Below are 72,089 nucleotides of genomic sequence, written 5' to 3'. Positions count from 1 at the left end.
ACCTAAAATAAAAAGTAAAAAACACTACATATACACATACCCCTACACAGCCCCCTCCCCAAAAAATGAAAAACGTCTGGTACGCTACTGTTTCCAAAACGGAGCCTCCAGCTGTTGCTAAATAATAACTCCCAGTATTGCCGGACAGCCATTGACTGTCCAGGCATGCTGGGAGTTTTGCAACAGCTGGAGGCACCCTGTTTGGGAATCATTGGCATAGAATACCCCTATGTCCACCCCTATGCAAATCCCTAATTCAGGCCTCAAATGCGCATGGCGCTCTCTCACTTTGGAGCCCTGTCGTATTTCAGGGCAACAGTTTTGGGACACATATGGGGTATCGCCGTACTCGGGAGAAATTGCCTTACAAATTTTGGGGGGCTTTTTCTTCTTTAACCCCTTATGAAAAGTTGAAGTTGGGGTCTACACCAGCATGTTAGTGTAAAAAAAATTTTTTTACACTGACATGCTGGTGTTGCCCCATACTTTTCATTTTCACAAGAGGTAAAAGGGAAAAAAGACCCTCTAAATCTGTAACGCAATTTCTCCCGAGTACGGAGATACCCCATATGTGGGCACAAAGTGCTCTGGGGGCGCACGACAAGGCCCAGAAGGGAGAGTACGCCATGTACATTTGAGGCGATTTGCACAGGGGTGGCTGATTGTTACAGCAGTTCTGACAAACGCAAAACAATAAATATCCATATGTGACCCCATTTTGGAAACTACACCCCTCACGGAATGTAATAAGGGGTGCAGTGAGCATTTACACCCCACTGGTGTATGACAGATTTTTGGAACAGTGGTCTGTGAAAATGAGAAATAAAATTTTTGATTTGCACAGTCCACTGTTTCAAATATCTGTCAAACGCCAGTGGGGTGTAAATGCTCACTGCACCCCTTATTAAATTCCATGAGGGGTATAGTTTCCAAAATGGGGTCACATGGGGGGGGGTCCACTGTTCTGGCACCATAGGGGCTTCCTAAATGGGACATGCCCCCCAAAAACCCTTTCAGAAAAACTCACTCTCCAAAATCCCATTGTCGCTCCTTCCCTTCTGAGCCCTCTACTGCGCCCGCCGAACACTTTACATACGCATATGAGGTATTTCCTTACTCGAGAGAAATTGGGTTACAAATTTTAGGGTGATTTCTCTCCTTTTACCCCTTGTAAAAATTCAAAAATTGGGTCTACAAGAAAATGCGAGTGTAAAAAATGAAGATTTAGAATTTTCTCCTTTACTTTGCTGCTATTCCTGTGAAACACCTAAAGGGTTAACACACTTACTGAATGTCATTTTGAATACTTTGGGGGGTGCAGTTTTTATAATGGGGTCATTTATGGGGTATTTCTAATATGAAGACCCTTAAAATCCACTTCCAACCTGAACTGGGCCCTGAAAAATTACGATTTTGAAAATCTTGAGAAAAATTAGAAAATTGCTGCGGAACTTTGAAGCAATCTGATGTCTTTCAAAAGTAAAAACTTGTCAATTTTTTAATGCAAACACAAAGTAGACATATTGTATATGTGAATCAATATGTAATTTATTTGGAATATCCATTTTCCTTTCAAGCAGAGACTTTCAAAGTTAGAAAAATGCTAAATTTTCAAAATTTTCATGAAATTTTTAGATTTTTTACCAAGAAAGGATACAAATATCAGTGAAATTTTACCAATAACATAAAGTAGAATATGTCACGAAAAAACAATCTTGGAATCAGAATGATAAGTAAAAGCATTCCAAAGTTATTAATGTTTAAAGTGACACTGGTCAGATTTTCAAAAAATGCCCAGGTCATGAAGGTGAAAATGGGCTGGGTCATGAAGGGGTTAAGGAAGTCATAACCATTAGCACCCTCCTATAGCAAATTGTATATTTTTACTGGTTTTCTTTACATTTTAGTAGCAGATCAGACAGGTGGTGAACATTTTTGGTCACCGGGCCTTCATCAAACCATCTGTGTAAACATTACAATAATGAACTTAGTGAAGAGCAAACATATGGTAAACCATATGACAATAGCAGGAGAGACCATATGACAAAAGCACATTGAAAAAACTTAATAATAGTATCAGAGTACAACTAGACAAGATATTAGCATTCATGAATTACTATTGTTAGCCTTCTCAATACAGAAAATGTTTCCAAAGATACGGAAGCTGGAGATACTATTACTAATTTGAGGATTGGGGGAGGAGAAGACCCGTTCCCAAAAGCAAGGACCCTATACCAACCGGTATCTACAAAGGTTGACAAATCCATACTTGTGTCATTGTAATAATACACCGTAGCTTAACACCAAAAAAAGGTAAGGCAACCATGAATAAGCAGCAAGTTGGAGTTTTCCCATTCCATATAAATGGAGACGTTTGATAAACCCTGTAGACTTAGCTTCATTGGACTTCAATGGTGAGTTCCTGCTCCTCGTTCCTGGTGAGGTGCAACTGGGAAGGATGGATTGGCAGAAGTGGTTCTACGCTGCTCAAACATTTTTACTAGTCTTAAATGGGCTCTGTCAGAATCAAAAACTTTTTATATGGTGTTCATCTAAGCAAAAAAATGTATCTCCTTTTATAGAAATCATGAGTTATAAAAAAAAAAACACTAGGGGTCCCCATACAATCCAGAACATAATCCTGTCAGACTACAGCATCATCTTTGCCCCAGATAAAGCGCAGGCTGGGACAAAGTTCAGGAAGTCAGCGCGAGACTAGCACTCCTCTGTGCTCACTCCTGTCCTTTCAGACTCCTGTGTGAAAACAAAGAGAAAGGGGCTACAGAGCAGCCTGCAGTGATTGGATGAAGAGACCCGGTACAGCACAACAGACTGAGGAAGGAAGTAAATGCATGGTGAGTGTGGGCGGGCTCAGTGCTTGCTTCAGATATGCCCCTTCTTGAGCAGTGGATGTGAGAATGAGTGAGCAGCAGAACAGAGGGATTTGTGAGCCAAATACAGAAGCTAGACACAGCATCTGTATGACCTTGTGTGTTACGTATAGAAGCATTATTTTTTTTGTGATACGACAAGTACACTTTAATGATCTTTTACCCAAGCCAATGGGCTTCAGACAACGAGTAGTGATCACAGTTACCAGCATCTGTTTACTATGCATTCACAAGACTCAATCGTGCAGCCAGGCCGCATGGACAATCTCCGGATTATTTGTGAGGCCAATATTCAGCTAAATGAGTGTTCTTAGGAACACTCGCTACCACAAGCTATAAGCTGACAAATGAGAAAACGTTTTTATGTGGACTGATTGGGTTATTTATGCAGCAAATTAAATCCTTATTATTAGCCGCACATTGCCCTATGTAATCAGGGGGTGTGTGGTCAACAATGATAAAGTATAAACCACACAACTAAATAGGAAAAAACATTTTCAAATCAACTGGCTCCAGAAAGCTTAACAGATTTGTAAATTACTTCTATTTAAAAATCTTAATCCTTCCAATACTTATCAGCTGCTGTATGCTCCAGAGGAAGTTGTCTAGTTCTTTCCAGTCTGACCACAGTGCTCTCTGCTGACACCTCTGTCCATGTCAGGAACTGTACAGAGCAGGAACCAATTTCCACAGCAAACCTCTCCTGATCTGCACAGTTCCTGACATGGACAGAGGTGTCAGCAGAGAGCACTGTGGTCAGACTGAAAAGAACTACATAACTTCCTCTGGAACATACAGCAGCTGATAAGTACTGGAGGGATTAAGATTTTGAAGTAGAAGTAATTTACAAATCTGTATAACTTTCTGGCACCAGTTGATTTGAATTTTTTTTTCCTTCCGAGTACCTCTTAAGCTTCATTCAAGTAGTATAAACCCAATTTTTTTTATTATTCGGGGGGGGGGGGGGGGGTATAAAAACTGGCCACATCCCTGTATAAATGAAGAGGCAAATAAGAATGAGAAGCTGACAGCACAGTGTAGATCCTTTCAGCAACCGGCTGATTTAACATAAAAAATAGACTGTTTCGGAGGCAACTTGAGAAGAACATGAAGAGAGAAAAAGATTAAATACAAAAAATCTAAAAGAAGCCCAGCAAACCATGAAAAAGATGAAAATGCGATGCTTTGTCTGACCTTGTAGTGTGCCAGCCGGTGGCACCGGGGATATAAATATTATTTGTTTCTCACAACACACGAAATTGTGTTCCTGCATTCTCCCATAAAGAGTCCAAGCAGTCATGGCGGTTTTATTAGTTTTTGCTTCTAAATGAGCGAGTAAGAACGCACATCGCTTTATGATTATGGATTCAGGAACACGTACTCTGGGGCTTTAATGATATTACATTCCAACACTTTCACTTCTCCCGTTTTTTACATTTATCTCCGCAGTTGTGTGTCATCACCGGTAAGAATCCTCATTGAATTTGGGGAAATGATCTACGTCTATATGTTCCATGGAGACCAGGAAGAGAAGTAAACAGCATTTCCCCACCAAGACAAACTTCCCGTTTATAGTCCCCCAAACAAAAATACTGCCCCCCTTGATGTCTTCTACTGTAATAGTGTTCCTCTTTTGTGCTCCACAAAGAATGGGTAGATAGGTATGTTAGGTGGAGGTATCTATATTCCATAAGTAGGCAGTTTCTCCCTTTAGGTACATAGGTCCCCCAGTAGGTAGGTAGCCACCTTGATTAGTAGGGAGGTTTCCCGGTGGTCTCCCAGTAAGCAAGTAGCCTCTTTAGTAAGTAGGTACCCCCTCCGGGTAAGAGAGTTCCTCAGTAGGTAGGACCCCCCCTGCCCCATCTGTAGGTTTGTAAACAAGTCCCCTCTTGTGAGTATGCTCCAACCAGTAGGTAGGTAGCCCTCCTAGTAGGTAGCCATTCTGAAAACCTGGTAGGTAAGCCCCCCTTGGCTTTTAGGTAGGTAATCCCAATGGGTATACAGTTAGGGCTACTTGTAGGTCTCCCTTTTCTGAGCAGCACACTGCATCCTGTAGGCTACAAGGGTAAGAAGCCGGTGACTCCTTGCTCTAACACATTATTCAGCTTTATGTGCATCTAAACAACACACATGCACTTGAAAAGGGTCCCCTACACTAACATCAACCCTAATCTCAACATTACTGGCCTGGTGGGTGGCTCAGGCCCCCTGATACCAGGGACCCTGTAGCAGCCCCTATGTTAGTTCCAACCCAGGTCCTGCTAAAAGGTTGTGTTATTCAGCAGTAGTAATACACCACCCCAGTACACCACATATGGCTTTTGTTAAATACCGTACAGTGTTTAGTATCATCTTTAAATATTACAATTCTACCCTGTAAGCCCCCTAAAAGGTTATTCATAAATGTATTGACCAGAAGAGGGCAGAATACTGACCTATTGACAATCCAATAGGAGTATGTTTCATTGATGACCCCCCTCTGTGTCCTATCACTGAGCCAATGGGTAGTCCATTTGCACATAGAGACGTGTCAAAAGTTTTGATCAGTTGCTGAGACCCCACCGATCGCTAGACCAAACGAGGAGAAGTGCTCACATAGGTTTTCTCCCCGTCTCTTTTCTTGCTGCAGTATAGTGTTGCTCGCGAATATTCGCTATGCAAATTTTATTCACGAATATCGCATATTCGCAAATTTGGAAATATTCGTGAATATAGCACTATATATTACGAATATTCATATTTTTTTTTTTCACAGTACACATCACAGTGATCATCCCTCTCTGCTTCCAGCTTGTGTGGTGTAAAGAAGGCTCTAATACTACTGTGTGAGACTGGCGTACGAATTTTCACATATGTAAATTTTCGCATATGCAAATTTTCGCGAATATTACGAATATGCAAATTTAGCGAATATATGACAAATATTCGTCCATATATTCGTGAAATATCGCGAATTCGAATATGGCCTATGCCGCTCAACACTACTGCAGGATACAAATTCTATAGGAAGTCGATGGAGCCGCTCACCTGGAGCAAGGAGAGAGAAACGCATGGCTGAGCACTTCACCCCTCTTGTTCTAGTAATCTATGAGGGTCTAAACACCCTTTATGGCTCAAAATGTGAACAAAGCCTAACATACATCAACAGCATTGTATCCAGGATTTTCTTTTCTTTAAAGGATAGGGGATAAGATGTCTGATCGCGGGGGTCCCGCCACTGGGGACCCCCGCAATATAGCATGCAGCAACCACCGGTTTCTGCTCCGGAAGCGCTGGAGGGTCTGGGTCCCGACCACCGGAACGGAAGACCGTGACGTCATGACTCCACCCTCGTGTGACGTCACGCCCCGTCCCCTCAATGCAAGTCTATGGGAGGGGTCTTCACGCCCCCTCCCATAGACTTACATTGAGGGGACGGTGGTCGGGACCCAGACCCTCCAGTGCTTCCGGAGCAGAAACAGGTGGGTGCCGCATGCTTTTTTGCGGGGGTCCCCAGCGGCAGCAGGATCCCTGTGATCAGACATCTTATCCCCTATGCTTTGGATGGGGATAAGATGTCTAGGGATGGAGTACCCCTTTAATGTACATAGTAAAAAGAACTGACAAATAAGGAGGAAGTCTCGGTATTTGAGGTGCAAGATATTACATTCACTAAGCAGCCAGTGTTCATTTAAAGAAGCTTTGTTTTAAAAATCCCTCTGCCCGCCCGAGCCATTTTGTAGACACCTACAATAAGGCTGGGATCACACCACGTTTTGTTAAATACGGTTCCCGTATACGGCTGGGAGGAGGGGGCGGGGCTTAATCACGGCGCCCGCACTCAGCCATAATCGGGAACCGTATTTAATGTATGTCTATGAGCCGACCGGAGTGAACCGCAGCCTCCGGTCGGCTTCGTTTTCGGCCGTATGCGGTTTCCAGACCGCAGGCAAAAACGTGGCAGACTGCGGTCGGCTCATAGGCATACATTAAATATGGTTCCCGAATACGGCTGAGTGCGGGCGCCGCGATTAAGCCCCGCCCCCCCTCATCTCAGCCGTATACGGGAACCGTATTTAAGAAAACGTGGTGTGAACCCAGCCTAACACAGATGAAACAATAGAGCAAAATAAGCAGGTATTATTATAGACGGTGTTACTATGCACACAGAAGACATGGTTGGGAGTTCACTACATTTCAACCCTACTAAGGCTGGGTTCACACCACGGTTTGTCATTACGGTTCCCGTATACGGCTGGGAGGAGGGGGCGGGGCTTAATCACGGCGCCCGCACTCAGCCGTATAGGGAACCGTAGTTAATGTATGTCTATGAGCCGACCAGAGTGAACCGCAGCCTCCGGTCGGCTGCTTTTTCGGCCGTATGCGGTTTCCCGACCGCAGGCAAAAACGTGGTCGACAGAGCAACTGTATGCTCCAGAGGAAGTTGTGTAGTTTTTGCCAGTTAAACCACAGTGCTCTTTGCTGACACCTCTGTCCATGTCAGGAACTGTCCAGAGTAGGAGAAAATTCCCATAGAAAACCTCTCCTGCTCTGGACTGTTCCTGATGTGGGCACTGTGATCAGACTGGAAAGAACTACACAACTTCCTGTGGAGCATACAGCAGCTGATAAGTACTGGAAGGATTAAGATTTTTGCATCTGTTGATTTGAAAAAAAAATTCCCACTGGAGTACCCCTTTAACTTCATTAGGTCTGTGAACAAAATTCTTCTTTAACCTCTTAAGGACATAGGACGTTCTCTAACGTCCCCGCTACCTGGGCTTTAATGCCCAAGGACGTTAGAGAACGTCCTGTTGTATTTCCGGTCTCTGCTGCTCGCCGGGCAGAGATCGGAACTGGATGCCTGCTGAAATGCTTCAGCAGGCATCCAGGGCAAACGCCGAGGGGGGCCATGTAGGCCACCCATGTCGGCGATCGCCGCAAATCGCAAGGGAAATCGCCCTTGCGATCTGCGGCGATACCGGGCTGATCGGGTCTCTGGGACCCGACTGCCCGGTAATTTTGCATGATCTCGGCTGTCACAGACAGCCAGGACCATGCTGAAGTATCGGAGCGAGGTGGCAAGCCTGCCACCTCCTCCTATACCCTGCGATCTGTCGGTTAGTTAACACAGGGGGGCGGTTACTTCCTCCCGTCCTGCCCGGCCCCTTGAAGTCCGGAGAGGACGGGAGAAGACCGGAGGACGCGGCGGGGGACAGGGGAGTGCTGGGGCCTGGCCCCGGTACTTACCTCGTCCCTGAAGACCTGGATCACGGCGATGAAGACGGCTGCGGCGGCGACAGGTGAGTTGATCTTCAGCCGCGGTCGGGCCCTTTACAGCAATGCACGTCGCCGTAAAGCGACATGCATTGCTGTAATTGGACCCTGTAAACTACAACTCCCAGCATGCCCAGACAGCCCTTGGCATCTGGGCATGCTGGGAGTTGCAGTTTTGCAACATCTGGAGGTCCACAGTTTGGAGACCACTGTGCCCTTCCAGATGTTGCAAAACTACACATCCTCAGCATGCCCTTACTGTCCAGGCATGCTGGGAGTTGTAGTTCTGTAACATCTGGCCCTTCAGATGTTGCAGAACTACAACTCCCAGCATGCCTGGACAGTTTTGGCATACTGGGAGTTGTAGTTTTGCAACATCTGGAAGGGCACAGATTGGGAACGACTGTATTAGTGGTCTGCAAACCGTAGTCCTCCAGATGTTGCAAAACTACAACTCCAAGCATGCTGGGAGTTGTAGTTCGGCAACATCTGGCTCTAAAGATGTTGCCAAACTACTACTCCCAGCATGCCTGAGAATGCTGGGAGTTGTGGTTTTGCAACAACTGGAGGCACACTGGTTGGGAAACATTATCTGTTTCCTAACTCAGTGTTTCCCAACCCGTGTGCCTCCAGCTGTTGCAAAACTATAACTACCAGCATGCACTGATAAACTGTGCATGCTGGGAGTTGTAGTTTTGCAACAGCTGGAGGTCCCCCCCCCCCTGTGAATGTACAGGGTACATTCACATGGGCAGGGGGCTTACAGTGAGTATCAGGCTGCAAGTTTGTGATGCAGCAAATTTTGCGCGGCAGCTCAAACTCGCAGCGGGAAACTCGCTGTAATCCCCCGCCTGTGTGACTGTACCCTAAAAACACTACACTACACTAACACAAAATAAAATAAAAAGTAAAAAACACTACATATACACATACCCCTACACAGCCCCCCTTCCCTCCCAATAAAAATGAAAAACGTTTGGTACGCCACTGTTTCCAAAATGGAGCCTCCAGCTGTTGCAAAACAACAACTCCCAGTATTGCCAGACAGCCGTTGACTGTCCAAGCATGCTGGGAGTTTTGCAACAGCTGGAGGCACCCTGTTTGGGAATCACTGGCGTAGAATACCCCTATTTCCACCCCTATGCAAATCCCTACTTGAGGCCTCAAATGCGCATGGCGCTCTCACTTTAGAGCCCTGTCGTATTTCAAGGCAACAGTTTAGGGTCACATATGGGGTATCGCCGTACTCGGGAGAAATTGCCTAACAAACCTTGGGGGGCTTTTTCTTCTTTAACCCCTTATGAAAAGGTGAAGTTGGGGTCTACAACAGCATGTTAGTGTAAAAAAATAAATTTTTTACACTAACACGCTGGTGTTGCCCTATACTGTTCATTTTGACAAGAGGTAAAAGGGAAAAAAGCCCCCCAAAATTTGTAATGCAATTTCTCCCGACTACGGAGATACCCCATATGTGGGCGCAAAGTGCTCTGGGGGCGCACAACAAGGCCCAGACGGGAGAGTGCACCATGTACATTTGAGGTGATTTGCACAGGGGTGGCTGATTGTTACAGCGGTTTTGACAAACGCAAAAAAAATAAAAACCCACATGTGACCCCATTTTGGAAACTACACCCCTCACGGAATGTAATGAGGGGTGCAGTGAGAATTTACACCCCACTGGTGTCTGACAGATCTTTGGAACAGTGGGCTGTGCAAATTAAACATTTTGTACAGCCCACTGTTCCAAAGATCTGACAGACACCAGTGGGGGGCAAATGCTCACTGTACCCCTTGTTACGTTCCTCAAGGGGTCTAGTTTCCAAAATGGTATGCCATGTTGGGGTTATTTTGCTGTCCTGGCACCATAGGGGCTTCCTTAATGCAACAAGCCCCCCGAGCAAAATTTGCTCTCCAAAAGCCAAATATGACTCCTTCTCTTCTGAGCATTGTAGTTCGCCTGTAGTGCACTTCAGGTCCAATTATGGGGTACCTTCATACTCAGAAGAGATGGGGTTACAAATTTTGGAGGGTCTTTTCTGCTATTAACCCTTGCAAAAATGTGAAATTTTGGGGGAAACACACATTTTTGTGAAAATTATTATTATTTTTTTTACATATGCAAAAGTCGTGAAACACCTGTGAGGTATTAAGGTTCACTTTACCCCTTGTTACGTTCCCCAAGGGGTCTAGTTTCTAAAATGGTATGCCATGTGGGGATTTTTTGCTGTTCTGGTACCATAGGGGCTTCCTAAATGCAACATGCCCCCCAAAACCCATTCCAGAAAAACGTACTCTCCAAAATCCCCTTGTCGCTCCTTCCAGTCTGAGCCCTCTTTACATAGACATATGAGGTATGTGCTTACTCGAGAAATTGGGCTACAAATATAAGTATAAATTTTCTACTTATAACCCTTGTAAAAATAAAAAAATTGGGTCTACAAGAATATGCGAGTGTAAAAAATGAAGACTGTGAATTTTCTCCTTCACTTTGCTGCTATTCCTGTGAAACACCTAAAGGGTTAAAACGCTGACTGAATGTCATTTTGAATACTTTGGGGGGTGCAGTTTTTATAATGGGGTCACTTGTGGGGTATTTCTAATATGAAGACCCTTCAAATCCACTTCAAACCTGAACTTGTCCCTGAAAAATAGTGAGTTTGAAAATTTTGTGAAAAATTGGAAAATTGCTGCTGAACTTAGAAGCCCTCTGGTGTCTTCCAAAAGTAAAATCACGTCAATTTTATGATGCAAACATAAAGTGGACTTATTGTATTTGTGAATAAAAAATTTTTTTATTTGGAATATCCATTTTCCTTACAAGCAGAGAGCTTCAAAGTTAGAAAAATGCTAAATTTTCAATTTTTTCATCAAATTTTGGAATTTTTCACTAAGAAACGATGCAAGTTACCACAAAATTTTACCAATAACATAAAGTAGAATATGTCACGAAAAAACAATCTCGGAATCAGAATGATAGGTAAAAGCATCCCAGAGTTATTAATGTTTAAAGTGACAGTGGTCAGATGTTCAAAAAATGCTCCGGTCCTAAGGTGTAAAATGGCCTGGTCCTTAAGGGGTTAAATACATGCTTTATAATTTTGCGGAATCCGGAATGTGGAAACTCCGCTGTGTGAATGGTACAGGGGAATCCCCACTGAAGATAATAGGGAAGATTAAAACCTATGCAAAGGAAAGGTTAACCAGTTGCCCATAGCAACCAATCAGATGATAAATCTTTTCCAATGTGCACAAAAATTTGCTGAATTTCCAAGCTTAATTTTTTGCGAAATTTCGCCAAGTGTACAAGGCCAAAGGAGGGCAGGGTAACTGGTGACACCCTTGTCCACCCTCCATATACACTGTCATGTATATTTTTTTATTATTATTATTTATTTATTTTTGCTCCATAATACATTATGTGATAAAATAAACTATGCCAATAACAGGTAAGACTTGTCCCACAAAAATGAAGGCCCTATACAACTTTGTCAGGGAAAAAATAAAAAAGTTATGGGTCTTAGAATGTGAGGTGGAAGAAAACGTAAGCCAAAATAAAAATTTGTTGGCTCATAGAGGGCTTAAAAGTTTTTATCGGTATATATAGAAATCGGTAGGGGTCTCAGCACAGAGATCTTTAAGGGGTATTCCGGGCAAAAACATCTTATCCCCTGTCCAAAGGATAGGGGATAAGATGTCTGATCACGGGGGGGCCCACTGCTGAGACCCCCCATGATCTCCCTGCAGTATGCGGGTGCTGCATCTCCAGTTTTGGAAACCACCGGGTTTCCAGGACTGGGGACGTGACATCACGCCACGCCCACTCCATTCATGTCTATGGGAGGGGGCGTGACGGCCGTCACGCCCCCTCCCATAGACATGAATGGAGGGGGAGTGGTGTGCCGTCACGTCCCCAGTCCTGGAAACCCGGTGGTTTCCAAAACTGGAGATGCAGCACCCGCATACTGCAGGGAGATCGCAGGGGTTCTCAGCAGCAGGCCCCCCGCGATCAGACATCTTATCCCCTATCTTTTAGATAGGGTATAAAATGTTCTTGAAAAAGGGAGGGGGAGGGGAGTGACTAAAACTTAACTTTTAATCTAGTAATCTTATAAGGATACAGTTATATGTGAATGTACAGTGTGGGGTAGATCTGATGATATCTCCCCACCATGAAGGACGCAATAAATACACACTGGTTAAATAACCAAGAGTGTTATGTATTGTTAATTTGTCTCATCAGTTATTCCCCTTAATGTCCGACGCGTTTCGGTCACCATCCATGACCTCCTCAGGGACAGATAGGGTATTTTTCTATACCAGATGAGCCCTACTTGTCAGTGGTACAATCATCAACCACTACCTAAAATATAGCAGGGAACAAAACACTCATCACAAGCAGGCAGTGATACAGTACCGCCTCTTGATATTACATAAAATTGTTATCCAGAGTCCTAAATAAACAGATAGTAGACACTGGGGCGCCTTGGATATTGTCAATCCAGTTAGGCGTCTAGCGATAGTCTCCATGGGGGAGATTTATCAAACTGTGTGAGAGAAAAGCTGGAGAGATTTTCTACAGCAACCAATCACAGCTCAGCTAATGAGCTGAGGTAAAGTGAAAGCTGAGCTGTGATTGGTTGTTGTGGAAAAATCTCTCCAGTTTTTCTCTCACACAGTTTGATAAATCTGGGCCCATGTGCATACCCGCTTAGTTGCGGGGAGCCGAACAGTCCTGTCGACTTCTACAGTGCATGTTCTTGCCCAGAATACCCCTTTAACCGATCAAAACTTTTAATGTCTGTGTGGCCCAAGTGACACTTTAGTCTAATGGGTATAGTCAGCTCTATTCATAAGGCAGACTTAATGATTCCCAATAAAGAACTATTACATAATTGTTTTTTTTTCTGTAATTTGGCTTTAAAATAATTTGTTTGTACTTAATTAGAAAAACAGAATTAGGACAAAGAGTTACATCTCTATTTTTTATTTGCTTTTAGCCTTTCAGTAATCCCAGATTTACTTACTACACCATCAGTATATTACGGAGCTAAGTGCCCAAGATGGCCCTAACATCCTCCAAATGAAGGGCACTTGTAACATCAGATTACATATAAAATCCTCCGTCTCTTTGAAGCTCCGGCAGCTCAGCCGCTTGAAAGAACAAAACAGATTTCGAGTGTTTACTGAACATGGCTCCTGATACTAAAGCCAAGTACAATGCAATGACCTCTTCAGTCATCATCTTACAATAATATGCAAGGATCTGAGGGCCGGTGCATCGATTTTAGTGCTGCGACCTGGACGTGTGAGGACAAGGCAGATACAGTCACCTAATACTGTTTATATACACACCATCTCACTTTTTTTTACTTTTCATGTTGTGGCCTTGTGATAAAATCATCAAAATTGGTTTCCTCCAGACATGATGCTGCCTCCACCATGATCACTGTAGGGATGGTATTGAGCAGGTGATGGGCAGTGACTGGTTTCCCCCAGACATGATGCTGCCCCCACCATGATCACTGTAGGGATAGTATTGGGCAGGTGATGGGCAGTGCCTGGTTTCCTCCAGACATGATGCTGCCCCCACCATGATCACTGTAGGGATGGTATTGAGCAGGTGATGGGCAGTGACTGGTTTCCCCCAGACATGATGCTGCCCCCACCATGATCACTGTAGGGATAGTATTGGGCAGGTGATGGGCAGTGCCTGGTTTCCTCCAGACATGATGCTGCCCCCACCATACTTCACTGTAGGGATGGTATTGGGCAGGTGATGGGAAGTGCCTGGTTTCCTCCAGACATGATGCTGCCCCCACCATGATCACTGTAGGGATGGTATTGGGCAGATGATGGGCAGTGCCTTGTTTCCCCCAGACATGATGCCGCCCCCACCATGATCACTGTAGGGATGGTATTGGGCAGGTGATGGGCAGTGCCTGGTTTCCCCCAGACATGATGCTGCCCCCACCATGATCACTGTAGGGATGGTATTGGGCAGGTGATGGGCAGTGCCTGGTTTCCTCCAGACATGATGCTGCCCCCACCATGATCACTGTAGGGATGGTATTGGGCAGGTGATGGGCAGTGATTGGTTTCCTCCAGACATGATGCTGCCCCCACCATGATCACTGTAGGGATGGTATTGGGCAGATGATGGGCAGTGCCTGGTTTCCACCAGACATGATGCTGCCCCCACCATGATCACTGTAGGGATGGTATTGGGCAGGTGATGGGCAGTGCCTGGTTTCCCCCAGACATGATGTGGCCCCCACCATGATCACTGTAGGGATGGTATTGGGCAGGTGATGGGCAGGGCCTGGTTTCCTCCAGACATGATGCTGCCCCCACCATGATCACTGTAGGGATGGTATTGGGCAGGTGATGGGCAGTGCCTGGTTTCCACCAGACATGATGCTGCCCCCACCATGATCACCGTAGGGATGGTATTGGGCAGGTGATGGGCAGTGCCTGGTTTCCCCCAGACATGATGCCGCCCCCACCATGATCACTGTAGAGATGGTATTGAGCAGGTGATGGGCAGGGCCTGGTTTCCTACAGACATGATGCCGCCCCCACCATGATCACTGTAGGGATGGTATTGGGCAGGTGATGGGCAGTGCCTGGTTTCCCCCAGACATGATGCCGCCCCCACCATGATCACTGTAGGGATGGTATTGGGCAGGTGATGGGCAGTGCCTGGTTTCCTCCAGACATGATGCCGCCCCCACCATGATCACTGTAGGGATGGTATTGGGCAGGTGATGGGCAGGGCCTGGTTTTCATCCAGACATGATTGGTTTTTCCAATCTCACACAGGATCTTTGGAGCTCAGCCAGAGCGACCATTAGGTTCATGAATTGTGTGTGCCATGAGTGGTATCCAGTCACCGGGAGGGGGTAGTGCAGTGGTTTTCAGTCACATTCTCCACACCTTCCGCCTAACATGGCAGCCTGACTGCTCTCTAACCTGTCAGATCCTGGTGTCTCCTTCCAGCCACCCCAAAGAGAACTCTGTCTGGGTGATATCCTCATATACACCCAAAAGAACCAAGACTTGATTATCAACAAATGTCAGGTTCTCATATGTTTGCTATGGGGATTTTCTTCTACTCTGGACAGTTCTTAAAATGGACAGAGATGTCAGCAGAGAGCTCTGTGTTCCAAAAATAAAATAATTTCCTCTGTAGTATTCAGCAGCAAATAAGTACTGGAAAGATTAAGATTTCTTAATAGAAGTAATTTACAAATCTAGAGTTAAAGGAGCACCCCTTTAACTCTAGTTATAGAGGCTTGTCCCTGCATTCAGGCTGTCAATCACCACTGTCTGGAGAGGAGGGGACCAGGTGGGCACAACTGAATCCACTCGCTGTGACTCTATCCCAGTCATGGCTAACGCCATTAAAGTGTACCTGTCATATAAAAAATCTTTTGACATATTACAAGACTTGATTATCAAAGAGTGTCAGTTTCTCAAGGACTTAGTTTTTTAGGATGTATTGGTAGAGTTCGGTGAGTTAATACATTATGAAGTGAGAGAATTATAAACAGTGCAAATAAGGGAATTGGATAGATGTTAGAGCAGGTGATGTACTGATGCAGGTGAGAAAATATGGTAAATTACATGTCCAACGTACAAAACAACTTATTGAAAACTATAGCAAAATTCAATTAAAACAATAGATAAAAGTAGATAACAGTTAGAGAGGGTGCAGGATCCTTTCACGTCTCCCTGAATGAACGATACAACCACTGATCAATGAAGGGGAGCTGAGTAAAGTGCTACCCGCTTAGCAAGCTCTGCAGTCCCCCAGTTTTTGCCCACTCTGCCGGTTAACGATTTCTTTTTCTTTCAGTTCATTGTTTGTATGCGCAGCTTATTCAATGTTAATGTTTAGGCAGCGCAGCCCTGGGACCATGATATATGGAGAGTTCCAAGTAGGTGCAAGTGATCGCACTAATCCCCCTTGTCGGCAAGGCGGCCGCGGTGAATGATAGTAAAACACTGGTACTATGTACCACTGACCCGTCCATGCAATGGTCTCTGGTGAAGAAGTCCTGCGGGGTACCCGAGCACAGTGCTCTCTGCTGACATCTCTGTCCATTTTAAGAACTGTCCAGAGTAGAAGAAAATCCTCATAGCAAACATATGCTGCTCTGGACAGTTCCTAAAATGGGCAGAGATGTCAGCAGAGAGCACTGTGGTCATGATGTCAGCAGAGAGCACTGTGTTCCAAAAAGAAAATAATTTCCTCTGTAGTATTGAGCAGCTAATAAGTACTAGAAGGATTAAGATTTTATATTAGAAGTAATTTACAAATCAGTTTAACTTTCTGGCACCAGTTGATTTAAAAAAAAAATGTTTTCCACCACCGGAGTAACCCTTTAAAGTTAGTTTTAGTTCTCTGCAGTATTGCAGAAAGCTGAGGAGAACAGTGCTGGAACGCATTTCTTCTGAACTGTCAGGTCCGGGGGCTGGTGTGAGGCCTGGGGACCTGACAGGTTTCTTTTTCAATTATTTCTCTGCATTTGTTTGGAAATATGAAACATGATTATTAGGACCCATGTACATTATTATATTATATTACATTATTATAGTAATTCCGCAAACAGAATTCCTTCGAAATGCTCACTTAAAGGGTTACTCTGGAATTTTATTTTTTTTAAATTCATCGGGTACCAGAAAATTATACAGATTTTTTAATTACTTCTATTTAAAAATGTTAAGTCTTCCAGTACTAACCAGCTGCTGTATGCTCCAGAGGAAGTTGCGTACCATATTTTTCGCCGTATAAGACGCACTTTTTCTTCCCCAAAACTGGGGGGGGGGGAAAGTCGGCGCGTCTTATACTGCGAATACACCCCTATCAGTTTGGTCCCTGCGGCCATCAACGGCCGGGACCCGCGGCTAATACAGGAAATCACCGATCGCGGTGATGCCCTGTATTAACCCTTCAGACGCGGCGATCAAAGCTGACCGCCGCGTCTGAAGCCAAAGTGACAGTAACCCGGCTGTTCATTCGGGCTGTTCGGGACCGTCGCGGTGAAATCGCGGCGTCCCGAACAGCTTACAGGACACCGGGAGGGACCTTACCTGCCTCCTCGGTGTCTGCTCCGTGCCGGGATCCCCTGCATGGCCGGCGCTCTCCTTCGACGTCATCACGTCATCGCGCACGCCGTCTCGTCATCCAATAGGAGCGGCGTGCCTAGCAACGTGATGACGGCGACGCAGAGCGTGGATCCCGGTGATGAAGACGTCAGGAGCGTCGGGGACACCCCGGGGACGCGGCAACAGCGATGGAGCAACATCCAGGGCAGCGGTGACGAGCGGTGACGGGTCCGGAGCGGCGGGGACACATGAGTATTACCTCCTATCCAGTGGTCTTCTACCTGTGGACCTCCAGATGTTGCAAAACTACAACTCCCAGCATGCCCGGACAGCCAACGGCTGTCCGGGCATGCTGGGAGTTGTAGTTTTGCAACATCTGGAGGTCCAAAGGTTGAAGATCACTGTTGGGTGTAGATTTTGCACCTTTCAAATTGGGTGCGTCTTATATACCGGTGCGTCCTATAGGGCGAAAAATACGGTAGTTCTTTCCGGTCTGACCACGGTGCTCTCTGCTGACACCTCTGTCCTTGTCAGGAACTGTCCAGAGCAGGAGATGTTGGCTATGGGGATTTGCTCTGGACAGTGGCTTTGTGGGCTCTGTTTATTCTTTTAACGGAATCCGCCTCGGAAGTTCCAGAATGGAAGTGTGCAAAGAGCAGCAGAATCCCAATTCTGTAGTGTGCATGGGCCCTTAGAGGAAGAAAAAGTACATCTTAAAAATGAAGCCCTTACAGAATGTTTCTGCTCTCACCCTCTTCGCTGCTGGTAGAATCACACAGTCAGGAAAAGGAAGGCGCAGGCAGGAAGATACATGTACCAAAATAGACATTTTTAAAATGAAAATATAAAAGTGCTCAGTGGCCTGCAGCAAATGGTGCATTTAATGGCCTATTGTCACACAGCAAATGGCCTGATATAATGAATCTCACCTTTTATTGATACATCGCGCCGCCATGGATCGGTACGTCGAACACCTGTGGGCACATTATTGCTTTTTAAGGTCTTTCTACGTATATCACAGACAGTACAGACTGCGGCTAATGAACTCCATTTGCTACTTGTCTGCAGCTTTCTCCTGCGCACTCCATTATTCCTACGAATTCCTCCAAATTTCTACGTGAACTTACAAAGGCAGAACCTGTCCCTAATTATATTCATTATTCAGCCCCGTATACTTAAGCAGCGGGATTACCAAAATTGGGCACTAAATATATTTCTTAACTGTTGCAAGCAACTGTAAGGCTTTTTTTTTTTTTCTTTCTTGGATTAGAGAACAATGTTTTTTTTTTGTTTTTTTTTTAACCTCTTAACGACCACGGACGTAAATGTACGTGTCCTGGTGCGGCGGTACTTAGCGCACCAGGACGTACATTTACGTCCTGTGTATGACTGCGAGCATCAGAGCGGTGTTCGCGTCATACACTGTTATCAGCAGCCGGGGACCTGCCGGTAATGGCCGACCTCCGCAATTGCGCGGATGTCCGCCATTAACCCCTCAGATGCCGTGCTCAGTACAGATCACGGCATCTGCAGCAATGCGCATGTTAAAATAGATGATCGGATCGCCCGCAGTGCTGCCGCGGGGATCCGATCATCTGTAATGGCGACCGAAGGTCCCCCCACCTGGCTCCAGCTGTCTCCCGGGGTCTTCTGCTCTGGTCTAAGATCGAGCAGACCAGAGCAGAAGATAGCCGATAATAATGATCAGCGCTAGCACTAAACAGTATTAGCAATCAACTGATTGCTATTGATAATCCCCTATGGGGACATAAAAAGTGTAAAAAAAAATTTTGAAAAATATAAAAATAAAAAGTAAAAAAATTTGAAAAATCCCCTCCCTCAATAAAAACGAAAATTGTCCCTTTTTCCAATTTTACCCCCTAAAAGTGTAAACATTTTTTTTCATAAACATATTTGGTATTGCCGCGTGCGTAAAGGTCCGAACTATTAAAATATAATGTTAATGATCCCATACGGTGAACAGCGTAAATGTAAAAAAAATTCTAAAAATGTTGCTTTTTTGTCACATTTTATTCCAAAAAAAATTTATAAAAAGTGATCTAAAAGTTTTATATATGCGAATTTGGTATCAATAAAAAGTACAGATGACGTCGCAAAAAAAGTAGCCCTCATACCTCCGCTTATACGGAAAAATGAAAAAGTTATAAAAAAATGTATATATCACTCAGTACCTAATTCTGACCATGTGCACATTTTCATGAGTCTAGCACCTTTATTTATTTTTTTATTAGACTTTTAATTTAGCTCACTAGTCTGAATTCCTCTCAAAGGGAGGGGGCGTGGCCTCACTGTGCAGGTCTCCGCCCCCTCCCTCAGTATGCTGTCTGCTCACATCTCTCCTAGCATTAGCAAAACTACAACTCCCAGCTTGTCCTCACTGACAGTAGCGGGACACAAGCTGACAGTGGGAGGATTTTATCTCCAGCTGTGAGCCCTGCACTCACAGCTGTCAATCAAGGAAGTGTGTCCATGACATAGGTGATGATACATGGACACTATTGGTTATACATGCTTTACAACATATCAAAAGTTTTTGTATCTGACAGTGCCCATTTAAGGTCAAAATTGGCTTGGTCCTTAAGGGGTTAACCACCAACAGCGCCACAACTGTCTACAGGTTGTGTTGATTATTGAAGATCAGCCCCATTTAATTTGGTGGAGCCAAGCTGCAATACCAGATACAACCAATGTACAAATGTGTCACGGTTTTTGAAAATGTTCATGATTTTCTAATCCTGGACAACCACTAAGCCAAACGTTGACTTGAATGCAGGAAAGACTCAACACACCGAAAATAACAATATTGAGGAGACACAAAGAGGGGAAATTCTGAAGAAACACTAATCATTGATTTCCAGTCCACCTTTTTATCATTGGTCCTACTGTTCTTCTATGTTTGTGTCCTTCATCCTAATAAACTTACCTTGGAGGGGAGGGGTGTACTGATTCAGCTGAGTCTTATATTAGGTAGTCTTATAAGTCAGGCAACACACCCAGTAGGGGCCGCACACGTGCACATCCCAAATTCCTGTCCTCCCCCAATCCCTGCTAGGTACTACTTATAAAAGAGCACTCCTTCTTTTCTGTGGTGCCTGAGCAATAATGTAGTTTGTTCTACAGGATGGGCCATTTATATGGATACACCTTAATAAAATGGGAATGGTTGGTGATATTAACTTCCTGTTTGTGGCACATTAGTATATGTGAGGGGAGAAACTTTTCAAGATGGGTGGTGACCATGGCGGCCATTTTGAAGTTGGCCATTTTGAATCCAACTTTTGTTTTTTCAATAGGAAGAAGGTCATGTGAAATTCCCAATAAGTTTGATGTGTCACAAGAAAAACAATGGTGTGCTTGGTTTTAACGTAACGTTATTCTTTCATGAGTTATTTACAAGTCTCTCTTTGTTTACAGCTATTGACATGTCGTCGAGGTTAACACGTGAGGAGCGGATAGAAATTGTGTTGATGTCTGGTGAACGCAGTAACCTGGTCATTGCAGCAGATTTCAATGCAAGACACCCTACGAGACCAGCCATCTCCCATGCTACAGTTAGCAAACTGCTTGCTAAGTTTCGTGAAACTGGTTCAGTGTTGGATTTGCCAAAATGTGGACACATGAAATCTGTCACTAATGAAGAAACATCAGTGGCTGTCCTAGCTTCATCCAGCAAGAACCCACAGCGTAGCACTCACCACATGTCACTGGAGAGTGGCATTAGTCAAACATCCCTTCGGCAGATATTAGCTACTCACAAATGGCACCCTTACAAACTCCAGCTACTGCAGCATCTCAAAGCGGATGACCCAGATCGGTGCACTGAATTTGCAGAATGGGCAAAACAAAAATTGGAACAGGACCCTCAGTTTACGCAGAAGATTTTTTTCAGTGATGAGGCAAACTTTTATGTGAATGGTGAAGTTAAAGGGGTTATCCAGGAAAAAACTTTTTTTTATATATCAACTGGCTCCAGAAAGTTAAGCAGATTTGTAAACTACTTCTATTAAAAAATCTTAATCCTTTCAGTACTTACGAGCTTCTGAAGTTAAGGTTGTTCTTTTTTGTCTAAGTGCTCTCTGATGACACGTGTCTCGGGAACCGCCCAGTTTAAAAGCAAATTCCCATAGCAAACCTCTTCTAAACTGGGCGGTTCCCGAGACATGTGTCATCAGAGAGCACTTAGACAGAAAAGAACAACCTTAACTTCAGAAGCTCATAAGTACTGAAAGAATTAAGATTTATTAATAGAAGTACTTTACAAATATGTTTAACTTTCTGGAGCCAGTTGATATATGAAAAAAAAGTTTTTTCCTGGATAACCCCTTTAACCCCTTCATGACCCAGCCCATTTTCACCTTCATGACCTGGGCATTTTTTGAAAATCTGACCACTGTCACTTTAAACATTAATAACTTTGGAATGCTTTTACTTATCATTCTGATTCCGAGATTGTTTTTTCGTGACATATTCTACTTTATTTTATCGGTAAAATTTCACTGATATTTGTATCCTTTCTTGGTAAAAAATCTAAAAATTTCATGAAAATTTTGAAAATTTAGCATTTTTCTAACTTTGAAAGTCTCTGCTTGAAAGGAAAATGGATATTCCAAATAAATTACATATTGATTCACATATACAATATGTCTACTTTGTGTTTGCATTAAAAAATTGACAAGTTTTTACTTTTGGAAGACACCAGAGGGCTTCAAAGTTCCGCAGCAATTTTCCAATTTTTCTCAAGATTTTCAAAATCTTAATTTTTCAGGGCCCAGTTCAGGTTGGAAGTGGATTTTAAGGATCTTCATATTAGAAATACCCCATAAATGACCCCATTATAAAAACTGCACCCCCCAAAGTATTCAAAATGACATTCAGTAAGTGTTTTAACCCTTTAGGTGTTTCACAGGAATAGCAGCAAAGTGAAGGAGAAAATTCTAAATCTTCATTTTTTACACTCGCATTTTCTTGTAGACCCAATTTTTTTATTTTTACAAGGGGTAAAAGGAGAGAAATCACCCTAAAATTTGTAACCCAATTTCTCTCGAGTAAGGAAATACCTCATATGCGTATGTAAAATGTTCGGTGGGCGCAGTAGAGGGCTCAGAAGGGAAGGAGCGACAATGGGATTTTGGAGAGTGAGTTTTTCTGAAAGGGTTTTTGGGGGGCATGTCCCATTTAGGAAGCCCCTATGGTGCCAGAACAGTGGACCCCCCCACATGTGACCCCATTTTGGAAACTATACCCCTCATGGAATGTAATAAGGGGTGCAGTGAGCATTTACACCCCACTGGCGTTTGACAGATATTTGAAACGGTGGACTGTGCAAATCAAAAATTTTATTTTTCATTTTCACAGACCACTGTTCCAAAAATCTGTCATACACCAGTGGGGTGTAAATGCTCACTGCACCCATTATTACATTCCATGAGGGGTATAGTTTCCAAAATGGGGTCACATATGGATATTTATTGTTTTGCGTTTGTCAGAACTGCTGTAACAATCAGCCACCCCTGTGCAAATCGCCTCAAATGTACATGGTGCACTCTCCCTTCTGGGCCTTGTTGTGCGCCCTCAGAGCACTTTGCACCCACATATGGGGTATCTCCGTACTCAGGAGAAATTGCGTTACAAATTTAGAGGGTCTTTTTTCCCTTTTACCTCTTGTGAAAATGAAAAGTATAGGGCAACACCAGCATGTCAGTGTAAAAAATTAATTTTTTTACACTAACATGCTGGTGTAGACCCCAACTTCACCTTTTCATAAGGGGTTAAAGAAGAAAAAGCCCCCCAAAATTTGTAAGGCAATATCTCCCGAGTACGGCGATACCCCATATGTGTCCCAAAACTGTTGCCCTGAAATACGACAGGGCTCCAAAGTGAGAGAGCGCCATGCGCATTTGAGGCCTGAATTAGGGATTTGCATAGGGGTGGACATAGGGGTATTCTACGCCAGTGATTCCCAAACAGGGTGCCTCCAGCTGTTGCAAAACTCCCAGCATGCCTGGACAGTCAATGGCTGTCCGGCAATACTGGGAGTTATTATTTTGCAACAGCTGGAGGCTCCGTTTTGGAAACAGTAGCGTACCAGACGTTTTTCATTTTTTGGGGGGAGGGGGGCTGTGTAGGGGTATGTGTATATGTAGTGTTTTTTACTTTTTATTTTAGGTTAATGTCAGTGTAGTGTAGTGTTTTTAGGGTACAGTCACATGGGCAGAGGTTCACAGCAAGTTTGCCGCTGGAAGTTTGAGCTGCAGCGCAAAATTTGCGCCATCTCAAACTTGCAGCACTCACTGTAAACCTCCGCCCATGTGAGTGTACCCTGTACATTCACATTGGGGGGAGGGGGCAAACATCCAGCTGTTGCAAACTCCGAGCATGCCCTTTGGCTGTCCGTGCATGCTGGGAGTTGTAGTTTTGCAACAGCTGGAGGAACACTGGTTTGGAAACACTAAGTTAAGTAATAAACTTTCAAGTGTTTTGCAACCAAACTTAGTGTTTCCAAACCAGTGTGCCTCCAGCTGTTGCAAAACTACAACTCCCAGCATGCATGGTCTGTCAGTGCATGCTGGGAGTTATAGTTTTGCAACAATTGCAACAGCTGGAGGCACTGAGGTAGGAAACGGACAATGTTTCCCAACTAGTGTGCCTCCAGATGTTGCAAAACTACAACTCCCAGCATGCCCAGACTGCCAAGGCATGCTGGAAGTTGTAGTTCGGCAATATCTGAAGGATCAGATGTTGCTGAACTACAACTTCCAGCATGCCTGGGCAGTCTGGGCATGCTGGGAGTTGTAGTTTTGCAACATCTGGAGGTCCACAGTTTGGAGACCACTGTATAATGGTCTCCAATCTGTGCTCTTCCAAATGTTAGAGAACTACAACTCCCAGCATGCCTGGACAGACTGAGCATGCTGAGATTTGTAGTTTTGCAACATCTGGAAGAGCACAGATTGGAGACCATTATACAGTGGTCTCCAAACTGTGGACCTCCAGATGTTGCAAAACTACAACTCACAGCATGCCCAGAAAGCCAAAGGCTGTCTGGGCATGCTGGGAGTTGCAGTTTTGAAACTCTCAGAGGCAGCAGTGAGATCGCTTTACGGCGATCTCACTGCTGCCAATGAAGATGCTGCACTGCTGCCGGAAACTCACCTCCGGGACGCAGCGCAGCCAGGACCGCATGGAGGACGCCGGGACCGCATGGAGGACGCCGGGACCGCTAGGGACACCGCTCCGACGGGTAAGTGACGCCGGGGGACGGGACAGGGACACTTAGCAGAGCGGTGTGTGTCCCGATCCCCGTGATCCGGACTCACACACCGCGCTGCTAAGTATTTTCATAGTGAAACGCTGCTATCAGCTAGTCAGATTTGACCAGCTGATAGCAGCTATCGCTGTGGGGGGTGGGGGACGAAACCCCCCGTGGTCGCACGGTAAGATGGCTGGCTATCAGTGATAGCCACCATCTTTCCGGGCGCTGCGGGATGCCGCGAGTAGCGGCAATAATGTTCATGACGTACCTGTATGTCATGGGTCGGGAACACCTTGCCACTCATGACGTACAGGTATGTCATAGGTCGGGAAGGGGTTAACAAACAAAGCCACCGCTATTGGTCTGACACTAACCCACATTGGATAGATCCCTCCAAGACTGTTGGAACACAAAAATTGATGGTATGGTGTGGTATATGAGGTACAAAGATAGTGGGGCCATTCTTCATCAATGGAAACCTCAAGGCCACTGGATATGCGAAATTGATACATGATGATGTGTTTCCCTCTTTATGCACTGAAGCTGGCACGTTCCCTGAGTTTTTCCAGCAAGATGGTGACCACCACATTATGGGTGCCAGGTCCGAGCATTCCTAGATGAACAGTTTCCTGGAAAGTGGATTGGTCGTTGGGCCAGTTGAATGGCCCCTAAGGCTTCCCGATCTGACCCCCCTAGACTTTTATCTTTGGGGTCATCTGAAGGCAATTGTCTATGCTGTGAACATACGAGATGTGCAACACCTGAAACTACAGATACTGGAAGCCTGTGCTAGCATTTCTCCTGTGGTGTATATAGTAGTATGTAGCAGTGTATACGGATACTGGAAGCCTGTGCTAGCATTTCTCCTGCGGTGTATATAGTAGTATATAGCAGTGTATACGGATACTGGAAGCCTGTGCTAGCATTTCTCCTCTGGTGTATATAGTAGTATATAGCAGTGTATACGGATACTGGAAGCCTGTGCTAGCATTTCTCCTGCGGTGTATATAGTATTATATAGCAGTGTATACGGATACTGGAAGCCTGTGCTGGCATTTCTCCTGCGGTGTTGCTATCAGTGTGTGAAGAGTGGGAGAAGAGGGTTGCATTGACAATCCAACATAATGGGCAGCACATTGAACACATTTTATAAGTGGTCAGAAACTTGTAAATAACTCATGAAAGAATAAAGTTACGTTAAAACCAAGCACATCATTGTTTTTGTTGTGAAATTCACAATAAGTTTGATGTGTCACATGACCGTCTTCTTTTTGAAAAAAACAAAAGTTGGATTCAAAATGGCCAACTTCAAAATGGCCGCTATGGTCACCATGGAAGAATATCGGTCCCGTGGTCCCGAGAAAAAAGAGAAGTGCTTCTGTGGGCGCTCACCTCCGTCACAGATGTAGTCCGTCACAGGTATGTGGAAGTTTCCGAGAACTTGGAAAAATAAAACCGCTTGGACACGGATGTATTTTGGAAAATAAAAAGAAGGTTTATTCCTTCAGCATACAATACAGCAATGCGTTTCGAGGGGCAGGGACCCCCTCTTCATCAGGCTAGCCACGGGACCGATATTCTTCCATTCCAGTGACCGTCCTCCGCCGGTGAGAATGGGTCTAGTGCCGGCTGCACTCCTCCAATCTGTGTCCCCCAGAATAGTGGGAAACAAGCGTCTACTGGTGTTGTGCCCACGGTACAACACAGAAAGGTGAGCAAACCTAACATAACAACTGAAAACACGAATCTGGAAACGGCTGCTTCCCCCCTGTCCTTGGAGCAGACATCCATTTTTAATTTAATTTAATTATTTTCTTTTACACTCTAGATTATCTATATATATTTTTTTTTTTTACTACGCTTAGATGCGCATTGTGTCTCCTCTGTCTTTTTCTATATATTTCTGTTCGCTATGGTCACCACCCATCTTGAAAAGTTTCCTCCCTCACATATACTAATGTGCCACAAACAGGAAGTTAATATCACCAACCATTCCCATTTTATTAAGGTGTATCCATATAAATGGCCCACCCTGTACAATGTAGATGTCTAATCTGCTCCTGTCTGGAGGACCTGTGTTGGATCCTAGTCTGTTTCTTTACTCTGCCTTAGCCTGGTCCCTCTGTTCCTGTCTGTTTCTCAAGTGCATGACCCGGATTGTTGACCAGGTCATTTTCTGCTGATCATGCCTGCTCCACCTAGCTGGATCTGAGCTCCTCAGCTCTGCTGTTTTAACAGCTCCAGCTCAGCTATATGCCAGGTCAACTCTGCCCCACCTGCCTTTATCCCCGGTGCTTTGCTTTGGGGTATTCTGACCTGCCTTGCCAGCTGCCACTTATTGGGACCACTCTTGCGTTAGCAACCTTGTATCTCCTCTGCAGCTGAAGTCCAACTTTCGCATCCTGGAGCAGCATGAAGGGTAAAAACCAGTGGAATACTTAGATTCCATTCCTGAGATTGGTACAATGCCAAAATGGTAAGTGGCACAGTGTCTCTTAACCTGTTGGGGAATTACATTCCACTTGTGAGACCTCCAGCTGACCTAGGAGGCTTTATCAAAGGCCTTACACCCAGTAACCAGTACCTGCTCTATAGATTCTGCATGACGTGTCATTACATTATATTATGAGCATTCTCTGTGTGTTTGGGTAGCATTGCATTTTTTCTTCCCAATCACTGTCTCCCCCTGTGTTCCAGTTGCCATTTGTCTCTTTTGTATTTATTTATGTGATAATGTGACACACAAGTTTTAATCTGATTCAATAAAGTATATACATTTATATATGCTTATCTGCCACAAAAATTTTTGAGTTATAGGTTTATATGAATTGTATATTGCATTTTGGCAGCGTTTCATTTTTTGCAATTATAATACATTGATAGCATGGGGGACAGAGCAGAGATGTAGTATTTCTCCATCTCCTCCTATATTATGTGCACTGGATATTTATGTGTTTTTTGTTTTTTATTGTAGTCAGCAAATAAGACACTTGCCAAACAGTCTACTCGACGTCAGGGAGTTCTATCTCACAAGAGTCCCACTCAGTGCCAGAGTTGGTAGCAAAGTCAGCCCAGAGTGAACGCTTTGCTGGCCCTCTGTTGGCTCATCCCCACCTCCCCATTCCTTAAGAAGACAACATGGCCAACAAATCTCATATGACATACAACCCAAGTTCTCATATCACATACAACCCATGTAGTCTACTTAGAGAATGGGGCCAACCTGGAGCTGGAGCCATTCTCAATGGGTAAAGCATATGACAATACATATGGTATGTAAAAACATGTACTGTATGTTTAGAAGTTAAAGGGGTGATCCACCATAAGGTGACTTTAGTACTTACCTGCCAGACAGTAATGGACATCTTTGGGAAGGATCTGTGCTTGTTTTGGGACTAAAGGGCTGTGTTGTGAGTACATAATAACACTGCTGCTTTCTCTTAGTGAAATGGTTATTTCCTTTTGGAGTTCCCTCCCTCGCACTTTAAGTCCCAGGATCCCTTGTTTGCAAGTGTGAGGTTATTTTTTCCCCTCCCACACACCAGTCACCCCACCCTTTGCAGCACAGCTGAGCTATGCTTGCTGTTCATGAAACTATAATTCCCTGCAGCCCTGTGGATATTGATCTCCCCTCCACCCAGCAGTCGCTCCATCCATTGAAGCAGACAAGCTCCCTTTCAACACCTGACTAGTGATGTTATGTCTCAGGCTGCACTGCAATCTAGGAAAACCTGAGACGACGCTCATTTTGTATGCTTCTAAAAATAAACAGCAGGGCAAAGATCACATAAGAATTGTGAAACCACCATCAAGTACAGGTACAGACACTGTATTACATTAATTATAAGCCCGAGTAGCATAGACAAATAGAATAAAAAACGGAATACCCCTTAAAACTATTCTAGCACATTCTATACTACAAATGTATCTTTGCGCTATTTTGTCTTTGTTCTATGTTAAGTAAAGGCAGAAGCAAAGTCATTGTATTCCAAAGAGCTTGGGCTTATCCATGTAGAAAACTTTACATCTGTCCATGTTGGCAGTGAAGAAGTCAACTTTTCCCACTAATTGCGGAGTTTACGGAGTTCCCCTCGTGCAGCTCCTTCCGGCTGTGTCTGGCAGGAAATCAGGGGAACAACATGGGGAAAAGAATAAGAACATGCTAAGAAGCAGAGAAATAAGGGCCCATTATGGGGAAAAAAAGTACAAAGAAGCAAATGTGAGATCAGCAGAATCTGGATCCAAACCAGAGAATTTGTGAGATTTGTAATGAAAAGGAGGAGAGGTGACAAAACGATAAATACTGGGGAATATTGTGCCAAATTCTGAGGACAATTATCATAAAAGGGAAAGCAGCAGGATCATCTGAATGGGTTATAAAAAGTCCAACAAACAGTTGATGGCTGGGCCGTACTTACAATGGATGGTGTCCTGTGCAGTGCCTTTTGTTGGCAAGCCATCCCTCATATTGTGTACAGTATACAAATTAAAGGGGTACACCAATAGTTTAAAACTCATCCCCTAACCGCAGGATAGGGCATAAGGGTCTCATCGCAGGGGATCCGACCAGTGAGACCTCCGCAATCTCCAAAATAGGACCCTGTCTCTCCCTGTGAATGGAGCTATGTCAACAAGCACTCCATGCACTGTCTATAGGGGCACCAGAGATACACGAGTACAGGGCTCGTGTATCTCTGGCAACCCCATACACAATTAGAGGAGCATGTGACACACCGCTTCATGCAAATAGAGAGACGGGGCCCTGTTCTGGAGATTACGGGGAGTCTCAGCAGTCGGACCCGTCCTACATGTAGGGGATACATTTTAAAGTACTGGAGTACCCCCTAAACATACCATGTCATGCAGTGCCCAGTTGTTTAGTATTGTGTATGGTCACCACCCTACTCTTTAATTTATTCTGGCCAAAAAATAACAAAAGGCCCAATTTATTTATGGATACACGCCGTTTATATGGACCACTTCTTTAAAATGCGCTTGACCTACCTCAACAACCTCAGTCCCCAAGATTAGGTATAACAGACCCCAGGGTTAAAGGATATTCCCCTTTCAGACACATCCAAAGGCTATGCCAGAAACAGAGACGTAGCTTGTAGCTTCTGGGCCCCAATGCAAAATCTGCAACAGGGCCCCATATGCCAATTAAAATACTGGTCTTTTATGAGGAAGATGTGTTTTGGGGCCCTCTTAGGCCCCAGGACCCCGGTGCAACTGTTACCTCTGCTACTTCTATAGCTACGCCCCTGGCCAGAAAGGTTAGTTAGGTGGGAGGCCCCCTTTAGGACATTAGACCTTTTTTGGAATGTGGGTCCCCGATGCCTGTCCCACCTGAAGGACTCGCTCTCTCTAAATACAGTGCATGTCCTGTCAGAGGCCACAGCAGTGTCCGCTGATTTACTGAGGGGGCATGTGTCAACACATCCCTGAAAGAGCTGGAGTGCCCAGGGACTGGAGCGCCGTGATCCTGGCAATGTGTGATAAAGGAAGGTAAGTGTTTGTTCTCTTTTCTAACTACCCCCTCCCTGAGCAGGTATATAAAATACACTCTATTCGACAAACCCCTTAAAGTTAGCTTTGTGGATTGTACTGTAGCTGTTATCTTGGATTAAAAAAGTATATATTGATGTGCATCTGTCTTCCATTACAACTCAGCCGGGGCTGAACTGCATTACTAGACTCAGCCAGGAATGGCGCTGTTTCTCTGGAAATAAAAACAGGCTCTTGTTTCTGATCCCTGGCAACCCAAGGTTACCAATTTATTTGTTCCGTATTCTTGGAACATAACATTACTGTCCGATAATTTCCCTGAGCTGTAATACATGACAATGCATTCAGACTTGTAAAAGTGTAACAATTCCTATTAAACATCAATGAACAATCCTCTGCATATTAACAAGCATGCTTCCTAAATGTGAAGAGCCCAATAACGTATTCATATATTAGTCATTATTGAGAAGCACTTAGCACTTTGATATATGGAGTAAAGCACTTCAGACTTTTCTGCTAACTGCGTCCAACTCTTGTAATTAAGAATTATTGAGCAGTGCCGTACGTTCCGTACAAATTCCACCACTTTATTATACAGTTCACCTCATCCAGCACTTTGCAATAACCGGTGACTTTCTCCCCTTTTTAATCAATGTGTCCAACATATTAGATCAATAGGGTCATCACCGCTGACTAACCAAGAGTCTACTTTGCATTTATTCTAAGTGCAGCTAATTCAGAAGTGCTGGAATAGACAGGTAGAACTTGTGACTCTTCTGCAGAAAGTATCGTTTGAGATGAGAGCAGCCATGTCTGTATCTGATGACAATTAAATTGTCTCCCAGAGTAAGAGGGGACCTTTGACATCTCATCAGATGCGTTCAGACCTGTACTGGTGCACCTCTCAAGCTACATGGTTATAGTAGATAAGACAAAAGAGCAATGTGAGACAGTAAAGGAGATAACTGTGGCTGTTATGGAAGCACGGTGGCTGTGCAGTGTCCCACTACAGGGTTTTTGTCTTGTTTGTTGGCTGTCAGACATGATTGTGCTGTAAGATGCACTTTGTGTAATGTACTTCATGTTTGCATTATTAATTTCTATATATGTTAGTAGTTTGTGAGTAAATGCCCATAGACATACATTAGAAAGCCCTAGAAGGGTTGAGACTGTTGCTCAAGCACAGCCTTCCTCTTCCCAAAAGGAAGAAATTCTGTTAGATCGATTTTTGAACAAGCCTAGAGGTGAAGCTGCCTGTCTCCCTCCTTCCTTAGTGTAGGCCTCTTTCCCTAGTGAAAACCTTCAAGGTACTGTCTTGTCCACTAATAAGGAAAGGTTCACTATGCCGTTGTGATCCGACCTATTTAGGGTTCTTTTTTGGCGCCAAATGGACCCTGATTGGGTTGGAGCACATCTGACACCGCCAGGTCCTGATTGATCCAATTGACTTGAATGGGGTCTGTCAGGTGTCTGGTATTTTACAGGAGTTGGGGCGGAAAAAAATTTGACATGTACTATTATTTTCTCCACTCAACTCCGGTCCCTCCAGTGGACTGACCAATGGAGCTCCCTGAAAGGGGTACTCCGCTGCTCAGCATGTGGAACAAACTGTTCAGAACACTGGAGCCGGGAGCTTGTGACGTTATAGCCCTGCACCCTCATGACGTCACGTCCCGCCCCCTCAATGCAAGTCTATGGGAGGGGGCGGGACAGCCGTCAAGCTCCCTCCCATAGACTTGCATTGAGGGGGCAGGATGTGACATCATGAGGGGACGGGGCTATAACGTCACAAGCTCCCGGCGCCAGCTCCAGCATTCTGAACAGTTTGTTCCAAACGCTGAGCAGCGGAGTACCCCTTTAGGGGAGCACACAGGCAGTGTAAATGATCCCTAAATTGGATCCTAAAGGAGAGATTTATTATAATTTGGATAAAAAAAAGAGAGAGAAAGAACCAACCTTTACACTACAGTATTTCCTCAAGGGGGCATTTCTGTTCCAGCTGTATACACCCAACTTGTTGGAAATGTCGACAAAAAAGACTGTTATCCTCACTGCCTTTCTGAGCCAAGCAAAGAGAGATTGAGTTTGACCATTTACTCCTGTGTTTTTGGCATTTAATCCGCACCACAACACATTTGGGCATCCCCTGTGATGAAGAATTAAGAGTACCTCTCATACCCCACAAAAAATGTTATATGTTACCCACTACCTAGTCCTGTTCATGTACATAATTACTGTGTCTAGCACCTATATTTCTCTCACAAATACCTTCTATCTGTTGCTCGCTTGGTTTTTCATCCTGTGCATTGGGGGGGGGGTTCTTACTCTACATGACTCAGCTTCCTCCCTCAGTCTACTGTGCTGGGTCACTCCCATCACTACAGGCTGCTCTGTAATCCCTCCTCTCTGTTTTCATGCTGTGTGCACAGAGGAGTGCTAGTCCACCCGTCACTTCCTGGACTTTGTCCCATCTTGTGCTTCAGCCAGACAGGATTGTGTTCTGGATGGTATGGGGACCCCTAGTGGTGTTTTTTTTGTTTATTTTTTTCCATAAGCCATAATTTCTATAAAAAGGAAATACATTTTTTTTTAATGAAGAATATTAGTATATTAGAAAGATTACTGTTTTCCCAAGATATACAACAAGTTTTTGAACCTGACAGTGTATATTTAAGAAACTTTGATAGTAAAGGGGACACTGTGAATACAAGGGTTTTGTGGATTTGATGGGGGTTGACACCATGAGAGAACATTTTGACTATCACAGTGTGCTGTAGTTGTGAGGGCGGTAGTTGGTATGGACGGGGAACTGTGTTATAATTAAAGGAAATCTCAGGCGAAAAATAACTTATCCCCTATCCACAGGATAGTGATAGACGACACACGCTCCTCACTGAGAGCACCGGGGTCCCATCCAGGTGATCTCGGGGGGCCCCAACAGTCGGACCCCCGCGATCAGGTACATATCCCCTATACTTTAGATAGGGGATAAGTTAATTTTCGCCGGAGTATTCCTTTAAGGTATTATACCTGTAGAGTAGGCACTGTAATTGCAGTGGGTAGAACTTAAAAGGAGTACTATGTGTTAGACACTTACCCTCTATCCGCAGAATAGTGGATAAGTGTCTGATTGCTGGGGGTCCGACTGCTGGGACCCGCTGCGGTCTCCCATACGGGGACCTGCATTGTCGTGACTCTGCAAGGCTAATGTGCGTGTTATTGACCTCACTGAGGTCAACGACACGCCCCCTCCATACAGCTCTATGGGAGAGGTGGGGATGCACGAACGCTGCACCTCTGCCTTTCTCATAGAGATACATGGAGGGGGCATGTCATGCTGAGGCCAACACGCCCCCTGCATGGGAGGGCCAGGGCCCCGTACAGGAAATCGCGGGGGTCCCAGCATTTGGACCCCAACGATCAGACACATCCCCTAATCTGCAGATAGGGGATAGGTGTCTAACACTGTAGCTCTCCTTTAAAGGGGTACTCCGGTGGAAAACAATATTTTTTTTTAATCAACTGGTGCCAGAAAGTTAAACAGATTTGTAAATTACTTCTATTAAAAAAATCTTAATCCTTTCAGTACTTTTTAGCAGCTGTTTGCTACAGAGGAAAATATCTGCTGACACCTGATGCCCGTATCAGGAACTGTCCAGAACAGGAGAAAATCCCCATAGCAAACCTATGCTACTCTGGACAGTTCCTGACATGGACAGAGGTGTCAGCAGAGAGCACTGTGGAAAACACAAAAAAGAAATTCAAAACAAAAGAATTTCCTCTGTAGCATACAGCTGCTAAAAAGTACTAAAAGGATTAGGATTTTTTAATAGAAGTAATTTACAAATCTGCTTAACTCTCTGCCACCAGTTTATAAAAAATAAAAAAAAAATTAAAAAAAGATCAGTGTGTGCAGTGTTATAGGTCCCTATGGGAGCTATAAGATTGCAACAAAAAAGTGGGAAAAAAAGTGAATAAAGATCATTTAACCCCTTCCCTAATAAAAGTTTGAATCACCCACCTTTTCCCATAGAAAAAAAATTTGAAAATAAAAATAAACATATGTAGTATCGTTGCGTGCGGAAATGTCCAAATTATAAAAATATATCATTAATTAAACCGCACAGTCAATGGCGTATGCACAAAAAAATTCAAAAGTCCAAAATAGTGCATTTTTGGTCACTTTTTATATCATGGAAAAATGAATAAAAAGTCAATAAGTCCTATCAATGCAAGAGTGGTACCGCTAAATACTTCAGATCACAGCGCAAAAAATGAGCCCTCATACCGCCCCATACACGGAAAAAAAAAAAAGTTATAGGGGTCAGAAGATGACAATTTTAAACGTATTAATTTTCCTGCATGTAGTTATGATTTTTTTCAGAAGTACGACAAAATCAAACCTATAAAAGTAGGGTATCATTTTAATCGTATGGACCTACAGAATAAAGATAAGGTGTCATTTTTACCGAAATATGCACTGCGTAGAAACGGAAGCCCCTAAAAGGAAAATAAAATCATTGTGCGACAAAATCGAAGAAAAAATGCCATTTTGTAATTTTGGGGGCTTCCGTTTCTACGCAGTGCATATTTCGGTAAAAATGACACCTTATCATTATTCTGTAGGTCCATACGATTAAAATGATACCCTACTTATATAGGTTTGATTTTGTCGCACTTCTGGAAAAAATCATAACTACATGCAGGAAAATTTATATGTTTAAAAATGTCATCTTCTGACCCCTATAACTTTTTTATTTTTCCACGTACAGGGCGGTATGAGGGGTCATTTTTTGCGTCGTGATCTGAAGTTTTTATCGGTATGATATTTGTTTTGATCGGACTTTTTGATCACTTTTTATTCATTTTTTAATGGCATAAAAAGTGACCAAAATGCGCTTTTTTTGGACTTTGGATTTTTTTTGCTTGTACGCCATTGACCGTGCGGTTTAATTAATGATATATTTTTATAGTTCGGACATTTACGCACGCGGCGATACCACATATGTTTATTTTTATTTATTTTTTACACCGTTTTATTTTTTTTATGGGAAAAGGGGGGTGATTCAAACTTTTATTAGGGAAGGGGTTACATGACCTTTATTAACACTTTTTTTTTACATTTTTTTTGCAGTGTTATAGGTCCCATAGGGACCTATAACACTGCACACACTGATCTCCTATGCTGATCACTGGCGTGTATTAACACGCCTGTGATCAGTGTTATCGGCGCTTGACTGCTCCTGCCTGGATCTCAGGCACGGAGCAGTCATTCGCCGATCGGACACCGAGGAGGCAAGTAAGGGCCCTCCCGGTGTCCGGTCAGCTGTTCGGGACGCCGCGATTTCACCGCGGCGGTCCCGAACAGCCCGACTGAGCAGCCAGGTCACTTTCACTTTCACTTTAGAAGCGGCGGTCAGCTTTGACTGCCGCTTCTAAAGGGTTCATACCGCACATCGCCGTGATCGGCGATGTGTGGTATTAGCTGCGGGTCCCGGCCGTTGATGAGCGCCGGGACCGACGCGATATGATGCGGGATCGCGGCGCGATCCCGCTTCATATCGCGGGAGCCGGCGCTGGACGTAAATATACGTCCTGCGTCGTTAAAGGTGTATTCCAGGAAAAAACTTTTTTTTTTATATATCAACTGGCTCCAGAAAGTTAAACAGATTTGTAAATTACTTCTATTAAAAAATCTTAATCCTTTCAATAATTATCAGCTACTGAAGTTGAGTTGTTGTTTTCTGTCTGGCAACACTGCTCTCTACTGACATCTCTGCTTGTCTCGGGAACTGCACAGAGTAGAAGAGGTTTGCTGTGGGGATTTGCTTCTAAACTGGGCGGTTCCTGAGACACGTGTCATCAGAGAGCACTTAGACAGAAAAGATCAACTCAACTTCAGAAGCTCATAAGTACTGAAAGGATTAAGATTTTTTTAATAGAAGTAATTTACAAATCTGTTTAACTTTCTGGAGCCAGATGATATATATATATATATATATATATATATATATATATATATATATATAAAAGTCTTTTTTAACTATCATTTGGCAAATAAACATTTTTACATAGAAAAATAACATTTTGATTGTGATTTATGATGGGAAAATTCCCAAATTTACCGTAAGATTTTCTCTGATATTTCAAAATATAAAAGAAATGAAGCCAACCAGAGGCTATCCCGTGCACACTGGCCTGGGAGGTCTAGTACGACAACAGATGGAATCCCACACGTTGCCAGTACCTGGAATGGAAAACTGTGATGAGTCTTCTAATAATCTGTGGTGTATGCGGCTAGAGATGAGCGAACTTACAGTAAATTCGATTCGTCACAAACTTCTCGGCTCGGCAGTTGATGACTTATCCCGCATAAATTAGTTCAGCTTTCAGGTGCTCCGGTGGGCTGGAAAAGGTGGATACAGTCCTAGGAAAGAGTCTCCTAGGACTGTATCCACCTTTTCCAGCCCACGGGAGCACCTGAAAGCTGAACTAATTTATGCAGGAAAAGTCATCGACTGCCGAGCCGAGAAGTTCGTGACGAATCGAATTTACTGTAAGTTCGCTCATCTCTATATGCGGCCATGCAGAAAATAAGCACTTTAGCTTGTGATGCATCTCACCACTAAAATTGATTTTGGTTACAGCGTTCCACATGGCGGCCCCAATAAGGGACCGGAACATAATTCACAACGCAAACACATATTCCACAACTTCACTTAGGGCCCACTTATTATCTGCGCTCGTACACGTGGTTCATTCTGCAATACATTAAATATTAAATCTATTCAGATGTTCTTATATAAATTTTACATAGACACAACAGCCTAGAATATTCATAGCTCATAAAGCGTAGTGTGAAATGTAACAAATCATGTAGCTAGAAGAGGCGGTGTACTGTATAACACAGTGTTTTCCAAATAGTGTGTCTTAAGCTGTTGCAAAACTGCAACTCCCAGCATGCCCGGACAGCCTTTGGCTGTCTGGGCATGCTGGGAGTTGCAGTTTTGCAACAGCTGGAGACACTCCATTTGGAAATCATTGATATAGCAGATAGAACATCATGTCAGAGCTGTAGTTAGGCAATTCTTTACCCATAGTGGGCCTACCCCACTCTTCAGCATACACACATCTAGAACTTAAAGGGGTACTCCGGTGCTAAGACATCTTATCCCCTATCCAAAGGATAGGGGATAAGATGCCTGATCACGGGGGCCCCGCCGCTGGGGACCCCTGTGATCTTTCACGCAGCACCCTGTCATAATCAGTCCCCAGAGCTCCAGGTCTGATTACTGGCGATCACAGGGGCCGGAGCATTGTGACGTCACGGCCCCGCCCCGTGGGGAAAAGATGTCTTAGCGCCGGAGTACCCCTTTAAAGGGGTACTAGGGTGGGAAAAAAAATTTTTAATTTTTTTTTAATCAAATGGTGCCAGAAAGTTAAACAGATTTGTAAATTACTTCTATTAAAAAAAAATCTTAATCCTTCAAGTACTTATTAGCTGCTGAATACTACAGAGGAAATTCTTTTCTTTTTGGAACACAGAGCTCTCTGCTGAATCACGAACACAGTGCTCTCTGCTGACATCTCTGTCCATTTCAAGAACTGTTCAGAGTAGGAGAAAATTCCCATAGCAAATATATGCTGCTCTGGACAGTTCCTAAAATGGACAGAGATGTCAGCAGAGAGCACTGTGGGCGTGATGTCAGCAGAGAGCTCTGTGTTACAAAAAGAAAATAATTTCCTCTGTAGTATTCAGCAGCTAATAAGTACTGTAAGGATTAAGATTTTTTTAATAGAAGTAATTTACAAATCTGTTTAACTTTCTGGCCCACCAGTTGATTAACCTCTTCAGGACATAGGGCGTATGGATACGCCCTGCATCCCGAGTCCTTAAGGACCGAGGGCGTATCCATACGCCCGTGGGAATTCCGGCCCCCACCGCTAGCCGGTCGGGGACCGGAGCCGGATGCCTGCTGAAATCGTTCAGCAGGCATCCCGGCATATCGCCCAGGGGGGTCATTATGCCCCCCCATGTCGGCGATCGCCGCAGATCGCTGGACAATTCAGTCCAGCGATCTGCGGCGATTCCGGGTCAATCGGGTCTCCGGTGACCCGGTGACCCGGAATTACTGGCTGTTCGGGGCCGTCTCTGACGGCCCCGAACAGCCAGAGCCTGCAGGGGTGAGGTGGCACTGGTGCCACCTCACGATCGCCCTGATTCGTCGGCCGGATTACCGGCCGACCAATCAGGGCGCCTGCTGCGGGTGTCACTCCCGCACCCGCTCCGCCCCTCTTCCGGAGGGCGTGAGCGGGTGCGGGAAGACGACCCCCGGTGCTGGGGACCCCGATCCCCGGCGCCCCTGTTGGGATCGGGGCCCCAGGAGCAGCTGCGGCGGCGAGGGACAGTCCAGCGATGAAGCAACAGCAGGAGGTGAGTTACAGCCTCCTGCTGTTGCTTAGCAACAGCTCCCAGCATGCAAAAAGGGCATGCTGGGAGCTGTAGTTATGCAACAGCAGGAGGCAGACCACCACAACTCAGAGCATTCCCTTATGGGCATGCTGGGACTTATGGTTTTGCAACAGCTGGAGGCACATTATTTCTATGGAAAAGTGTACCTTCAGCTGTTGTCTAACTACAACTCCCAGCTTGCACAAACAGCTAAAGTGCATGCTGGGAGTTGTAGTGGTGCATCTGCTGGTTGCATAACTACAACTCCCAGCATGCCCGTTGGCTGTCGGTGACTGCTGAGAGTTGTAGTTTTGCAACAGCTGAAGGCACACTGGTTGTGAAACTCAAGAGTTTTTTTTTACCTAACTCAGTGTTTCACGACCGGTGTGCCTCCAGCTGTTGCAAACTACAACTCTCAGCAGTCACCTTACACCATGCACCGTACATGCTGGGAGTTGTAGTTTTGCAACAGCTGGAGGCACACTGGTTGTGAAACACTGAGTTAGGTCACAAACTCAGTGATACATAACCAGTGTACCTACAGTTGTTGCAAAACTACAACTCTCAGCAGTCACCGACAGCCAACGGGCATGCTGGGAGTTGTAGTTATGCAACAGCTGGATGTCCCCCCCCCCCAATGTGAACGTACAGGGTACACTCACATGGGCGGAGGATTACAGTAAGTATCTGGCTGCAAATTTGAGCTGCCGCAAACTTTCTGCTGCAGCTCAAATTGCCAGCGAGAAACTACTGTGAACCCCCGCCCGTGCGACTGTACCCTAAAAACACTACACTACACTAACACAAAAAATAAAATAAAAAGTAAAAAACACTACATATACACATACCCCTACACAGCCCCCCTCCCCTCCCCAATAAAAATGAAAAACGTCTGGTACGCCACTGTTTCCAGAACGGAGCCTCCAGCTGTTGCAAAACAACTCCCAGTATTGTCGGACAGCCGTTGACTGTCCAGGCATGCTGGGAGTTTTGCAACAGCTGGAGGCACCCTGTTTGGGAATCACTGGCGTAGAATACCCCTATGTCCACCCCTATGCAATCCCTAATTTAGGCCTCAAATGCGCATGGCGCTCTCACTTTGGAGCCCTGTCGTATTTCAAGGCAACAGTTTAGGGTCACATATGGGGTATCGCCGTACTCGGGAGAAATTGTGTTACAAATTTTGGGGGGTATTTTCTGCTTTTACCCTTTTTAAAAATGTAAAATTTTGGGGAAAACAAGCATTTTAGGTAAAAAAAAAAAAAAAATTTTTACATATGCAAAAGTCGTGAAACACCTGTGGGGTATAAAGGTTCACTTAACCCCTTGTTACGTTCCCCGAGGGGTCTAGTTTCCAAAATGGTATGCCATGTGGGGGTTTTTTTGCTATCCTGGCACCATAGGGGCTTCCTAAATGCGGCATGCCCCCAGAGCAAAATTCGCTTTCAAAAAGCCAAATGTGACTCCTTCTCTTCTGAGACCTGTAGTGCGCCAGCAGAGCACTTTTCACCCCCATATGGGGTGTTTTCTGAATCGGGAGAAATTGGGCTTCAAATTTTTAGGGGTATTTTCTGCTATTACCCTTTTTAAAAATAAAAATTTTTTGGGAAAACAAGCATTTTAGGTAAAATTTTTATTTTTTTTTTACATTTGCAAAAGTCGTGAAACACCTGTGGGGTATTAAGGTTCACTTTATCCCATGTTACATTCCCCGAGGGGTCTAGTTTCCAAAATGGTATGCCATGTGGGTTTTTTTTGCTGTTCTGGCACCATAAGGGCTTCCTAAAGGTAACATGCCCCCCAAAAACCATTTCAGAAAAACGTACTCTCCAAAATCCCCTTGTCGCTCCTTCCCTTCTGAGCCCTCTACTGCGCCCGCCGAACATTTTACATAGACATATGAGGTATGTGCTTACTCGAGAGAAATTGGGCTACAAATACAAGTAAAAATTTTGTCCTTTTACCCCTTGTAAAAATTCTAAAATTGGGTCTACAAGAACATGTGAGTGTAAAAAATGAAGATTGTGAATTTTCTCCTTCACTTTGCTGCTATTCGTGTGAAACACCTAAAGGGTTAAAACACTTACTGAATGTCATTTTGAATACTTTGGGGGGTGTAGTTTTTATAATGGGGTCATTTATGGGGTATTTCTAATATGAAGACCCTTCAAATCCACTTCAAACCTGAACTGGTCCCTGAAAAATACTGAGTTTGAAAATTTTGTGAAAAATCGGAAAATTGCTGCTGACTGTTGAAGCCCTCTGGTGTCTTCCAAAAGTAAAAACACGTCAATTTTATGATGCAAACATAAAGTAGACATATTGTATATGTGAACCAAAAAAAAATGTATTCGTAATATCCATTTTCCTTACAAGCAGAAAGCTTCAAAGTTAGAAAAATGCTAAATTTTCAAATTTTTCATCAAATTTACGGATTTTTCACCAAGAAAGGATGCAAGTATCGACAAAAATTTACCACTATGTTAAAGTAGAATATGTCACGAAAAAACAATCTCGGAATCAGAATGATAACTAAAAGCATTCCAGAGTTATTAATGATTAAAGTGACAGTGGTCAGATGTGCAAAAAACGCTCCGGTCCTTAAGGCCAAAATGGGCTCCGTCCTGAAGGGGTTAAAAAACAAAAAAGTTTTCCACCAGAGTACCCCTTAAGGACCCAGCCAATTTTCACTGTAGGACCTGGCCATTTTTTGCACATCACTTTAAACACTAATAACTCTGGGATGCTTTTACCTTTCATTCTGATTCCGAGATTGCTTTTTCGTGACATATTCTACTTTAGTAGTAAAATTTTGTTGATTGTTAGTGGTAAAATTTTGTTGATACTTGCATCATTTCTTGGTGAAAAATTCCAAAATGTGATGAAAAAATTGAAAATTTTGAATTTTTTTTTACTTTGAAGCTCTCTGCTTATAAGGAAAATGAATATTACAAATAAATTATACATTGATTCACATATACAATATGTCTACTTTATGTTTGCATCATAAAATTGACGAGTTTTTACTTTTGTAAGACATCAGAGGGCTTCAAAGTTCGGCAGCAATTTTCAGATTTTTCACAAAATTTTCTAAATCAAAATTTTTCAGGGACCAGTTCTGTTTTGAAGTGGATTTGATGGGCCTTCATATTAGAAATAACCCATAAATTACCCCATTATAAGAACTGCACCCCCTCAAAGTATTCAAAATGGTCATTCAAAACGTTTGTTAACCCTTTAGGTGTTTCACAGGAATAGCAGCAAATTGAAGGAGAAAATTCAAAATCTTCATTTTTTACACTCGCATGTTCTTGTAGACCCAGTTATTGAATTTTTACAAGGGGTAAAAGGAGAGAAATCTTCCTAAAATGTGTAACCCAATTTCTCTCGAGTAAGAAAATACCTCATATGTGTATGTCAAGTGTTTGGCGTGCGCAATAGAGGGCTCAGAAGGGAAGGAGCGAAATTGGGATTTTGGAGAGTGAGTTTTTCTGAAATGGTTTTTGGGGGCATGTCACATTTAGGAAGCCCATATGGTGCCAGAACAGCAAAAAAAACAAAACACATGGCATAGTATTTTGGAAACTACACCCCTCAAGGCACGTAACAAGGGGTCCAGTGAGCCTTAACACCACGCAGGTGTTTGACGACTTTTCGTTAAAGTTGGATGTGTAAAAGATTTTTTTTTTCACAAAATGCTAGTTTTCCCTCAAATTTTAAATGTTTACAAGGGATAATAGGACAAATTGCCCCCCAAAATTTGTAACCCCATCTTTTCTGAGTATGGAAATACCCCATGTGTGGACGTCAAGTGCTCTGCTGGCCCACTACAATGCTCAGAAGATAAGAAGCGCCATTGGGCTTTTGGGAAAAAAAATTGTTTGGAATGGAAGTTGGGGGCCATGTGCGTTTACAAAGTCCCCCGTTGTGCCAGAACAGTGGACCCTCCACACATGTGATCCTATTTTGGAAACTACACCCCTCATAACATTTAATTAGGGGCCAGTGAGTATTTACACCCCACTGGCGTTTGACAGATCTTTGGAACAGTGCGCTGTGCAAATGAAAAATTAAATTTTTCATTTTCACGGACCAATGTTCCAAAAATCTCTCAGACACCTGTGGGGCGTAAATGCTCACTGTACCCTTTATTACATTACGTGAGGGGTGTAGTTTCCAAAATGGGGTCACATGTGGGGGGGTCCATTGTTCTGGCACTATGGGAGCTTTGTAAACACACATGGCCTTCAATTCCAGACAAATGTTCTCTTCAAAAGCCCAATGGCGCTCCCTCCCTTCTGAGCATTGTAGTTCGCCCGCAGAGCACTTTACATCCATACATGGGGCATGTTCTTACTCAGAAGAAATGGGGTTACAAATTTTGGGGGGCTTTTTTCCTATTTTCCCTCGTAAAAATTAAAAATTTAGGGTAACACCAGCATTTTAGGGATTTTTTTTTTTTTCATTTTTCCATCCAATTTTGAATAATTTTCATTAAACACCTGTGGTGTGTTAAGGCGCACTATACCCCTTGTTATGTTCCATGAGGGGTGTTGTTTCCAAAATGAGGTCACATGTGGGTATTTCTTTTTTTGTGTTTATGTCAGAACCGCTGTAAAATCAGCCACCCCTGTGCTAATCACCAATTTAGGCCTCAAATGTACATGGTGCACTCTCACTCCTGAACCTTGTTGTGCACCCACAGAGCATTTTACGCCCACATATGGGGTATTTCCGTACTCAAGAGAAATTGCGTTGCAAATTTTGGGGGTCTTTTTTCCTTTTAACGCTTGTGAAAACAAAAAGTATGGGGCAACACCAGCATGTAAGTGTAACATTTTTTTTTTTTTTACACTAACAAGCTGGTGTAGACCCTAACTTTTCCTTTTCATAAGGGGTAAAAGGAGAAAAAGCCCCCCAAAATTTGTAGTGCAATTTCTCCCGAGTACGGAAATACCCCATATGTGGCCCTAAACTGTTTCCTTGAAATACGACAGGCTCCGACGTGAGAGGGGACTAAATTAGGGATTGCATAGGGGTGGACATAGGGGTATTCTACGCCAGTGATTCCCAAACAGGGTGCCTCCAGCTGTTGCTAAATTCCCAGCATGCCTGGACAGTCAGTGGCTGTCTGGAAATGCTGGGAGTTGTTGTTTTAGCAACAGCTGGAGGCTCCATTTTGGAAACACTGCCATACAATACGTTTTTCATTTTTTTGGGGGGGACAGTGTAAGGGGGTATTTATATAGTGTTTTACCCTTTATTAGGTGTTAGTGTAGTGTAGTTTTTTTAGGGTACATTCACACTGAGGTGTTACGGTGTGTTTCTTGCTAGGAGTTTGCGCTGCGGCGAAAAATTTGCCACAGCCCAAACTTGAAGCAGGAAACTTACTGTAAACCTGCCTGTGTGAATGTACCCTGTACATTCAAATGGGGGGGGGGGGGGGGTAAACCTCTAGCTGTTTCAAAACTACAACTCCCAGCATGTACTGACAGACAGTGCCTGCTGGGAGTTGTACTTTTGCAACAGCTGGAGGCACACTGGTTGGAAAACCTTCAATTAGGTTCTGTTACCTAACTCAGTATTTTCCAACCAGTGTGCCTCCAGCTGTTGCAAAACTACAACTCCCAGCATGTACTGATCACCGAAGGGCATGCTGGGATATGTAGTTATGCAACAGCTGGAATTACGCAACTACAACTCCCAGCATGCCGAGATGGCTGTTTGCTGTTTGGGCATGCTGGGATTTGCAGTTTTGCAACATCTGGAGGGCCACAGTGATCTCCAGTGATCTGAGTTGTAGTTTTGCAAGATCTGGAGGGATACAGTTTAGAGACCACTGTATAGTGGTCTCAAACTGTAGCCCTCCAGCTGTTGCAAAACTACATATTCCAGCATGCACAAACAGCTGTCTGGATATGCTGGGAAATGTAGTTTTGCAACATCTGGAGGGCTACAGTTAGAGACCACTGTATAGTAGTCTCAAACTGTACCCTCCAGATGTTGCTAGGCAATTCACCGGCTTCCGTAGGATCCAGCCGCACGACGTTGTCGCCCGCCGATCTCAGTCGCCCGCAGCCTCTGGATGGGTAAGTGGTCGATGGGTAAGTGGATCTTCGGCGCCGGTCCCTGTCGGGTTTCCCTGTCGGGTTTCCCTGTCCTGCCCCGCCTATTGTAGGTGGGCGGGACGGGGAAAACAAAAGTTAACCCCTGCCCCCGATCTGCTATTGGTCGTCGCTTCTGGCGACCAATAGCAGGGATAGGAGGTGTGGCACCTGTGCCACCTCACTCCTATCCCTTCAGGGGGATCGTAGGTGTCTTAGACATCCGCAATCCCCCTTATATTCCGGGTCACCAGGTCACCATAGATCCGTAATCACCCGGAATCGCACAGTGTGAATTCACTTGCGATTTGCCGCGATCGCCGACATGGGGGGGTCTGATGACCCCCCATGGGCATTTGCAGGGGATGCCAGCTGAATGATTTCAGCAAGCATCCTGGTCCGATCCCCGCCCGGCACACGGCGGGGGCCGGAATTCTCCATGACGTATGCGTACGTCATGGGTCCTTAAGTACCATGGTGTCATGATGTATGCATATGTCAAGGGTCCTTAAGGGGTTAAAGGGGTACTCCGATGGAAAACATTTTTTTTTTTTTTTATTCAACTGGTGCCAGAAAGTTTAACAGATTTATAAATTACTTCTATTCAAAAATGTTAGTCCTTCCAGTACTTATCAGCTGCTGTATACTACAGAGGAGGTTCTTTTCTTTTTTAATTTCTTTTCAGTCTGACCACAGTGCTCTCTGCTGACACCTCTGTCCATGTCAGGAACTGTCCAGAACAGGAGATGTTTGCTATGGGGATTTGTTCTTACTCTGGACAGTTCCTGACATGGACAGAGGGGTCAGCAGAGAGCACTGTGGTCAGACACAAAAGAGATTCACTGAAACATATGGGTAGGGTGAGATTTACACCTGGGTGTAACGTAGTGCACCTGAGCCTCCACAGATCCTCAGTATAACTTAAAGGGGTTATCCAGCATAAGGTGATTTTAGTACGTACCTGGCAGACAGTAATGGACATGCTTAGGAAGGATCTGCACTTGTCTTGGGGCTAAATGGCTATGTTGTGAGATTACCATAACACTGTGACTAGCTTTTTGTGAACTGGTATTTCCTGTTTCAGTTTTCTTTTTGACTACAAATCCCATAATTAAATTTTCCTCCCTCCCACACATTAGCCACCCCACCCATTAAAACATAAATGAGCTGCATCCATTCAAAAGACCTGTGGTTTCAATCAGGGTGCCTACAGCTGTTGCATTAGTTGCAGATTGATCTCTCTCCCACCAAGCGATCGCTCCACCCAATGAAGCAGACAGGCTCCCTGTCATCAGCTGTCTAGTGATCTCAGGTCTCGGCCGCATTGCAACCTGGGAAAAATCTGAGACAACAGTCATTTTGTATGCTGTTAAAAATAAATATTGGAGTGAAAATCACAGAAGAAGGGGCGTGGCCTGGACGCGCATGGCGGAGGACGCTAGATAAGTGAGCTCCGTCTGTCTCCGGCTCTATAGCGGCACAAACCGGCTACATCCTGCATATACCTCTTGCACCTGCGTGGCTATCTGTTCCAGAGACTGAGGAGAGATGCCTCGGGCGAAAAAAAGCAAGAAGAGCCCGTTAAAACTCACTCAGTTCTTTCCGGCAGCGGACTTCCAAGATGGCGCCGGCGGCCTGCCTGCTGCTGGGGCGCTTGAAGCTAGCAGCCATCCTAACTCTCCTGCTTCCAGCGGGTCTGCTTCACCGGGAGGTCAGTCTCCTCAGCTGTCGAGCGGCTCCGGACCGTCGGCCTTATCACCACTGATATCTCCGGCCTCCTCAACGCTGGCCACGGCTGCTCCCTCACCGCACTCTAGGGCTCGAAGCGGGCTGGCCCCCGGGAGTACCTCTCCAGCCCTGACGGAGGCGGCCTTGTTGGCGGTTGCTGCTGACCTCTCAGCCACCATACGCAGCGAGATACGCTCGGCAGTGAACAGCATTCACCAAGAACTCCAGGCGCTCGGGACCCGAACTGCTCATGTGGAGAACAAGATGGGTGAGCTGACTTCTGCACACAACTTAGTGGTGGACAGCGTTACTGCCCTGGAGGATGAGGTGACGGCCCTAAAAGCCAAGCTAGCTGACATGGAGGATCGTTCCCGCAGGAATAACCTCCGTATAAGGGGGATCCCTGAAGAGGTTAAAGCTGAAGATCTTACTGGCTTTGTAACTGACTTTTTTGCTGCCCTCCTTCCATCTGCCTCAGCACAGGACTTACTCCTGGATAGGGTTCATCGCCTCCCCAAGCCGAAGTCGATTCCTGCAACCTCCCCCAGGGATGTTATCATGAGGGTGCATTTTTTCCACGTTAAGGAACGCCTGATGCTGGCTGCCCGTGCTCCTATCAACCTGCCGGATAGATTTTCCAAGCTGGCTGTTTTTGCAGATCTGTCCGCCGCCACCTTGGCGAAGCGCCGGGAATACGCGGCAGGAACTTCCCTTCTCCGGGATCATGGTATACCCTACAAATGGGGTTTCCCCACGAAGATCATCGTTACCTATGGTGGTTCTAAGCATGTGGTATCCACCCCAAAGGCGCTTCTTGAGTGTTGCCATGCCTGGAATCTTTCTCCCACTGAGCCGACCGAGGGGGGCTCTCCCGGTCCCAATCTCCCTTTACAGAAGGTCTCAGATGACTGGTCAGTGGTCCATTATGGTAAACGTAAAACCAAGTGAAGTTATGTTAATTTCTATAAGGATGTCATATTGAATGCCGGATAGGCTCATGTTTCACTAGGTATGGTTTTGTTTCTCTCTCCATACCTCCCCGATGTTGGCCCTCTTCAGGGGTCACTATGGTTATCTACTATTACCTGTTCTTTTTTTATTTTTCCCCAGTTCTACCATATTATTATTTATGTCTGTATGTGTTTTCCATTGGGTCCACCTGCACTGCAAATGATGTATGAGCTCTCTGACTGTTACTATGTTTGCATCACTGTACTATTGACGGTTACTCAGCTGCCGCCGCGGTCCGCCTTCCCACCTCTGTAATGGTCATTCAAATTGTTTCTCTCAATGTTAGAGGTCTGAACTCGCCCTTTAAACGTTCATTACTTTGGGCAGAGTCGAATAGGCTGGGTGCCGACATACTGTGCCTCCAGGAGACACACCTGTCGGAATTGGATTCCGTGAGGTTGCATAATAAACGCTTCCCGCACATTTATTTCGCCCATGCGGCGCAGAAAAAAAGGGGGGTAGCCCTGGCCATTAAAAATACTATTGCTGTTTCTGACGTGGAGGTGGCGGCGGATAGCGGTGGCAGATATCTTATTGTCAGTTGTTCCCTTAATTTGGTGCCGCACACCCTTGTGGTCGTGTACGCTCCCAATAGAAAACAACATGCTTTTGTCCGGCACGTATTGAACAGAATTGCAAGCTCCAACCCTGCGTCTCGTCTGATTGTGGTGGGCGACTTTAATGCTGCCCTTTGGCCGTCAATGGACTCCACTTCCCTTGTCCCTCATTCTGAACCCACTTCCATTTTTAATACCCTGTCCCGTGAAGGTTTATTTGATATATGGCGGATACAGCATCCTAGTAGCCGGGACTTTACTTATTTCTCCCATCCCCATTTGGTCTATACCAGAATAGATTTTTTCCTCATTAGTCGACCGCTTCTCAACTCAATCTCCAAATCGCATATTCACGCTATATCCTGGTCCGACCACGCCCCTATCTCAATTACTCTACAGGAGACGTTCTCCTCCCCGCGTGCCGCCTTGTGGCGTGCTAGCCCGTATGTCGTTTCTCATCCCACATACAAGCCCCGCCTAGCCGAGGAGGCTTCATCTTTTTTTGCTACTAATACTGGGTCGGTGTCCAACGCCGCCACGTTGTGGTGCGCATTCAAGGCCACAATTAGAGGGGTTCTTTTAAGCCAAGCGGCCCACCACAGACGTCAGACAAGGGAGAAGCGATTGTCTATACAATTGGAGCTTGCAGATCTACATAGGAAAAATAAGTTAGCTTCCACCCCTGACCTTACTGCACGTATATCAGTCCTGACTGGTAAACTACACAAGTTAGATTTATACAAGTATGATTTGGCGCTGCGCCGCCTTAAACTTAATTCATATTGGTGTGCCAACAAACCAGGAAGGATCCTCGCTAGACAGGTTAAGGTACAAGAGGCGAAAAGCCGTATAGCCTATCTACAATTGCCTACGGGCACCAGGGTGTTTGATCCTCAGGGCATCTCTGATGCCTTTGCTTCTTATTACGCCACGCTGTACAATCTTTCCACTTCTGAACCCCACTGCCTTCCTACCCCTACTTCTATCAATTCTTTTCTGGACTCAATCTCCTTGCCCTCCCTCTCCGATTCTGATCTGTCTGCTTTGTCTCTCCCCTTCACTACTCAGGAGGTGCTTGGTGCGATCGGGACGTTAAAGGGTGCCAAGGCTCCGGGCCCTGATGGACTGATTAACGAACTTTACAAAACGCACGGCCCAATTATTGCCCCCCACCTCGCCACTGTCTTTAATTTTATAGCTTCTACGGGATCGATCCCGTCAGAAATGTTAGACGCCACAATAGTGACACTCCCTAAACCCGGAAAGTCTCCCACTGAACCTGCTAATTTTCGTCCAATCTCGCTCCTTAATACGGATCTTAAATTATACTCCAAATTGTGGGCGATGCGCATAGCTAACATCCTTCCGTCTCTGGTGCATGCTGACCAGGTCGGATTTGTGAGGGGACGACAGGCCTCGGATGGCACTAGGAGGGTACTGAACATCTTGGCAGCTGCGCACCGGGGTCGGGCGCCCTCTCTGCTCCTTTCTTTGGACGCGGAGAAGGCGTTCGACCGGGTCCACTGGGGATATTTGAGAGCTGTACTGTCCAAATTTGGATTCCCCTGTCCTGCTATTGCGGCACTCATGGCCCTCTATTCATCGCCGTCCGCGAGGGTTTTTACGTCGGGCGCCCTGTCCTCCCCGTTTACCATCACTAATGGCACCCGACAGGGGTGTCCCCTCTCTCCTGTTTTATTCACCCTGGTGATGGAACCATTTGCCGAACATGTCCGATGCCACCCTTTAATCCCGGGTGTTGAGGTGGGGTCTGATACCCACAAAATTAGTCTCTTCGCCGATGACGTCCTGATCGCACTGACTCACCCTTCCTCTTCTTTACCCCATGTAATGTCCCTCATAGCCGACTTTAGTGCTGCTAGCATGTACAAGCTTAATGTGTCGAAATCGACTGCTCTCCCTCTTCAGCTAAGTGCAACTTCTATTCTGTCCCTCTCCCAACGGTTTTCTTTTCATTGGGCCTCCACTGGTATTACCTATCTGGGTATCTTTCTCACTCCCTCTCCTTCTGACTTGGTCAGCTCTAACCTCTCCTCCCTTTCCACACAGCTGGCCCGAGACACTAAAGCATACTCTCGCTTTCCTCTCTCCTGGTGCGGCCGCATTGCTGTGGCCAAGATGTTCCTCTTGCCTTCTATCCTTTATCTATTTCGCACTTTACCTGTCAGGTTCCCCCTCTCCTCTATTAAGAGACTTCAATCCCTTCTGATGAGGTTCATCTGGCAGGGGTCTAGGGCGAGAGTTTCAGCTAGATTGCTGTTTCTACCTACACACATGGGGGGCTTGGGATGCCCAGATCTGCTTAACTATTATAGAGCGGCTCATTTGGTATACTTGCAGCAGTGGTGGAGGGGGGATTCAGATGCTCGTTGGGTGGCTATGGAGAGAGACATTGTGGGTGTGCCCTCTCTTCGATGCCTCTTGTGGTCAGTGGCGATTACACGTAAGACCGTGGACACCCTTAGTCCCACAGTCTCCGCTTCCTTGCACATGTGGCTCTTCATTCTGTCCTCTAAGCTGCTATCTCTTGTCTCCTTCCAGTCTACTCCGTTCTCTGTTTTATCTCTTCTCCTCCCGCATACTTCCTTCTCAAATTGGATCGATAGTGGGGTTACATGTTTGGGAGATGTCTCTCCCCTGGGTTCCCTAGGCACGTTTGAGTCCATTAGGTCCAAGTACGACATACCAGCTGGGGACTTTTTTAAATTTTTGCAGCTACGCCATTTCATTTCATACCATGAGTGGCCTTCTGAGTTAACGCCTAGACCGTATGATGCCTTTTTCCTCCGACACTCTGGTGCCAAGGGCGGAATATCGATCTCCTATAAAGCGTTGCAGTCCTCCTTGGCACCGGAGTCATTCTCATTTCAAGCTGCCTGGGAGCGGGATTTGGGTATTTCTATTAATGCAGAGCAGTGGCATGATATCTATAATATACCACTACGCCTTTCTAAATGTAACACTCACCTAGAATCTGCCCGTAAAATGTTATACCGGTGGTATTATACCCCCGAACGTCTGTCCCATATTTACAACACTGTTAACCCTACATGCTGGAGGTGTGGTGATCAAGTAGGCTCGTTTTTACATGTGTGGTGGACCTGTCCTTTGATTGCCTCTTTCTGGGATTCCATATACGCATTTCTCTCCACAATCTTACCCCATCCCCCCGTGAAAGATCCAGGCATGGCATTGCTCGCACTCAACTTGAAGGATTTACCTGCGGACTACCAAACCATTCTTTTTCATGTTTTTTCTGCTGCACGGACTTCCATAGCAGCTCTCTGGAAATCCAGGGAGGTTCCAGGTGTTTCTGAAGTGAGGGCAAGGGTGGAATACTCTTGCTCCATGGAAAACCTTATAGCCAACCGTACTGGACGTGAGCTTCAATTCCTTATAAGATGGGACTATTGGAGGAACTCCCGAGATCCTGAGGGTACAGTAATGCCTTAAGGCGGTGTGATTCAACTGCACAGATCTTCCTTACGATTTTTACCTATGCCTCACCAAATGTCCTTTTTTTAACTTGTGGTGCATACCTGTTATCATCCCTCACTCTTTGTTGTGCAATATACTGTTGTGTATTTTGGTGTACCTTATGTCCTTATGTCCTATTGTCTTTCCCCATATCCTTATTATTTTATTTTGCTTTCCTCCGCCCCCCCCCACCCCCCTCGCCTCCCCTACCCTTGCTGTTCCTTGTTCTTATTTTCATTATTGTGCTGTTTTTGTTTTTATTGAAATCTGATAAATAAAAGTTTGGATAAAAAGAAAATCACAGAAGAATTGTAAGAAAACCGTCACACACAGGGACAGACACTATATTATGAACTACACTAACTTTACAGCCCCTGTAGCTCAGTCAAATAAAAATAATTCCTGGAATACCCCTTTAATCCAACAAGAATTGCACTCGTACAACAAAGTTCATGTTACGCCGAGCGCTCCGGGTCCCCGCTCCTCCCCGGAGCGCTCACGGCGTCTCTCTCCCTGCAGCGCCCCGGTCAGTCCCGCTGACCGGGAGCGCTGCACTGTCATGGCCGTCGGGGATGCGATTCGCACAGCGGGACGCGCCCGCTTGCGAATCGCGTCCCAAGTCACTTACCTGTCCCGGTCCCCGGCTGTCATGCTCTGGCGCGCGCGGCTCCGCTCTCTAGGGCGCGCGCGCGCCAGCTCTCTAGATTTAAAGGGCCAGTGCACCAATGATGGTGCCTGGCCCAATCTTCCCAATTAGCTTGATTAGTTTCCACCTGTGCACTCCCTACTTATACCTCACTTCCCCTGCACTCCCTGGCCGGATCTTGTTGCCCTTGTGCCTAGTGAAAGCGTTCCCTTGTGTGTTCCTAGCCCGTGTTCCAGACCTCCTGCCGTTGCCCCTGACTACGATCCTTGCTGGCTGCCCTGACCTTCTGCTATGTCCGACCTTGCTCTTGCCTTATCCCTTGTACCATGCCTATCTCAGCAGTCAGAGAGGTTGAGCCGTTGCCGGTGGATACGACCTGGTTGCTACCGCCGCTGCAAGACCATCCCGCTTTGCGGCGGGCTCTGGTGAAAACCAGTAGCTACTTAGAACCGGTCCACCGACACGGTCCTCGCCAAACCCTCTCTGACACAGAGGATCCACCTCCAGCCTGCCGATCCGTGACAGTAGATCCGGCCATGGATTCCGCTGAGGTGCCGCTGTCAAGTCTTGCCGACATTTCCACGGTGATCGCCCAGCAAGCCCTAAAGATCACCCAACGAAATCACCAGCTGGCATACTTGACCACCGTGACACAGCAACTTCAGTCACAGATACAGCAGCTGCTGCCGCAGATACAGCAACTTCAGTCACAGACACAGCAGCTGCAACAACCATCTCCTAGGCCGGCTCCTGCAACTCCACCGCAGCAACCGGCCGCTCCTAACCCCTGCTTGTCCCTGCAGGACAAATTTGATGAGGACTCTAGACTCTGCCGTGGTCTCCTGCCTGGGAAGGCCCTGCCATGTGCCACACCGCCCGGAGCACCTCTCTTACAGTATCCTTTGCAAACCACCCCTGTGCCTCCCGCCGAGGAGGCTATGCAAGTGGATCGGTCCCGCCTGACCCCTGAAGAGAGGACTCGCCGCAGGAAGAAAGAAGATTTACTTCTACACTGCACTGTGCGTTACCGCACAGAACCCCTGCTCTTCAGCATGGAACTTTTTGTTTTGCCCAAATGCTCCTCTGAAGTCCTCCTCGGTCTGCCATGGCTCCAACCCCCATCTTCTGCCCTTGTCTGGACCACCGGGGAGATCGGGAGCTGGGGTGCTTCTTGCCACAGGAAGTGCCTCACGTCTGCTCCCAGTCCCGTCAGTCAAGCCTCTGTGTCTCCCCCTTTACCTGGCCTCCCCAAGGCCTGTCTGGACTATGCTGTGCCTCCTCCTCACGGCTCCCGTCCTGTTGACACTCTGCCCCGTGCCGGGCTTGACCCTCTTCCCTCCCTCCCCACCCCCACGCCTTCTTGTGTGCCCGCTGTTGATGTGGTTTCCCGGGGCTTCGCCACCATCTGGAAAAAGACCCTGAAATTCCTCATGCTGGCCTCATCCTGGGTGAAGAAGCTTGCCGGAAAAAAGAGAAGAGCTCCTCCTGTTTTTGTGTGGCTCTCCGCCAAGTATTTCGGCTTCCGTGTCCCCAGTTTGTATCTCGGACCACGTTATCTTGGACCCTTTGTAGTCGAGTGCTCAGAGGAGAGATCTTGGGAACCTGAGGACGACATCCTGGACAATAGTCTTGTCCTCAGGTTCTCAGGCTCCAAGAAGAGGGGGAGACCCAAGGGGGGGGTACTGTTACGCCGAGCGCTCCGGGTCCCCGCTCCTCCCCGGAGCGCTCACGGCGTCTCTCTCCCTGCAGCGCCCCGGTCAGTCCCGCTGACCGGGAGCGCTGCACTGTCATGGCCGTCGGGGATGCGATTCGCACAGCGGGACGCGCCCGCTTGCGAATCGCGTCCCAAGTCACTTACCTGTCCCGGTCCCCGGCTGTCATGCTCTGGCGCGCGCGGCTCCGCTCTCTAGGGCGCGCGCGCGCCAGCTCTCTAGATTTAAAGGGCCAGTGCACCAATGATGGTGCCTGGCCCAATCTTCCCAATTAGCTTGATTAGTTTCCACCTGTGCACTCCCTACTTATACCTCACTTCCCCTGCACTCCCTGGCCGGATCTTGTTGCCCTTGTGCCTAGTGAAAGCGTTCCCTTGTGTGTTCCTAGCCCGTGTTCCAGACCTCCTGCCGTTGCCCCTGACTACGATCCTTGCTGCCTGCCCTGACCTTCTGCTACGTCCGACCTTGCTCTTGCCTTATCCCTTGTACCATGCCTATCTCAGCAGTCAGAGAGGTTGAGCCGTTGCCGGTGGATACGACCTGGTTGCTACCGCCGCTGCAAGACCATCCCGCTTTGCGGCGGGCTCTGGTGAAAACCAGTAGCTACTTAGAACCGGTCCACCGACACGGTCCTCGCCAAACCCTCTCTGACACAGAGGATCCACCTCCAGCCTGCCGATCCGTGACAGTTCATAATCATAATATGAATACTTTACTACATCCGTATGTTCTCGTTATATTCACCCAAGTGCTCGTTGCTGATCAGGGTAGCGGCATTAAATCAAAATCTTTTGCTTCTGCCAGAGCTTCTCATGCCGAAGCTTCCATGCGTGCCGTTCACCCAGCTTTCCTTGCAGATAGACAGCGGAAAAAGCTCACACACTTGTGAGCACTACTGGCGATGTTTCAGGATCTCTCCCTTTCTCAAGCCTAATGTGAGTAACCATCACCATTACGTATGGACCGTAGTCTTGCGAGATTTCATATCTATGAATTAAAATCACATGTAGAATTATACAGGTCGATGGTATTACCATGTATTAAAACATCAGAACAGCATACACAATTATAAAAATATATTAAAGTTACAGTTTTCATTAATGCCATTTGGGGACATAGCATTCAGTTTAGTAATCCAGTACACCTTCTTTCTAAGTAACCTCTCTTTATTTCTTCACTCCTTGATCCACCTACTTCCTCTAACACCATCCATTTAAAGGGGTACTACCGTCGAAACCTTTTTTTTTTTTTTTTTATCAACTGGTGCCAAAAAGTTTAACAGATTTGTAAATTACTTCTATTAAAAAATCTTAATCCTTCCAGTACTTTTTAGGGGCTGTATACTACAGAGGAAATGCTTTAATTTTTGGATTTCTCTTCTGTCAAGACCACAGTGCTCTCTGCTGACATCTGCGGTCCATTTTAGGAACTGTCCAGAGCAGCATATATTTGCTATGGGGATTTTCTCCTGCTCTGGACAGTTCCTAAAATGGACAGCAGATGTCAGCTGAGTGCACTGTGGTCATGACAGAAGAGCAATCCAAAAAGTAAAGCATTTCCTCTGTAGTATTCACCCCCTAAAAAGTACTTGAAGGATTAAGATTTTTTAATAGAAGTCATTTACAAATCTGTTTAACTTTCTGGCACCAGTTGATTTAAAAAAAAAAAAAATTTTCCACGGGAATACCCCTTTAAGATCACATATTTGGTGATGATTTTCCACAAAATGTCTTGCAACACTGGTTTTAATTCATAGATATGAAATCTCGCGAGACTACGGTCCATATATAATGGTGGTGGGTTTACTCACGTTAGGCTTGAGAAAGGGAGAGATCCCGAAACGTCGCCAGTAGCGCTCACAAGTGTGTGAGCTCTTTTGTCTGTCTGCAAGGAAAGCTGGGTGAACGGCAAGCATGGAAGCTTCAGCATGAGAAGCTCTGGCAGAAGCAAAAGACTTTGATTTAATGCCGCTAACCTGATCAGTGACCAGCACTTGGGTGAATATAACGTGTTCTATTATACTGCTCCCGTATCTTAAAGTTTTTGTATGAGAACATACGGATGAAGTAAAGTATTCATATTATGAACATGAACTTTGTTGTACGAGTGCAATTCTTGTTGTATTAAGAAAAGAGATTCAGAAAGTAAAGAACTTCCTATGTATTATACAGCAGCTGATAAGTACTGGGAAGGATTAAAGGGGTACTCCGGTGAAAACCTTTTTTCTTTTAAATCAACTGGTGGCAGAAAGTTAAACATATTTGTAAATTACTTCTATTAAAAAATCTTAATCCTTCCTGTACTTATTAGCTGCTGAATACTACAGAGGAAATTATTTTATTTTTGGAATGCTCTCTGATGACATCACGACCACAGTTCTCTCTGCTGACATTATATAATAATAATAATAATTACGTAGTAATAATAACACTTTATTTACTGTTGTCCTTAGTGGGATTTGAACCCAAGTCCCCAGCACTGCAAGGCAGCAGTGCTAACCACTGAGCCACCATCTGCTATGCATCTGCTATGCATGGTTGCTAAAATGGACAGAGATGTCAGCAGAGAGCACTGTGTTCCTTATGTCATCAGTGTTCCAAAAAAGAAAGGAATTTCCTCTGTAGCATTCAGCAGCTAATAAGTACTGGAAGGATTAAGATTTTTTAATAGAAGTAATTTACAAATATGTTTAACTTTCTGCCACCAGTTGACTTAAAAGAAAAAAGGTTTTCACCAGAGTACCCCTTTAAGATTTTTTTAAATAGAAGTCATTTACATATCTAAAAAGAAAGAATATTGGGGCTCAAGGTCAAGGATTTATGGACACATATAAAGTAGTATAAATTGGATTTATTAATAATATGTATAAACAGTGATCCCAATGACCTACAGGGCCCTTGTAAAGTCACGGTAATCACTGGATGAGATAAAATAATATTCACTAGATAAAAATAATATAAGTAGTATATATATTAATTATACGAAAATATTTTCATCACTGCACTTTATCCTATAGACTGTTGCCAGCAAATTCATCCTATTGTTGCCACAGGATACAACAGTCTGACTGTCATTCAGGGATATTAATCTACCAGTGGAGTCTATGCAATTATTTTACAGCTTTTGAATATTTTGGATGGCTCTATTAACCCACTATTTGTTTTTATGCATATGTGCAATACTACTAGAAATTATATGGTGGTTTCAACAGACTTTTTAATTTCGTATAATTAATATATATACTACTTATATTATTTTTATCTAGTGAATATTATTTTATCTCATTCAGTGATTACTGTGACTTTACAAGGGCCCTGTAGGTCATTGGGATCACTGTTTATACATATTATTAATAAATCCAATTTATACTACTTTATATGTGTCCATAAATCCTTCACCTTGAGCCCCAATATTCTTTCTTTTTAATTTCACAATACTTTGAAACACTGTGGGTATAGGTGTATCTTTTGGGCAGCCCAGATCTATTTTGGTCGCTATTTGAACAAGAGCCACTCCACATTTTTCTCTACTCATTTACAAATCTGTTTAACTTTCTGTAACTAGTTGATGTTTTCCACCGGAGTACCCCTTTAATCCCAATGATAACTAGCTGATCATTAGGGATCCAACCACTGGGACCCCTACTGATCACAAGAACAGAGGTCAAATGTCTACTAAGTAAACTGAATGGCAGTGCTCACACTCGGCCACCACCTAATTCACTATCTATGGGACTTCCGAACATTGCCGTGCAATGTTGGTAAATCCCATAGACTGTGAATGGAGTGGTGGCCGAGCATGCATGCTGCAGCTTCATTCACTGGGAAGGCAATTGGTGGGAGTGTCAGACCCCCAAGGATCAACTAGTTATCTCCTATCCTGTGGGGCAGATTAGGCTCCAAGGCCTGGGTTCAACTGCAAGCTCTGCACGCATTATAGTCATGCCTCAAACACACAAACACATGTAGAGTATGATTATTTTACACAGCTGTATTTGGAGACCAACATTGGTGGGGTACAGCTCTTAGTGAATGATCATTATTCTGGAAAGGCATTCTTCTTGGGGCCCCACATCAGGCACATGTGGTTCACGTGTGCCCTGTCTGGCCCCCTAATTAGACATCATTGGTCAAAGCTTAGAGGGGGGAGAAGAAGAGGGAGATTTAATGGTTGCCTCCAAGGAAAAAAATATATAACATGATACGTGCAGATTGTACTTTAATGTATATATCATCCGCTCAGCTCCTCCTGCTCTATAACATGATACCTGTAGATTGTACTGGATTGTATATATCATCCGCTCAGCTCCTCCTACTCTATAACATGATACCTGCAGATTGTACTGGATTGTATATATCATCTGCTCCGCTCCTCCTGATCTATAACATGATACCTGCAGATTGTACGGTATTGTATATATCATCTGCTCAGCTCCTCCTGCTCAATAACATGATATATACAATACAGTAAAATATGCAGGTATTATCTGCTCAGCTCCTCCTGCTCTATAACATGATACCTGCAGATTGTACTGTATTGTATATATCATCTGCTCAGCTCCTCCTGCTCTATAACATGATACCTGCAGATTGTACTGTATTGTATATATCATCTGCTCAGCTCCTCCTGCTCTATAACATGATACCTGCAGATTGTACTGTATTGTGTATATATATATATATATATATATATATATATATATATATAATCTACTTAGCTCCTCCTGCTCTATAACATGATACCTGCAGATTAGACTGCATTTTATATGTGACAGGTTCCTTTTAACAATCACGTCCCACAAAATTCCAAAGACAAAGGACATTCTGCATACATCAGGTTCGTTATTCTGCACAACCTACTCGAAATGTAGTCAGCATACCTAAAATGTGTAACAGCAGAGATTTGCAATCTCAGCCCTGACAAGTTTTTAGCACCCTGAAATTTCTTAGAATAATAAAATATATGTAGCCTTTTTATTCACTGTGACAGTTCACTTCCCGATTACAATACTTTAATACTTTCTTTTTTATTTTTTTTATTTTTTTTCCAAAAATGTAGTAATCTTCTCAAACTGCTATCAGACCTGGAAAAAAAGAAGCTTTTTCCCAATTGTGATGGTGTTCTCAAAGCATCAAGTCATCTTATGCAAAGAACTTCAATGGCTTCAACTAAATAGATGGAAACAATATTAGCAGGAAAAGGCGTTCCCGGTAACAAAACGATCTGGGCAATTGATATCGCACAATGGATTGCATTACCCTGTTCAAACAGGAGCAGAAATTGATTTTTATCAAGCTATTCTACGAAAAAAAAGGCTCCGAAATAGACGTGTACATGAAGGTTTTTGAATAAAAAGTGTCGTAAGTTGGAAATAAGTTTGAGTCGTGCTCTGGTAATTTCAGACTTTCTAGGTCGCAGCAGCTTGAACAATGAACAGGCAATTTAGACATTGTATCTTCTTTACAGCTGCCCATAACTCCGTTATTTTGCTATTGAGGGATGTCAATGTCATATTGTAAATTGTCTTGAGCTCCACAAGTGCGTTAATCATATATAAAAGCCAGCCTAGCCACCAATGCTGAAACTTAGAAAACTATTCAAGAATTCAGTTTCAATTCTTAAAGTGGAAAATCACCAAAAGTAACTTATCTTATTTCATCAATATCTTCACATAAAAAACACTTTTTTATGGCTTCTTTGTATTCTTTTAGCTAAGCCCAGGAATAGGTAAGTTAAAGAGGTGATATCTAGCATCTATAGAGCCATCATTTTGTCACCTAGTCACCCAGGCTTTGTAGAAAGGGGCATAAGTAAGATTTCCACAAGGAGGGTTTAAATGGGCACTGTCGTTAAACATGATTTTTAATATTTGATTCCTTATGCCAAATAAATAACTTTTGTATTTGGCTTCCATTAAAAATAATAATAATAATAATAATAATAAACAACATTATCTATGTTAGTTTTTCTGCTGTATACTTCTAGCCACCAGGGGTCTCCCTTCTTGGCCAGAACACATTCCGTCTGGTCAAAATATCAGATTTTGGTCTGCTGCTTGTAATGGCAGGAGACCAAACTCAGGAAGTGTTTCTCTGCACTGAGGTTGATTGGCAGCTGCACAGAGCCTCACTGAAAACTGCACAGACTAAAATCTGTAAAGAGCCTCACTGAAAGATATACAGACTGAAAGCTGCTGCACAGAGCTTGAGGTGTTCTATTCATCACAGCACTGCAACGATGTGAGGGCGGCAGTGGTCCCCCAGGAGGCTTCAGTGATGTCATGCCTGCTGGGAAACACCCACTTTCTCCTGCTGGGAGATTGCACTATGTGAGCAAGAAGAAAGGTAAGACACAGAGTTTTTTTTAAAGCTCTGAATTTTTTTTTAAGGGTGGGAGGGGTGTTAGGAGTAGTTAGGGAACATATCCTGAGTTAGTTTAGAAAAGTTTATTTGGTGACAGGTACTCTTTAAATGTTTTTAATAATACCTCCAGATCAGTCCAACAAACGTATACAGACCAATATTCCCCCATAATGGGTCTGAGAACCTTAAAATTGCTTACAGTGCAGTAATATCCGGAGACCACAGGAGATGTCTTCTTGGAATCTTTCTCTTTCCTTTTTTTCTCCATTCCACTTCCAGCCATGACACGTCTCTGTAGAACCTGCCAAACAATTTAGGGTTCTCCCTTTTAAAGGACGCTCTGTGATGCCATGGGGTGGGGCGGTAAGAAATACCTGTTCACGTCGTGATGCCAGAGCACCGTTTTTCCGATCCACCGTCCGAAGGTATGGAGACAGCTTCTCCTGGGCCAGACATGATGAGCATATAAACACATCGACCTCAGGTTACGGATAACTGTCTTTACTGAGCTTGTGCAGATGGTAACACACAGACAGATGGCCTTGGTGTGAGAGTGCAGCGTACCTCTTGCGATCCCTGTTGCTGTTCTGAGACTTGTGGTGCTTTCACTGGACAGAATTGTAGACTGTAACTTTAGATTCTGGTTGCTAGGGTCCTTCCAAGGCACTGTAAACTGTTCTGCAGAGGCCTGAATTCCTCCTAAGAGTTAACCTTGTAGGATGACCAGTACAAAGATTAGAGCTGGAGTAGGCCTCTACTTAGAGCACACACCACACAGCACACCTGAGCTAAGCTGTTGCTCAGGAGCCTGGATGGAACTAGACTGACTAATGTCCAGTACTAGGCTGACTAACTACTCCCCTGTACCTCACTATACAGGGGAGACTTTTGGGGTCTCATTGGCAGGCAGAGTCACTTGGGATTCACTGCTCACCTTTTAAAGACACAGTACACTTATTACAACTTACAGTATATATATGTAAATAACTAAATTAATTTATAAAAATATATTAATTGATCTCATTGTCATGACTGGGAGTAGACATGGAGAGTGAGACCTAAGCTGTAACAGGAGTACAAAAACCAGACCAGATATTTATATATAAACAAGGCAGAATAAAGCGTACTAACATACAGTTCAGAAACCGGAATCAAGATTAACGGCAGATATGAATAAATGAACAAGACTAGATATGGAATAAGTATACAGCAAAAACTAGGAGAGGCAGGGGATGAACAGGTGAATTGAATCTCAAACTCTAAACAGGTCCGAAAAACAATGTTCACACTGAACACAGAACAAAGAACACCCTAGACTCCTCACTCCAAACATGGAGGGACATCAATACTAGGGATGAGCAAATCGAATCTGACGAATCTGAATTAGTTCCGAATTTCATGAAAAATTCAGTTCAAAACTAATCTGAATATCGCCGTGATTCGATAAAATCAATCGCTTCATTAAACTCCATTTAGTGCCACCCAGGCTCCAGGGCATCTAAAATGGTGGCTCCACATGTGAGGACATGGGGCAAGATACTCTGGGAAGGCGGGTAGGCATGATCACCTTGAATCATATGCAGCATGTAGCCTATCAGCAGCCAGCCAGACCTGTGATGTCAAAGCCCTTTATAATCGGCAGCCATCGCTGCAGCCTGCTATTTATGCATTTTATTGCAAAGAGAGCATTTTATTGCAGAGACAGAGAGCAGTGTGTGTGTTGCACAGAAAAACAGCTTTACAGCAGCGATTCGCTACAAGCCCAAATCACTGCAGAAAAGCACTGACAGGGAAAGGAGAGAGAGAGAGAGAGAGAGAGAGAGAGAGAGAGAAAGTACACTTTTGGGTGTACTACACATTGACTCTATACTGCTGCACTGGGGTGTACAACAACTCTAAAGCTAATAGGGGCCAGTTAGGGTGAGCAATAAAAGCCATAGTCACCTGCTTTTAGTGCCTAATAATACTTTACTGGGCTGTACTACACAGCAACTCTGTGCTGCAGCACTGGTGCGTACTACAACTCTAAAGCTAATAGGGACCAGTTAGGGTGAGCACTAAAAGCCATAGTCACCTGCTTTTAGTGCATAATGCAGGTTGCGTAGCGGAGCGTATTGTCCTCTCATAAGTGTAACCTGTGTGTTTTTTTTCTGTCAAACTAATTTGGGCCAGTTACAGTGAAAGGCCAACCAAAGCTACACACTTGATTTTGTAGCCTAATACAGTTTGTAGCGGAGAGTATTGTCCTGCTCTCATAAGTGTAAACTGTACGTATATCTACTGCACTAACCAGGGGTACTGGCTTGTAGTGTGGGGGACTCTGATCAGTTTGATGCCTACCGTGCCCGGATCTGTTCGCCTGTTATGTTCTTTTTTGGGTATATGCAAATTAGCTGCTTACTGGCACGGCAGGGTTACTGTCTTCATCTGGCACTGTGACGTAACCGCCGCTCGGCCCGCAGCACTGCCCGCTTATGAATATTCATGCTCCCCTTCATCATCTCCCTCTCCTCCCCGCTGATTTCAGGACTCCACTGCGCATGTACCAGCTTCCTATGTGTGTCATATAATAACATATTAATAAATGAAGGCAGGCATGAACCAGCCTACACCCTTACTGCAGCTCAGCTCATCTGGAATGAAGCTGCGCCGAAGCTGCTTCCGGGTGTAGACAGGAAGCCGGCACATGCGCAGTGGAGTCCTGAAATCAGCGGGGAGGAGAGGGAGATGATGAGGGAGAACATGAATATTCATAAGCCAGGCGGTGCTGCGGGCAAAGCGGTGGTTACGTCACAGTGCCAGATGAAGGCAGTAACTCCGCCCATGCCAGTTAGTAGATAACGGGCGAACGGTGCGGCGGATCCGGACACGGTAGGCATCAAACTTATCAGTGTCCCCCGCACTACTAGCCAGTAACGCTGGTTAGTGCAGGGGAAGAAATCTAACAGTTTTCCTTTAACCCCTTAACGACGCAGGACGTATATTTACGTCCTGCGCCGGCTCCCGCGATATGAAGCGGGATCGCGCCGCGATCCCGCATCATATCGCGTGGGTCCCGGCGCTAATCAACGGCCGGGACCCGCGGCTAATACCACACATCGCCGATCGCGGCGATGTGCGGTATTAACCCTTTAGAAGCGGCGGTCAAAGCTGACCGCCGCTTCTAAAGTGAAACTGAAAGTATCCCGGCTGCTCAGTCGGGCTGTTCGGGACCGCCGCGGTGAAATCGCGGCATCCCGAACAGCTGATCGGACACCGGGAGGGCTCTTACCTGCCTCCTCGGTGTCCGATCGACGAATGACTGCTCCGTGCCTAAGATCCAGGCAGGAGCAGTCAAGCGCCGATAATGCTGATCACAGGCGTGTTAATACACGCCTGTGATCAGGATGAGAGATCAGTGTGTGCAGTGTTATAGGTCCCTATGGGACCTATAACACTGCAAAAAAAAAGTTAAAAAAAAGTGTTAATAAAGGTCATTTAACCCCTTCCCTAATAAAAGTTTGAATCACCCCCCTTTTCCCATAAAAAAAAATAAAACAGTGTAAAAAAATATAAAAATAAACATATGTGGTATCGCCGCGTGCGTAAATGTCCGAACTATAAAAATATATAATTAATTAAGCCGTATGGTCAATGGCGTACGCGCAAAAAAATTCCAAAGTCCAAAAAAGCGTATTTTGGTAACTTTTTATAACATTAAAAAATGAATAAAAAGTGATCAAAAAGTCAGATCAAAACAAAAATCATACCAATAAAAACTTCAGATCACGGCGCAAAAAATGAGTCCTCATACCGCCCCGTACGTGGTAAAATAAAAAAGTTATAGGGGTCAGAAGATGACATTTTTAAACGTATAAATTTTCCTGCATGTAGTTATGATTTTTTCCAGAAGTGCGACAAAATCAAACCTATATAAGTAGGGTATCATTTTAACCGTATGGACCTACAGAATAATGATAAGGTGTAATTTTTACCGAAATATGCAAAAGTTACAAAATGGCGTTTTTTTTTCGATTTTGTCGCACAATGATTTTTTTTTTCCGTTTCGCCGTGCATTTTTGGGTAAAATGACTAATGTCACTGCAAAGTAGAATTGGCGACGCAAAAAATAAGCCATAATATGGATTTTTAGGTGGAAAATTGAAAGGGTTATGATTTTTAAAAGGTAAGGAGGAAAAAACGAAAGTGCAAAAAACGGAAAAACCCTGAGTCCTTAAGGGGTTAAACTAATTTGGGCCTAGTTGCTGTGATAGGTCAGCCAAAGCTACACATTTGTTTTTGTAGCCTAATACAGCTTTAAGCGGAGAGTATTGTCCTCCTCTCATGAGTGTAAACTATACGTACACCTTCGTGGTGTACATTTTTTTTCCTGTTAAACTAATTTGGGTATAGTTACAGTGAAAGGCCAGCCATAGCTACACACTTGTTTTTGTAGCCAAATACAGTTTTAAGCGTAATGGAGCGTATTATCCTCCTCTTATAAGTGTATACTGTACGTACACCTACGTGGTGTACGATTTTTTTCCCGTTAAAGTCATAAGGGCCTAGTTACTTTGAAAGGCCAGCCAAAACTACACACCTGCTTTTGTAGCCAAATACAGTTTTAAGCATAGTGGAGAGTATTGTCCTCCTCTCATAAGTGTAAACTGTACTTACACCTACGTGAGGTACGATTTTGTTCCTGGTAAAGTCATAAGGGCCTAGTTACTCTGAAATGCCAGCTAAAACTACCCACCTGCTTTTGTAGCCAAATACAGTTTTAAGGATAAAGGAGCATATAGTGCTCCTCTCATAAGTGTAACATATATGCACTCAGCTGATGTATAAGTATGTCAGGATGAGAAGTGCCACAATGTGCACAAAGGAGTGGCAGAGGCCTAAATTCCTCAGGCTCAGGCAGAGGTCACAGCAGACTAGAGGCGAGTGGCAGCAGGAGTCACAGCGACAGGCCTGAGCTCCCATTATCAGCTAGCAGTTGTGTTTCGACCAGCATCGCATCTGCCGTCATTGATTGGTTAACTCGGTCATCCACTTCATCACAAGTGACATCTGACACCCCCAGTCAACAGTCGGTGGGTTCCTTAGACACAACCCTCAGTTGGCATGGCTGGGAGCACTCCCTGTACTCCAATTGCCTCTGTCCTATGCTGTTCCCTCCACCACAGAATTATAGTACGCTGTAGGTACAGCTCCACTATTTAGTGAGGACGATCTACTAGAGGACAGTAAGCAGCTACTGCCCTGCCCATTGAAGGAGACACCTCCGCTAGGCGGGTAAGTAGTGATGAGGAGAGTGACATGGGTGGTGGTGTTGCGAGCGTTCAGGCTCCAGCAGCAGACACTGTTCAGGAACCTGAGGAGGACTTCAGTGACGTGCAGACACAACTCAATGATAATGAAGCCAATCGCACTTGGGAGCTGGGTGCAGAAGGGGCTTCATCATCATCAGGAGAAGAGGGTTGCAGTTTGCCCGTGAGGCAGCAGTTGAGCCAGTAAGGTGGTAGCATGGTTGGGAGTCAGCATGGTGGCAGAAGTGTGAAGTCTAAAGCCACACGTGCCCAGGGGAGACCACCTGCTTTGTGACAGCCATCATTCCCGGGAGGTAGTGGAACAGGGGTTCCTGGAGTAGGCGGCAGTAGCAGTTAGTCAGTGCTGACTGTTGGGGGGGAAATCAGCTACTCAGCAGTGTGGCAGTTTTTCATCAAGCATCCAGAGGAGGTTAACATGGCCACATGCAAGATGTGTCGGCAGAAGGTGAAACGTGGCCAGGGTCCCAATCTTGGCACCAGCGTCAACACATGCAGCGTCACCATAAAGTGGCCTGGGAGAACCATGGCTCAGATGCGGTGGTCCAGCCTGCTGCATCACCCAGTGGCACGCAGCTCCCTGTTTCAGCCAGCCAAGGCTCCACCACCTCAGCCGAAGGGAGCTGTGTGTCATACCCATCTTCTGTTGGTCCAGATGTTCCTGCTCCTCCTACTTTGAGTCAGTCATTCCGCCAGCAATCCATCAGCAAAGCCATGACCAAGAGACAACAGTATGCGCCCACTCATCCAACGGCGCAGAAGCTGAATGTGCTCCTGTCCAAGTTGCTGGTGCTGCAGTCCATCCCTTTTCAAGTGGTGGACTCTGCACCTTTCAGAGAACTGGTGGCTTGTGCAGAGCCGAGGTGGAGAGTCCCAAGCCATAATTTCTTTGCGAAAAAGGCAGTACCAGCCCTGCACAATTATGTGGAACAGAAGGTGGGCCAGTCATTGAGCCTGTCGGTGTGTACCAAAGTGCACTGCAGCACCGACGTCTGGAGCTGTAACTACGGTCAGGGACAAAACATGTCCTTTACGGCCCACTGGCTGAATGTGATTCCTGCACAGGCACAACAGCAACTTGGACAGGTCATGCCGCTTCCGCCTCCACGGTATCAGGCCGTTGGTCCTGCGACAGTGTGCGACTCCACCTCCTCATCCTCCACCGTGTCCTCAGCCTCCACTGCACGGACAAGTCTCAGTGTCCCTCCAGCATACCATGTGTGCAGGGCACGGCGGTCTCACGCTGTTCTTCACATGGTTTGCCTTGGCGAACAGAGTCACATAGGGGAGGAACTGCTAAAAGTAATACATCAAGAAATGAAATCATTGCTTACTCCATGAAAACTGGAAATGGGAACCATGGTGACCGACAACGGGAAGAACATCTTGTCTGTGCTGTGTCAAGGAAGCCTGAGCCATGCGCACTGCATGGCACACGTGTTTAATCTAGTTGTCAAGCGGTTCCTGAAGTGTTTCCCCCATCTGCAAGACATCCTAACAATGGGAAGGAAACTTTGCATGCACTTCAGCCACTCGTACACAGCAAAGCACACCCTCCTTGAGCTGCAGCATACGAACGGCTGCCCACAACATATTCTGATATGCGACCTTTTAACCCGTTGGAATTCCACCCTCCATATGTTGGACCGACTATACGAATAGAGAAAAGCCATCAATGATTTCTTGATGATCCAAGCGGATAGGGGGACTCCCCTGTGTAACTTCAATGTAAACCAGTGGCAGCTCATACATGACACCTGCCGTTTTCTCAGGCCCTTTGAGGAAGCCACATTATACCAGGATTTCGGGATGAACGACATAATTCCACAGCTTCATTTCCTACAACAGATGGTGGAAACGATGGCTGGTCAGGGCACTGGAGACATGATGCCTACATCTCACGGCCACATGAGCCCTATGGGGTTGAACTGTGGAGCAGAGGCAAGGTTTCGCGAAATGGGTGGTTTTTAAAGTGATCTGACAGGAGAGGTGGAGCAGGAACAGCGTGTGGAGCTACAGGGTGATGAGGAAGATGAGACAAAGGACCCAGAAACACCGTGGCTACATGCAGTGGAGATCCCTCCGAGTCACTTGCACAAATGGCACAATGCATGCTCACTTGCTTGCGTAAAGACCGCCGAATTGTCACCATTCGGCAGCGGGATGACTTGTGGCTCTACACCTTGTTGGACCCTCACTACCGGCACAAAATGGGGGCCTTTTTTATACCCACTGAGAGGGAGGACAAACTGACCTACTACAGGGTCATCCTACGTAGTCAGTTGGCCAATGCCTATCTGCACCATCGTCCATCCTCTCGCAGGTTTGACTCGGGGGGCCCTCTGCACTCACGTTCCACTGCCATGACTGCTGGGGAGGGGAGGGGTGACTGGAGCAGTACCAGCTCCATCAGCAACCTGAGTCTACAGTCGCTGATGAGTAGCTTTCTTCACCCGCATAGTGAAGCAACTCATCAGAACCAGGTAGACATGGAGCAGGACCTGAACCAGCAGGTGGTGGCATACCTTGACATGACCCTGCCAACACACTTTGAATATCCAAACTAAAAAATAAGGTGCAGCTCACAACAAAAGGACCGAGGCAGTTAAAGCTAAAGCCGGACCCCACCAGCAACAATAATGTAAATTGATAAAAACCTATAGCTTATGCCTCTAGGACCTCACCAATGGTGCATAATGGTGTGGACAAAGATAGATATAACAGCGTTTATTCAAAAATTGCTTTTAATTCAGATATAAAATGTAGTATATATATATATAAATAAAATAGTAGCAAAATAGCAAAATATCACATTACACTGGCATTGATCTAATGAAAATCTCACTGGGCCCTAGTGAGGTATCAAAATTGTGTGAATTAATATTTAAATGAGTCCATGAATCTGCAGATAAAAAAATATAAAAATAAAAATACCAATATAAAAATAAGTCCGTAAGAAACGTATGGATATTGTAACATAAAGTCAATGAAAGAATTAATAAAAAAAAAGGTTAATGAATGAATGATACGAAGTATCTCTCACCACTGCTTCTGGCTTGGTCTGTTGTGATGGATGGGTCGTAGCCTCATAATTCTCATGTGCCCCGATGAATGAAGGGGGGGCACAGATTGATGGATCTCCCTTGGCAGCCCCGTTAGCAGGGGGGCGCAGATGTTGCGTATCGTAGGCTCCGATGGCAGGGGAGCAAGCGGCAGTTGCAGCGCTCGGGACCTCGTTCGCTTGTCAGCTTAGCACAAACGGCACTAGTCTGGCACTCCGGCAGGAGTGTCAGTCGGCTCGGGTGCGACTGCGGGTCTGCTGGTGATGGTATTCCGGGAGCAATGGAAGGTCTGGGATTGGCGTCCCACGTGGAGGCAGAAGATGAGGCTATGAGATGCAATGGATGGTGAGGTTACAGCCAGGCAGGGCGGAGTAGAACAGGTTTAACTCCTCTGTTGCCGAGGTATTTGCAGATGGACGCTGATGATAGCTGTGTGAATAGTGCCAGATTTCTAAAATTAGAAATCTGGCACTATTCACACAGCTATCATCAGCGTCCATCTGCAAATACCTCGGCAACAGAGGAGTTAAACCTGGTCTACTCCGCCCTGCCTGGCTGTAACCTCACCATCCATTGCATCTCATAGCCTCATCTTCTGCCTCCACGTGGGACGCCAATCCCAGACCTTCCATTGCTCCCGGAATACCATCACCAGCAGACCCGCAGTCGCACCCGAGCCGACTGACACTCCTGCCGGAGTGCCAGACTAGTGCCGTTTGTGCTAAGCTGACAAGCGAGCGAGGTCCCGAGCGCTGCAACTGCCGCTTGCTCCCCTGCCATCGGAGCCTACGATACGCCCCCCTGCCAACGGGGCTGCCAAGGGAGATCCATCAATCTGTGCCCCCCCTTCATTCATCGGGGCACATGAGAATTATGAGGCTACGACCCATCCATCACAACAGACCAAGCCAGAAGCAGTGGTGAGAGATACTTCGTATCATTCATTCATTAACCTTTTTTTTTATTAATTCTTTCATTGACTTTATGTTACAATATCCATACGTTTCTTACGGACTTATTTTTATATTGGTATTTTTATTTTTATATTTTTTTATCTGCAGATTCATGGACTCATTTAAATATTAATTCACACAATTTTGATACCTCACTAGGGCCCAGTGAGATTTTCATTAGATCAATGCCAGTGTAATGTGATATTTTGATATTTTGCTACTATTTTATTTATATATATATATATATACTACATTTTATATCTGAATTAAAAGCAATTTTTGAATAAACGCTGTTATATCTATCTTTGTCCACACCATTATGCACCATTGGTGAGGTCATAGAGGCATAAGCTATAGGTTTTTATCAATTTACACTTTGAATATCCATTGGACTTCTGGGCAGCCAAACTTGATTTGTGCCTGCAAACAGCAGAGTTTGCCTTTGAAAAGCTGTCCTACCCAGCCAGTAGTGTGCCATCAGAGCGCGTGTTTAGTGCAGCGTGGGCCATAGTAACCCCAAGGAGAACCAAAAATGTGAAGAGACAGACCTTTGTCATGAATTAGGCATGGATCAGACAGGATTTCCACCCACCAATGCCTGATGCATCAGAGTAGATTGACCATGGTGCCTCACCAACACTTCACAAATATGGATAGTGCTAAAAATATTTAAGGTGCTGCTCTCCAGTTACAGACATTCCTCCGCATCAGACTACAAGTAAGTTTTGAGGATATGCATTAGCTAAAATGTAACTTTTCTTAGGATAAAATATATGGACCCAAATTTTTTATTAAATCTAACATACCAATTAAACATTAAAAACCTACACTACCAAGTATTAATGTGATGCAAAGACCTCTAAAAGGTAGAAGAGAACAACGTATGGTCCATTGTAACAGGTGGGGGTGAAAACTTCCCCTGTAAGGCCCTACTCTCGCACTATTAATTCCCTTCTTGGCAAGTGTTAATTGCTCTAAAAAGGGCGGCCCCACACAGGAACCTCTCCCTATTTCCACATAAAAACACTGCCATTTCCCAGGGTTTTTAAGTGGAAATAGGGAGAGGTTCCTGTGTGGGTCTGCCTTTTTTAGGGTGAGTAACACTTGCCAAGAAGGGAATTAATAGGGCGAGAGTAGGGCCTTACAGGGGAAGTTTTTACCCCCACCTGCTACAATGGACAATACGTTGTTCCCTTCCACCTTTTGGAGGCATGTGTTACTCATCCTAAGAAAGGCGGCCCCACACAGGAACCTCTGCCAAATTCCAACTAAAAACCCTGTGAAATGGCAGTGTTTGTAGGTAGAAATAGCGAGAGGTTCCTGTGTGGGGCTGCCCTTTTTAGGGGGAGTAACACTTGCAAAGAAGGGAATTAATAGTGCGAGATTAGAGCCTTACAGGGGACGTTTTTACCCCCACCGGTTACAATGGACCATATGTTGTTCCCTTCCACCTTTTAGAGGTCTTTGCATCACATTCATTCTTGATGGTGTAGGTGGCACATGGTTTTTTTTTTGCACAACTTTCCTTTTGTTAGATTTCAAAAAAAATTTGGGTCCATATATTTTATCCTAAGAATAATATTGAAAGTTCAATTTTACCTAATGCATATCCACAGTATTTACTTGTGCACACCAACACTTTCACAAAAGAGACTGTTTTCTTCTGCCTACCTGCCTCAGATACTATTCTGATCCTGCCACCCACCTGATGCCACACATCTGAGGCCAAATGCTCCTTCTTTCACCCACCTTCGTCACCTGGTACTGGTATTGCCACCCACTGCCCCTCTCTGTCACCGGGTCAATTTTAGGGCTGCTGATGCCACCTCCATGCTGTGTCATTCTGCCACCATATGTTCTCCTTATGCTGATGCCACCTTCAGACTGTGTCATTCTGCCACCATATGTTCTTCTTTTGCTGATGCCACCTCCAGGCTGTGTCATTCTGCCACCATATGTTCTCCTCTTGCTGATGCCACCTCCATGCTGTGTCATTCTGCCACCATATGTTCTCCTCATGCTGATGCCACCTCCAGGCTGTGTCATTCTGCCACCATATGTTCTCCTCTTGCTGATCCCACCTCAAGGCTGTGTCATTCTGCCGCCATGTGGTCTCCTCATGCTGCTAGCACATTAAATTACTATTTTTATGTTCATTATCTATTTAAAATGTTCAATTTACATTTAAAAAATATCTTTAATCTTTTAAATTGTGAGGTCCTATGGTCTCGTCAGGCTGCTGCCAGCTCTAGGCTATGTCATTGTGCCACCATGTGATCTTGTTATATTGATCTTGTAGTAGTACTTATACACTATTGGAGCTGGAATTACCGCGACTGCTGGTGCCACCTCTAAGCTCTGTCATTGTGCTGCCATATGGTCTTCTCATATTGCTGCCACATCCAGGCTCCATCATAGTGCCGCCATATGGTCTCCTCATGCTGCTGCCACCTCCAGCTTGTGTCATTCTGCCACCATTTGGTCTCCACTGGTTCATGTCAGTTTTTGTATAGCTATTTGACCCAAATAAATTCGGATAGAACAAAAAAATTTCAGAAAATTAGGCTAATTGGGCAAATTAAATGTTTCATTAAATTTGATTATCGCCAGTCCTCATATGTTATCTCTGGAATTACCACAAGAATCCAAAGAAACAAGTTTGATA

This window comes from Hyla sarda, chromosome 5, assembly GCF_029499605.1.
Source record: "Hyla sarda isolate aHylSar1 chromosome 5, aHylSar1.hap1, whole genome shotgun sequence".
NCBI lineage: Eukaryota > Metazoa > Chordata > Amphibia > Anura > Hylidae > Hyla > Hyla sarda.
The sequence above is the reverse complement of the archived record's forward strand: the minus strand, read 5'-3'. Positions refer to the sequence as shown.